The sequence below is a fragment of the Centroberyx affinis genome, unplaced genomic scaffold, assembly GCF_046629955.1.
Source record: "Centroberyx affinis isolate AG114_WGS23_722 - 3 ecotype Tasmania unplaced genomic scaffold, CSIRO-AGI_Caff_v1 ptg001103l_1, whole genome shotgun sequence".
NCBI classification, from domain to species: Eukaryota; Metazoa; Chordata; class Actinopteri; order Beryciformes; family Berycidae; genus Centroberyx; species Centroberyx affinis.
Window position 1 is genome coordinate 95,566 of NW_027279646.1, and position 60,948 is coordinate 156,513.

A 60,948-nucleotide genomic window follows, 5' to 3' on the forward strand; every position below is an offset into this window, starting at 1 on the left:
AATAATAATAATAATAATAATAATCGGTAATAGCAGTAAACAGCATAATAATCAGTAATAGTAATAATCAAAAAATAAAACCTTGTATAGCAGGAAGGAGGTGAGCAGGTGACACTGAATCACACCCTGTGTCTTTCACTCTGCCACTTCCTTCCACAGTGGCTGCAATGCAATCTGCTCTTGGGGGTGTCGTAAATTGGCCCAGGCACCCTGGGCCAATTTACGCTGGGGTGGTCCTCCACCAGTCCCACCCCGGGGTGGGCTTTGAGAGCCTGCAGGCCCAGTGGGCTCGTCAATGTCACTTTGGCGCTTCTATTCTGGTCATCAAGTCAAGAGGCGGAAGTGGCTGAGTGGTTGGGTGGGAGCCCAAAAAAAAAAAAAAAGGAACAACCTGTTGTGAGTGAAGGTATGTCTCAAACACATGGTGGTCTCTTCATCTCTGAGGCACAAGAATACGGAGCAGGCAAAGCAGGGAGGAGGAATTTACAAGGTGACGCTGGAAAGTGCCAGTGCTTCCGTTTGAGAAGAAGGATTCACAAACCGACATTACAAGAATGTCTTGTGTGTATGGCAGTTGGTGATACTAAGCCCCCAATGAATCCTCTTGTTACCTGACAGGAGGAAGTGCCAACAAGAAAATCAATGCCCCACCAGTGATTTCCCTGTCAAATCAAGACTTACAAAATAATCCTCCCCCTCTTTTTTGTTTCCTCTTTGTGTCTATGTTTTAAAACGCAGTAGTCATTAATCTTCAAAACAGACATGAGCAACATTCATAACTTAGGTTGTTGCCAAAAGAGTAAGGTTTGGGTGTTTTCCCAGCAATGGGATTTTTGTTAAATTGTAATCCGCACTGTATTGAAGTCATTTTTCATCTGCACTGAACAAAGGAGCAAAGTGATGCCAAGCCAGATTCAAATGTTTCTGTTTAAAGACTTCCATTATAATGCTTTCATTTTTTAATGGAACACATTTTCATTTGTGGAAAAGTGGAATATTATGATGTTATTATACCCTATTAATTAATATGCAAATAACAAACAGGAAAATTGCCAATATATTTTTATTTCACCAATCGGTTCCAAATGAGGATTAACACACTGCATGATTTCATGTCCTGTGGCCTTGTGACAAAAATATTTTTTTTCCTCTTCTTTACAATCAGAACATTCTTCTATCATTATGTGATAACCAAAATCCTGCTGCAGGATGTGAACACCCCTATTTGTTCACATCCCATAAATAAAAGATTTTGATCTATTTGTTCCTTTATATCCCTCATTTAGTTCTGTGACATTCTTAGATCCTTTGTGTAAAGTTGAATTTGGCTTTTTTTATACATTTTATTACATTCCAGCTCTAACCAGATTCTTCTTGTACTTTAATGGGTAGATGTTCCTCTGTATTTTCACTGAGACAAAGCTGCTGCTGCCAGATTTGTGGCCCGTTGTGGTCCAAAAGAACAGCACCACAGGGAACTTCAGAAAAACTCACTCAAATTTCAGTTTTTGAAATACAGTCGGTGCCTAGGGGGTGAGAGCATTTCTCAGCCCAATATTTCAAATCAGAGATGGAGTGGTACTCTCCTTGGAAGAGAAGGGGAAGGGCCTCCCACAGAACAAAAGTACTAAAACACATTAGACCCCAAACAAAGGTAAACATGTACGATAGGCTGGGTACTTGTTGCTGGGTGCATGTGGTTACAGGCTGACACTTCAGCGACCCTTGGACAGGTGCTGAGGTCTTATGTGTCTGAAGGGCAGCTTAAGAGCTTTCTGCTTTTTTACAAGGCCAGCCTTGGTTTTATGCTAGATTCACCCCACACATGGCAGTATTTTACAGCACTCTGGCAAATGGTATGGTGTGACTGGACTTCATAATGCGATACAGTGTACACAGACTGAATAGAGTCATTGTGCATTTCAACAAAATTCATAACCATTTACAGCCTTCTATTGTACAGTATGTTGTGTAATGATATGCATCCGTTCAATGTTTTGTATTCTCATTATTATGCCAGTGTCAAGGTATCTAGATGTTGTGCGTATGTTGTGGGAAAAACAGAAAACGCAACCTAAAAAAATTGAGCCTAAAGGACATTGCAAACAGCCCAATTATCGCAGCGGAAAAATAGCATTTCAAAATAAAAAAAAAAGGGAATTCATGTCAAGTATTCTCCATAACTACTTGCACATGAATGTTAAAATTTGGTGCATTGTTAAAAATTATACAATTGTTTTGTTTTTTTCCTCGAGCAAACAGGGATTGAGGTTCTGTAAACTTGGATCAGAGTATTTACATGTATGCAACATTGCTTTAACTTGTATAACAATAAGATAATATATAATAAGAGCCATCTGAAATAGGAAGATGTTATGATCTTCTAGTGTATTGTAAATGAATACTCCAGTGAAGCTTGCTGCAACATGTGTACACAGCACACATTGATTAGTTCAATGTATGCTGCATGGAATAGCCCCCCCCCCCCCCCCCCCATCTCTGCCTCTAATGTTCCTCATTGGAAATATGCTAATGAGATCCGTCACGATCGCTGATTCCCTTTGAACTTTTGATTTCGTCATGGGTGGAGCAAATCACAGAGGTAGAGAGCAGGAGGTTTTCTGCTGCAAGCCCACAGCCCCTCTTCCACCATCTGCCGGACCTCATTTCATTTGAATAATAAATGATAGACTTTTTTCTCTGTTACACAGAGGCGCTTCGGTTTTCTCACGTTTCTGCAGTGCAAGGAAACAGCCACCAGCCACGACTGGGGATTGTTGTCTCCCACAGTAAGCCCTACCCAGGGTCTGCAGGCCACACCAGCCCACCGACTTCCATGAACCCAGCGGCAGCCGGCAGAATTCAGACCGTGATTCAAAGCTGAAATGTATTCTAAGCCTCACTGTGAAGGGATTGGATCCTTCCTTTATTTTGAGTAACTGCACATGAATTGAAAGGACTGGGCATCCTGTTTTTCTTAGAGAACAAAAAGACCTTGAAAAGTATTTCATGCTGGGTTAATTCCCTCAGATGAAAAAACACAGTTCAGTACAAAAGAACAAAACCAGAAATAGATAGTATCAGCAGGATCTAGTCATATGGTTACGTTCTTGCTGTTGATGGCCACCAGATATGAAGAGGGGACTATTCAGTCCTAGGCACATGACAATTTATAGACTAGTCATTTAGTCTACCAGATGTAAAATGGTAGTGCCAGTGGCAACAGAACTGATGGTAAAGTCTTGCACAGATAAAGGTGCCTTACTGTCAATTTACATAGTTCCCAGCTGGAGATGTACTGAAGCAAATCTAATTCAAACTTTTCAAACCTCAAAGACAAGCAGCAGTGCCCCAAATAGCAATAAAGCTGCTGGCCTCTGCCCTCTGGTGTACTTCCCATCGCCACACTTCATACCCCCAGCTCTGTGCTCAGATTGGAACATATGCTCACCAATGGATTCAAATACAGTCAATAGGAGCCTCTCTCCCCTTCAGCAGTCAGCATGTGGATCTCAAATAGCAAAGCTGTGTATCTTAAGTAGTTAGCATGGACATACTTGGTTAGGATTCAATCCTTTATAATTTCCACTTCATGTGAAACAGCTTCGGAATACAAATGTCAACAAGATGTTAATCCTCCATTTCTCAAAAGCAAAACAAATGATGGCTGAAACTCGTACTGTAAATTTTCTTTGAAAGGATGAAAGCTGTGGTATAAAAGCTGTGGTATTTATCAAGAGCAAACGCCCTGGTCATTCTGTCAAAGAGAGTGGGGAGAGAGTACTTAAATCTGGTCCACTGCTAAGCACCTCCACCAGCTTTTGGAATGCTTGACCTCTGCAGGTTTCCAGAAGCCTGGAAATAGGGAATGCCCTTGACACACTAGGTCTGAGAGAAGAGAAAAAAAAACAAAAAAAACTAGCTGAAACCCAAGGGATCAGCGGGGCAGTGAAGCAGGTTGTTCCATTTCCCCCTCCTTTAAAAACTACTCCTCGTCTCTGCTTAGGCTAGGACCCATGTGCCTCGGCAGGAACAATATGGACCCAGCAAGAATTAATGAAACAATTATCAGTAAACCTTGCAATTAACCGGCTGTCCAAATTCTACTCTGCCTGAATTGCTGACAGAATATCAGTTGGGGTAAAATATACATAGGTGCCATAATGGAACAACACCGACTCTAATAGCATGGGAGTGTCTCTGGGGCTCCTGGGAGTGAGGGATGGGCCCTCCTGTTTCCCTTTCCGATCAAAACTATTAGTAGTGATAATGGCTAAGCATGCATGCCAGCTGCTGCCTTGCAACAGCATTTCAATGAGCTTGGTGTTTAAGTCTTCCATTATCATAGCTAAAGTGTGATCGGCGGTCTATACCAGCTGAGCGCAGTCAACGCTCCGAACGGCAACGCGGTGCTAATCATGGGATAAGCACAAACCCTACTGTGAAAACATATCGCATTGTCACCTTTGATCATGCGCCGCCCAATCGCACGAGAGACAATGTTAGCGGCACAACGATGAAATGGCAGGGGGGTTGCGGTGTGTTGCAGCATTTGGTAGTGTTTTCTGAACATTTCTGATCCTGAAAAGGGTGGACGGTGTAATGTGACATTGTGGCACAGCACCTTTAGGTACCTATTAAGTGTAATTTCATGGTGAGTGCAGCTTGTTAGTCATACTGGTCACTGTGCCTACCGAGCCACCATGTTGGAAATCTACTGTCCGTGGCTGCTGTTTTATTTAGCCTTCAGTGCCAAGCAGTTGACATTAAGTGCTCAGCGTGTCACTTGTCAAGGAGTCTTAACTCACGGAAATACCGAACGGCATGAGGTTATTACCATTATGAATGTGCGCTTTCCGGAATCAAGAATGGATGATTCATAGAAAATATCTTCTTTACAAAAATAGAGATGCAAGTAATAAACATATATAAGCCTCGGAAAACAAATGCACATAAACTGTGTTTCATGCATGGGTGGTGCTCTATCCCCTGAACAAAGTTGTTGCAACAGTGGTTACATTCGTCAATAAACAAACATAAGGACATTACGTATCACGTTGTGCAGTCAAACAACTGTTCAGGTGAATTACTTTTAATTGTTCTCTTTGGGCAAAACTTTAGCTTCGCCTTTTCATCTTGTTTTACAATTTTCAATGAATCTGAATTCCTTTGTTGCATTGCCAGGTTCACGGTCTTGTGTACAAATACAAATGGAATAGAGAGACTTGTGGTGCATTGGCGTACGTCTGTCTGACAGTCCAGAATTATGGTAGGCAGACTGGATCCGGGCCGCAAGCAGGGAGGAGAGAGAGAGGGCCCCCGGCAAGCTGCCCTGGCTTTGTTTACAACAAAAAGCCATTGTTTGATGTGGTCGCGCAGCCCGCTCCAAAGCTCCCGCTCCCACAGGATGTGCTCTGGGTAAAATGCCAGACGGAGGCCACTGCTGGATGACTTCGACCTCACCATACTGGGACTCTGAGCAAAGTCCTCCTGAGGCCTCCAGAGACTTCAGCGAAACATATAAAACAATAGCAGAATTGTTGCCATGGTTTAAAGTCCTTTTGTTTTGTCTCTATTAAGGAGCAGAAATGTGTGAGTGATATTTGTCTGTTGTTGATTGTCCATTGTGTTTAGGTCTCTTAGTTTTTCCAGATTTAAGAGAGGATCTGCTCAATGAGATAGGTGAAGGTAACAGCATCAATAGTCCAGGAGGTAGATGTGAAACCAAACTGAGTTTTGCAGTTCTTTGACAGTTCTTTGACTATTTAAACAATTTTCCTTTAATCCAGAGACAGCAACTGTACATTAGTCAGTTTTTTGTGCTCCTTGAAAAAGGCAGAGAATGATGACTTTGTAAGTAGTGAGAGACAGAATGTTATTAATTTCCATATCACATATCTTATTCTCGGAGTCAACATTCTGAAACATTAGTGAAATTCATTTTTTTCATTCAATGGAACATTTCTCTTTCAGTCACACTCTGCCTGATGCTTCTTTTCTCTGCCAAATCATTAGCAGAATCAAACTACATCCTACCAATTTACAAACCCAGAGCCTTCCTTCATTGTGTTTATGCTATAACCGTTCGATTTAAACAGTATGCTCCAGATGTAGGCCATGTAAAGGATGTGCCATCAAAAAGATTGCAAGCATAACCAAAGCTTTATTAATCTTTTATCACACACTCAGGCCTTGAAAGAGGTGTCCAGGCGAATGCCTGGATGGAAATCTTGTAAGACGTCTTTTAATCTTGTGTTGTTTGTGTATATCTTTCACGGTGAGAAGAAAAGGCTTTGAATGCATAAATATGCGAGTAAAGGTAAGCCAGAAGAGATTCCCCTGACAGCCAATCAAATTTGTGTGTGTTAGCAGGATCTGAAGTGCCACAAAGCCACAAAGGTACACTGTAACAGTAGCCGCTATATGGTGATAATCTGTGCCTTAAAGCAAGACTGGGCAAGCAAAGAAACATGTGGTGGTAAGCCAAGCTTAAATCCCCTCTGACCTTGCCCCCTTCCTGCAGCCAGGAGAAGATGAAAGGAAGTGATGATGCCTCTACTGCCCCCCAGAGGAGCTAGCTTTACAGGCAGGAAGCTGGAGGATCTTCAAGGCTAATCTGCAATTTCATCACTAATAGCTCTAATGTTACGCAAACTCCACTTGGTTGATGAGGCGTGCACTTAGATTCTGTGTTATTGGGTTCGGATTATATGATTATTCTAACAAATTAATGTCATGATCAACTGAACTGAGCTCTTCTCCTTGGACTAACAAGAAACCTAGACAGGTTCAATATGAGTATCAACAAATTCTTGCAGGATCCATTCCTTTAATTTTTCATGTCCGTGGAAGTGCACTAAAGCTTTGAAAAAAGGCTACCTGTAACATCCTTGAGGAATCCTAAGGAACAGTCAAGTGAACCGTTAGAAAATGAAATATGCTCTCTACCCTTTCCTTTAAGATGTGATGGTGCTGGCAGCGTTAAGGAGATCTAGTACAAGCGAAGCGATGATAGAGGAAATAAAAATCACTGAAACAAAGGCTGTCTAACGATGGCTGTCCTGTCTTTTTTTCTGCATTGCACAAGTTTGTCTAGATAGTTTATAGCCAGCTGTTTCATCTTTCAGCAGTCATAGCTGGGATTACTAGCCCCTTAAACACAGGCAGCTGTGAATTTTCTATACTGTGGCTTGTGGCATCAGGAAAAACTGTTGGTATTTTGATATGATGAAACATCCCTCTATAGTATGGTGTGGGTGCGTTGTTTCATCTCAGTTAAAACAAGGCCAAGGACAGCACCATGTCCAAATCCAATTGAATAATCAGATTGTTCTCTGAAGTGGCTTTGATGAAAGCCGTTGATCTCGTGACATCCCATGGCATTTCAGTTTATATAGTTATTATTAAAGAAATGCATTGTATAAATATGAGGCCACACTGACATCTGATTGCTATTTTGTGTAAATGCTTTTGAAAAAAGAACGGGATTAATAAAAATTCAAGCAATGTGTGAAGCCTGTGTGCAAACACAAGGGTGTCTGATTCCAACATGAGCCTACTTGTTTTCCAACAGTTTCATAACCAACTGTCATATGTAAATGATTGGTTTGGAAACTGACTTTTCTGATACTGTAGCTGACAAGAAGAATAAGAAGAAATGTTGGGGGTTTTTTTGTTTTTTTTTCCAATGATCCGCAGCTTCCATCTTAATACTTCCTTCTGCACCATGATGAGTCAGTGTAAATCTAGATATTGAATACAAATAAGATTGCAAAAACTCTGCAGTCCATATCTGCACCTTTTCTCTCCCCGGCAGCAGAACCTCCACAGCAGGAGAAGCAATCTGAGAGCCTGAACTATCCTGAGAGCGTCAGTGACCTGGGCAGCATGCACCCCATGCTGCATCTGCCTTAAGTCTGTGTACAGAGAGCTTATGTAACCCTAATGTAACCCTCTTAATGTTAATCACAAACTCCAGAATATCTCTATGCTCAATTGATGAATTTTTAGAAATATTTAGATTGGTTTACTGAATGTTAGATTCACCTGGCTTCACCTCACATTTTAGTTGGTTTCTTCATGCTCAGCTAGCATTGCCTTCTTTTATTTAAAAGGATTTCTAAGGAATTAACAAGGACATAGGGACGTACCACAACAACAACAATAATAGTAATAGTTAATACATAATAATCCATGATAGATAATAGATATTAGGTCATACAGACATGTAGAACAACAACAGAGCACACCTTCTGCAGCAGGCGACATATTATTGTGCTTGTCTGAATAGCTCATTTTCAGCCAATATGTGTATGCTCCTGTATGGGAGTATCTGACAGCTCCGCTGCTTTTTAAACTGTGATTAGGATAATTACATAGGAGTGCTTTTCAGCTGAAACTGAGGACAGCTTTGAATGCACCAGTGGAATTTCAATCAGGCTCACACAGAGGTTCTTACCTCTCTGTCAGACCATAGGAGGCTGAGAAATTTTCATACTTTCATATGAAATTCATCTGGAGTTAAATAACACTTTGCAGTGTAAACCAATGTGAGACAGCTGAGCAATGCAGCATAAAACGAATTGATGATGCCCAAATCTCAATGGAACTGAATCCATATCAAAGCAAATTATTATTTGGGCAAAGCCTTGTCTCATTGCAATAGCAGCTAGTGAGGAGATGAAAGACTAGTTTACCATGTGATGTGTATTGCGTGTGCTATGGTGCATAGACCGCTTCACAGTCCAATCTGGCATTCACCTTTACATGGTGTCAAAAAATGTGAAAGAGGCTGGATGTTGTGGCATCATTCAGGTAGTTAACTCCTAACGGTCAGCAAAATGGCAGATATCACCATCACTTTTTCACAAAATTTAGTTTTTGGTTTGTTTGTTTGTCAGTTGATTTGCTCATTCTCATGTTTGAGTGATAGGCATATACAGTACATAGATAGATAGATAGATAGACAGACATTAGACAGACGGTTAGACAGACAGACAGACAGATACATAGATACATACATACATACATACGAACATATATACATACATTGCAAACAACTGTGGCGTGTGTAACATGTAACAAACGCGTAGCGACGGAAGCAGTGAAGGCTGTTATTAGAATGGTTGTAATTGTGACGTTGGTATAGAAAGGTTCTGTTCTCATATCATACAAAGTAAAAGTTGTTAGTGTTCATTGGCTCAGCAGCTCTGAAGAGGCCCGGGGATAAGCCTTAAGCTAGAGCACAGCAGATAGCCCAGGGAGAGGTGAAAGCTCAGACAATACGACTAGGCTCTCAGGCAAGCATCCTGCTGCAGTGGCAGACTACACCAGATAATGTGTCACACAGCAGTATGTTGGTGTCGCAAACAACAAGCCCCCTATTCACACTGTCAAGGAGACCTTCATGGAAAGAATGAAAAACTATAGAGGGGAGAGTTACAGAGAGGGAAAAAGCAAAAGAAAGAATGAAAATCTCTCGAGTGGGATCTTTAGCAATTCTTAAGAAAAGGTTAGTATAGGTGTGATGCTGCCGGCATAGAGAATAGGTCTAGATTTCTCTCTGTCCTTCCCTCTGTTTGAATTGAAAGGGCCGGCCGGATAATGTAATTGGTTCCAGGAGCGGTGAATGATGTAGGGAGGGACTCAAACGTACCCCAAGAAACCTGACAGTACATGCTGGAGAAAGAAAAGAAAAAAGGAAAACAAAATAAATGCAAGTTGACAGGCAAAATGGGGGACAGTTAGGCTTAGTGTTATTACCATGACAAAGAGAAAAGAGCACTGTGTCTACTCCCTGCATGGAGGGTGAAGAGGTTTAAGGACAGAGCAGCAGGAGAGGAGGAAGTGGCACACCGAGCTGTGCGTGTGTGTGTGTGTGTGTGTGTGTGGGTGAATCTGTGCATGCTCTATGTCGTTCCGCGTCTCACTCTGTGATGCGTATGTATTTAATCATACCTCTTGCAAGACATAGCAGTTTGTCTCCTCCGATATCAATAGTGTGCAACTACACAACCAGGAGGCCTCGTGGAGGATTTTGTGTCGTTCTAATGACAGGAATGATTAAGTATGTTTGTTATATGCTCATAGAGGGCCTGAAGTGGTGTTACAGATTGAATCAGCTGCAATAGAGACAACTATCAAAGACTGATATCTCCTAAGGGGCCCTTCAGGCATACAGCAGACTGATTACTCCTCTGCAGGGCAAGAAGTGACATCATCCTTGGCTGGAAGCCGTTAAGAAGAGGGCTAGCAGAGTGCATGCTTCATATACCATCCTCGCATGCCTTGCACTGAACTCCGTGCATTAGCATGGAGACTGGTTTGTGTATCTTTGCACAGTTCACCGTGCCGCTATGCATCAAACCACCACATCAAACAGCATAGGACAGGGTTAATCTCTCCCCATGGTACTGCCTCAGGATTTCCACAGAGACGCAACTTTTCAGTCTGAGAGAAAACCCCTCACTGCCAGATCTAATGATAAGGGCAAATGAAGCCCTCTGTCCCATTTCTCCTATTCAATATCACATAGAACCATAAAACATAATTCATTAATAAACAGCAAATGGAATAATCAGATAAATCTGTATCAAATGAAGAGTTTCATTCCAGAATGAGATTTCCACAGAGCACAAAACACACTTTTGAATATTATTGTTATTAGCTAGTGCACCCTTTACTAACAAAACAGCAAGTAACACGAAGTAAACAATTTCTATATAATTTCTATAATATAATTAAGCCTATACACTACCAGTCAAATGTTTGGACACACCTGATTGGATGTACTATGTTTTTTATTATCTTAAAGCCATTTTGATCTAAAGGCTTATGCTTAAATGCTTGAAATTTGTTTCTTAGACAAATATAAATAGTGAAGTTGATGCCTATGTATGAATTTCTTTCCAAAGCCTTTGCCTTTCCATCAAGGCAAAGGGTGGCTACTGTAAAGAATCTAAAATATATGATAGTTTTGATTTGTTTAACACTTTTTTGGTCACTGCATAATTCCATTTGTGTTATATCATAGTTTTGATGTCTTTACTGTTATTCTAAAATGTGGAAAATAGTACAAATGAAGAAAAATGTGGAATGTCCAAACTTTTGGCTGGTAGTGTATATCATCACCCTTTCACATTTTGATAACAGAATACGTTTGGACACTGTTGCAGTGGCAAACGGCTCTAGCAGAGGAAAAGTCTGCTCTTGACATTGGAATGACTTTTAAAAAAAAATAGACCTGTAAAAACCCAACTGAGAAGTATGTTTTATTAAGACACAATTCCACACAAAGCTTTCAATCCTGGAAACCGCCAGGTGTTGTCAAATTAAATCCAAAATCACAAATATATCTATTACCTAATGTTAGCAGGGAGTGGCCACTTCTACAGAATATATTTCCCCTGGGTTATCTATTGTGCGAGGTAATATGGTGCATTCTGGATCGCTGGCTTGCCCCTATCTGATGGAGAGTTGGGGTTTGCAGACCCTCGTGAAAATATTATTATGCTTTTAAATCAAAATTGCACGGTTATCATTGGCTGTGACACAAACAGACTGGTAATTCATTCTGTCAATTTCTGGACCCAATTATCTGATTAGGCATTATGTTTTCTTGTCAGACTCTATGGAGTGCGTTATAGAATTAGACCCACCAGCATGTGTTATTTTGTTATTTTCTCTCACTCGCCCAGACTTTTCCTGCTGATATTTTCTTGTTATTTGGATTTCTTCTGCTGGGAATTAGCACAAGCAGCGGGTTCTATCTCTATTTCCTTCCATACCATATTGCCCCAGACAAGCAGGTCATGTTTCCTAACCTCTTGTTTTTAAGCACCATACAGAGTGACAAAATCCTGTCTTCTTCTCTAGAAATCCACAATAAATGAACAGCAGCACAACTGCATAGTTTTACAACAAGTCTTCCCAGTGTTACTTTTCGTGATTGACCTATCAATATGAATTTCACTGTATACAATAAACTTAGCACCTGGGGCTCTTCCTGCAGTAATTATACAGTAGTCACCCGGAGTCACCAGACACCCATTATATGAATTATGTTCCTGTGAGCAAGACATGTGCTGGCACCATGCAGCAATATGGATTTTTACATATAGCCTGCTCTCTTAGTGGTTAAATAGCCAACAGTTGTCTTAACAAGAGACCTGACACTAATATCAGTCAATTGGACACTGTTGTCATGTTATCCTCCCATGCTGATCATGTTCAGGATCCTGGTGGCGGAGGTTTACACCTGGATTCGGTGAAGCATTTTAAGTAGCGTTGTGCACATCGCTGCTGAGCAAACCGCAACATGGTTACAGAGGTGACAGTTGTATTGCTAAGTGCCCAAATGTTTATCCAAACACGGGATGATGGGAGAGACAAACTAGAGGGTGTGAACTGACAAATGTGTTGTGTCATGATGAGCAGGACATGCAACACAGCGCTGGCGCAGCACGCTGGGAATTATACAGCAGCGAGACGTTTAAGGACGTAAGCAGGGCAGGGATTATGCCACATACTCCTGGGTCGCCCGAAACACAAGATGAGTGTCAGAAAGTATTTCATTCACAATTATTGTGTTTTTGGTAACACTGATAAAATCTCCAAGTGTCTCATTAACTCACTAGCTGGATAGGCCAATATGAATGATTGACATAATCCAACACTTTTGACCAAAATTAATAGATTGTTAAGATTATGGATAAGACACCATATGATGATGTTGGACAGCGCAGGTCAGGACTTTGAACGAGCACAAACCAATCAAATGAGTAGATTTACAGACGGCTTTCTATCTTCATTCTTATCTAAAATAACTACTACTACTATTACTACCACAACTACTCTTTACAGATTGTGTATAATTCAAGCTATGTTCAAAAAATCTATACAGTGATACAACAGACCAGCTATAATTTAAGACTATGTATCGCAGTAAAAGCTAGACCTGGACCTCCACCAAATTCAGAGGCTTTGGACTGAGAAAACAATTCTGTCAGGAGGGCTGGAAATAGATATAGGCCAACTTTATTAGGCTTGCAGTGTGTTTTAGCTGGGAGCGAACAAAAGTTTCTTTTTTCTATATTTGGAAGGTTTTATATATTTAAAAAAATCTGGGAGGTGTTTGAAGACAAAACGTTAAGTATGACATAAAGGGAGCAGGCAGAGGAGAAATTTCAATCATGTTCTCAACTTTTAGCCTACTTTCCCACCCAGCAGAGGTTAACCTTCATCTGTGGCTAAAAGGAGGTTTTTGCTGGAAACTACAATCTCTTGAAATATACCACCCCTGATCACCGAAGAAGATACAATTAGATTCATAACAAAGCTAAAAAAAAAAAAAAATACAATTGAAATGTAAAATGTCTGACATTCCATTTGCTTCCTTTTCAACTTAATTGAAGTGTGATCTTTAATCTCTGCCCAACTTTCAACACAAGCAGCTTAACCCTGAGCGACAGAGAGGAGACCTACTGTAGCCTATATGAAAAAGTCACAAACCTTAGATCTCACCTTTGAGAGCTTCCTGAATTTAGGCCTAGCAGCCATCCTTCAACCTCTAATCAATTCGAAACAGTCAAGCACATCCAGCCCTCTGACCAACACCTGAATGGTAAACGGTTCCTGGCAGAGTTTGCTTCAACTCCAAATTGAGAGATGAGAAAATGACAACTTGCTTTCCTAACTTGTTTATCTCCTTGCACCCAAATAGTGTAGAAACACAGTAACAGTAACAGTGTAGCAGTAGCGGTGGAAGAATTAGTATTTAAAAAGAAAAAACACAAAACATTGCCTTGAAGCGCACTTGCTACTTTTTGAGTGAAATTAAGTTGTAGCTGTGGCTGTACATTTCTAATCAACTGTGATTAGTTTTCCACCCCTGAAACTTACACTGAGAAAAAATGCTGTCTCTTTGTCATCTCTCTGTGTGTTGTTGCTACTGAATGGGATTTCCATGGAGCCCAAGGTTTCTTGTATTTGAGTCCAGGGCATTGTGCTCATCAGATGAAAATGAATGAAAAGCACACACAGTAATGTGTCAGGGCTTTAAGACACACGTAACACCTGAGGGAATGTCTTTTCATGCAGCCGCACCACAGAAAATAAAATACACCGCTCACGCAAAGTCACTGTCAAGTCAAAGAAACTGACCTCACATCCTTTGTATACATTTCTACCACAGAGATGTTGGGCTTTGAGCTAAAGAGAATTCCACGACAAGACTGGCACTTAATTAAATCATACATAAGTCTACAATTTCCTCAGAATCCTAATTCGTTTTAGTATTTAATAAAAATTGAATTAAAATACACTTTGATTCATGATTTCTTTTTTTTTTTTTTTACTTAATTTATCCAGGGACTGACCATGCTTGCTCTTTTCAGCAACTCCCTGCTTCACATTCATAGTTATACACATTCAAACCTGGGAGCTGCAGCCAGTACAGCAACAGCATTGTTCTGCATTTAAGGATTGTTGTTGTTGGTTTTTTTGTACTTTTAGGACTTGAATGAGGAGACAACAGTCACATTGCACATTCCAGTCTTCCACAGGGCTTATTCATCAACTATAATTTAAAAAGTTATATTTCTAAACTCCTAGAACAGCCTCAACACAGCATGAGCAATATGTTTTAATGGGTGAATTAAAACATATTTGATATCCATAAAAAAAACAATCTAGTGTATGTTTGGTTTTATTTCTGATTCACCAATCTCCAGGAGGCTGGCAGAGTTTTGCAATTCCGGTAACAGGATGTCAGACAAAGGCAGTATAGTTGGGATGCTGCTTGGCAGCAGATTCTCTATTTTTGCTGGTATTATAGACAAATTAGATACGCTGCAGGCCCTCCTTTTCCCTATGGAAATGACCCAAGAAGTGTAATTTAAGAAACATGCATTGGATGGCATAAATGCCTCCACCTTCCCTGGTAATCTTTCTTGCTGAAGATTCAGTACATAGCAGGAAAACCATCCGCACTCATATATGCCCATGTAGAGCACTATGGAAGTCTTTTTCATTATTTAAAAGAGGTTTTCATTTGATCAGCTGAAGAAGACATATTTCAGCAGTTCATTTGTATTAAGGCTGGCTCTGTATCTTTTTTATTCAATCTCAGTGAATTCTGAGGTGACTCTTCAGTTCAGAGGAGGTGCTTCTTTGTGATAAAGCATTATGGTAAATATTATTAAACATGTACATCGGATCTTACTGTAATTGCCAATCCACTTGCCTTTTATATTTCTAAATACTGTAGCTATTTAATATGACAAAAAGAAGACTAATGAATAGAAGAAATAGATATTGTGCTAGGCAGAGCTCAGCATTGTGTGGGTCTTTATTCAGCAGCAGATAAATCGAACAGGGTGGCTGCTCAGGCTAATAAGTATTTCAAGTCCCAATAAAGCCCAAACATCTGATATGACTTAAGAAGCCGATAGAGAGCTTGGTGAGGCAGATTTTACAAAATGTTGGAACCCTGATGCCAGAGCTATTCTGCTATAAAATCCCCACAGACAGAAATAATCTTCTTTCCGTTATTTTATTTATTTATGTCTTATTAATGTTTGCGGACAGCACAAATGCCAAAATCAGTCACTTTGCAGTCAGTGATTTACCATGTATAAATACGGCTAGAGAGCAGGCTGTTTTGCTGGTATTGCTGTTCCAATGTCCTCATCAATCAAGCCTTTTAATTTGATAATAAGACATGTGTGGGAATATCTTTGTTTTTTTGGCATTTCTCCGCTACATTTGTCTACTCCGGGCTTTTTAAACAAACCAACATGCTTTCCAGTCAGCTTGTTAATTACTTCCACTGCAAAACTTGGACTGAGTTAACCTTCAGATTGAAACACGTTTTTAGTGAGAAGTGCTCCAGCATTTCTAAACAATAGATTACAAGTAAATCCTTTGCACATGTTGAACAATACAGGCCAGTGATTCACATTGCCGTTCAATCGGAGGAAGTCTTCTTTGATAAGCAGATTTCTTAGATCATTTTTCACGATCACAGACTATTGCATAGTTGTTCATTGAGTTCATCAAGCTCTCTTTGTATATTTTCAAAATGCTTTAAGGTGTCCATCTGCTGCCAAGGTGTTTGGCCGCATTTTCTCGCAATTTGGAAAGAATAAAATCGCACCAATTTTTTGTTTGGATTGGGGTTATACAATCATGTCCTTTCCTGTCATTCCCTGAATATGTAAGAGCCTTCTACTTTTAGTTCTGCAGAGTGTAAAATTCCTGTTAGTGATAGCAAAAGTTACCTTGATGATTTTTCATTTATTGGCAATGGCAGTGGGTTTCAGAATGTGCATTCCACCGCTATGAACGCTCTAAGAAAACTCAAAGGATGCAGTTTTCCTTGTCAGCACAATGTACTGTATGCATCAACAAACTGACTGTGATCTTCAACACTTGTGTATTCTATGTGTTTTACTTGATCGTCATCATCACTGCCATCACCACACCAATGTCGCCACCTCCACCACCGACCAATCATCAGCTGAAATACTGTGATATTCTCATCCTTTGTCTTAGTCTGTCAATCCATAGTAAACAGCCATTTCACTCCCTGCCCTGCCTTCCACAGGTACTATCTAGCAGTTCGCACTTGTCTTGGTGGGAGTCTGCACACATAAGATCAGCCCTAAATCCTCTTATTTACTCTCTTTCCTCTTAAAATTTGTCTTTCCTCTCCATCTCATTAGTGGAGGAGGTATTTCTGTACTGCATGCCGTCTGGCAGCTGCTGCAAACTCACACTTCATTTTGTGGGGAGTCCCTGAACCTCGAGGTCCAGAGAAAAACACAAATAACACACGCTGAAAATAACGCGCATCTCTTTCCATGTGCTGTTTTCCGTACTTTAGGCTGAATCACAAAAGATCTGGCTGGCTGAGAATGCTTTGAAGGTTTTAGTCATACCCAAATGTGCTGGTTTTCTTCTCATGCGCCTCGTCAAGGTTCCCCCCTCGGTGCGTCTGGATCATGGATGCTGGGAGAGGATCTAGTACAAAGAGAATCTCAGATCAACCTCAGTATGACAGCGGATGAATACAGCAAAGCACAAAGGGTCTAAACAGCGATGCCCGCACCTTAACAAGAGAGAAGAACATTTTACTCAGCATGGAATTTGCTAAGAAAGAGAATTATACTTGTACATAACAGCTATAGTCCCAAATTTATCTTTTCTTTTGTAGGCGTTATCGCTAGAAAACATTTATACTTAACTGAGGCACATTTATTACTCACAATATTTGGGAACTGAGTCTCATGAGAATGGCAGCATTATTAGATACACTGACTACACCATTCATGAAAATGGATCGTTTTTACAGACAGCGAATCAGAGGCACACGGCTGTGGTTTTCAGTATAAAGCAGGCAGACAGGCTTTGAGGAATTAAGCGACATTGAGCGTGCTATGATTGTCCTTGCCAGGCATGATGGTTCCAGTATCTCAGAAACAGCCGCCCTCCTGCGCTTTTCATGTATCGGACAAGCAAAAACCCTCCAGTCAGCAACAGTTCTGAGGGTAAAAACGGCTCATTGATGGCAGAAATTGAAGGAGAATAGCAGGAATCGTGCAAGCTAACAGATGGACCACAAACAGGCAAATATCAGTGCAGCGCAGCACTCGGCATGGAACATAATGATGTTGGGTACAAGCAAGAAGCCTAAATTTCTGTGTGATTTTTTTCCCCTGAACACAGCGGTGCCAATGCCTGTTAGTGTAATTATGTTCTGATGTCTAAAAACCCATTTTTTCACTTGAAGTTTGTTCACACAGAGAAGCGTGTTGATTGGCCAGCTTCCTCTTTTATTTACCATCCTGCAATCACAACTGAATTGTTACTAGTTAATTTTTTGTATGCATTTTGTATCTAAAATGTAATATTAAATGTATAAAATATTTGTGTTTACCCTTAACATGCTGACTACATGTTTTCTTTAATAATGGTATGCTGTGTGCTAGATAATGATAGATAAATTCTAAAATTTAAATTATTCAGTGACTTAGAATGTGCATGTTTTTAGATTAGGGGAGACCGGAGATGGTTGTAACATAGAATAACTCTAACACTTTCAATTCCTCCAATCAGGAGCAAGCTAGAAATCTTGTGATCAACTGCGTAGATGATACTTTCAGTCCCAAGCCCACATGTGGAAAGGAAACAGCATGTGAATAAACCTGGCAATTTTACAGCCAAAATTCAGATTTTGAGGTTAGTACATAATATGTAAAGTATTTAAATAATTAATATTTAAATTTGTTATTTGGATAGCACAGTCTGTGTTACTGTCACAATTATCAAACTTAGATTAGGGTAATCAGCAGACTAGGCTACACTAGCTCACTGCTATGGTTGAGGATAGTTGTAACAAATAGAGGTAAGAATAACTGTAACATAACAAACATGTTATAAATTATAAATTAACCCAGTTAACACACACAGACATGCGCACAAATCCACACACACACAAAACTGAGGTCATGTGCACATTACATTTGTTTGTTGTTAATATTAAACTATTAAACACTCTCACACACACACACACACACACACACACACACACACAGTTATGATAAAATGTTAAAAATGGGAGTTGATTTAAAAGGACAATAAGTAATATGTGTACAACAAATCTATTACAATAATTTGTAATAGATAATAATATTAAACTCTCACATTTAATGTTAACTAAATTATTTGTTGTAAATGTTAACCTCTCTCACACAAACACACCCACCCAAGCACACGCTGTGCACACACACACACACACACACACACACACACACACACACACACACACACACACACACGTACACACACAAATGAAATAATTTTATTTCAAATAGCATGGTCTGGATCCAGTTTCTGCATTTTTCCGCAACAACGTTATATTTTACCTCATCTGCTGTCAAAACTGCAGTGTAGTGGAGGATGTGGGGTAGGATGTAACATTCCTCTCCCTGTCTTTGAGACAAAATAACTCCCTCTCTATTTGACTTGGAGATGTTGGAAACCACTCCGTTTTGTAACAGACAGATGTAAAGAATTTTATACTCGATTTTGAAAGATCTATCTTGAATAATCAGGGAGATATGGACAGAAATGTGAAAATTGTTACAGCCACCCCCGGATCTCCTTTACAGTAAGTACAAACAGAGAATTTCCATTGCTGATAACAGCAGTAACAGCAGCAGCAGCAACTGCAGAGCTGCATCTCACAGCACAAAACCCATCAGCCCTTGTCACAGATGATACAGTAAGGGGAGTATGGCCTGCTGCAAGCTGGGTGTACTTAATAAAATAGCCACTGTGTGAGAGAAATCTAGGCCAAAGCAATATTTCTGTTTACCACTATTTACCCCTACCATGCACACGGAGGTGCTTCTTGGAAAAACAGGCACAGTATCTGTAAAATCCTGTTCCGCCTTATAAAAGCTGCTGTGGAAAATGATCTTTCTTCTTGTCTTGTCTGAACGACAATCTCCAATATGCTGCCATCAATAAAGTCAATTTCCCCTCTGTCATGCTTTAATCACTCACATAAACAGTTTTTAATCAAATCTGCAAACATCAATGAATTTGTTCCCCCTTTAGTCGCTCTGCGCCCCTCTCACCCCCATTTTCTGTTTTCTGTCTTCCTTTACATGTCAACCTTTTTCTCTCTCCCATTCCTGTGCCTTTGTATGCCTCCTTTATTCTCCTCCTGCCTTCCCCTTTCTAAGGAAACCTGCTTAAAAAATAAAAAAAAAAATGAAAAAAAAATGCTATTAAGTGGGTTTTAATTGTCTCAATTTTTGTGCTTGATGATTTTATTTCCTTTTTTTTTTCTTTTTCCTCTGCAAATAATACAACACTGAAGAAGATACCTAGTGTGGTGAAGACATTAACGGGAAAATGAGGGGCCAGTTTCTCAGACGTGGATTAAACTAATCCTCGTCTAATACGCCACTGCAAAAGAGAACTTTGGCAAACCTAATTCTGTGACACCAGTTCTGAATCTCATCGAATTTAAAATGTTAAATGAAACCTATCAGTATAAATGAATTCTTTATTAATAGCATGTAGTTTGTTTGTGTAAGTTTACAAGTTGCTTTCTATGAGGTTGTTTATGAGTCTACCTGATTTGAAAACATTAAATAGAATAAAGTCCAACATCTCTTGAATTTACTGGTTGAATTTTCCACAAAATTGAATCAAAGAACTCTCTCTCTTTGTTTTTCTCCCTCACTCCTTTCATTTGCTTAATATATTAATCTATTCCCTTTTATCCATGTGAGATTATATCAGACCTTTGCTGTATCACTGCAAGAGCAGGCTATACAGCAGTGTCACTGCCATCGCTGTGATTTCTTACACTTCCTTTAGAAGAGGTTGAATGAATCAACTAATCATGATGTTACTATTCAATACATTTACATTTATATATAAAATGCAGTCCATTCAATACATTTACAGTTCAGGCATTTAACTGACACTCTCACAGCAACTATTCATCAAATTATATCTATCTTTTCATCTTTGCATTTAAACTGAAACTATTATCAGGCTAGGAATGTAACACTTGCATTAATTATTTATGTTGACGTGATCTCAAATGCATTTTTCTGTTTACTCCCTAAACATATTAGACTGTTTATGCATGCGGGTGCTGTTCTTTGTAATTGTTGAGTCTGACAAACTGTAAAATATCTAGGTCTGCAAGGCTTTTGTAATTACTTGGCCTCTGCACAAGATATTGCAGCCAATATTACTGCACAAGAAATATCACAGATGATCACTGTAGTGAGATATGAGCAATATTTGCATCGCTGCTGTTCGATCAAGCCTTGCTAGTGACTGTGAGCTCATCTGTCCTTGACACAAGTATTGGATCTATACTGCATGCTGATGTCTATCATTCTTTGATGTGAGAACATTGCCCCCTGCTGATACCCTTTTGCATACTATGAGAGGGCTGAAGGGGGATCGGCGAGCCAAGTTGATTGACAGAGAACATGTGGCACGGGGTCGTTCATACACAGTAGCAGGATCACTCTGCGGTTTCACAACAGGTTCACTCTACTCTCATGTCGCAGCTTCGGTGTCATTTCCATGCGAGTCTCATCTGCAGCAGAAAATGTATCACGCCGACGAACGAGCCACCGGTGGCTGTTTGCGTTCCCCAAACCAAAGGGGTTGGAAAGATCACATGCAATAAAGCCCAAGCACTCTAAATAATTCATCTGTGTCTCCAATCAACATTCTTCGCACACCAAAAGCATACTAGTTGATTCAGTTCATCCTGACAACGCTTGTTCCCGCTGCAGCATGAATGGCACACAAAGAGGGGTATCGCTAATCCTGATGCACAAACACAGAGAGGGGAATAAATTCAAAATACACAGCTTAATCCTCACTGTAAATTACATGCTTGTATCCTGGTAATAGATCAGAGAGCAGCTGTCAGGCAACCCTTAGAGCTAAAGTTCATAAGTTCAAGTATGTATCATACTTCAGAATACCATGTGGGTCTCATTCCATCTGTAAGCCAGTAAGGCCATATAAGTCATGGTGGTTTTTATGTATCTTTATGTATATCAGTTGAGTCATTCAACATAATGGTTAACAGATTCACAATAAGTGGTATTGCCTCGTGAGAAACATTGGTATTCCAGCAGCAGCCCCGCTTGCAACTGATGTTAATCTGTATTCACACAGTCTGTCATGTCAGATGAAAGCCTTCAATTAGCAGTCAATTCTATTCAGTATTTCCTATCATGCCACCACTATTTACATTCTCTCTCAGCACACAAGACAAGCTTCCTGCCCGACAGTTGCAGGAATCACTCCTGGTGAGAATATGAGTACCCCTGCTGTGAACAAAGTGTGAAAACAAGTGTTTTATAGTAATCAGAGTCACGGACTGCTAATGCCTTCCGCTCCCCGCCTCGTGGCTGTAGATGTGAGGAGACACAAGTTGAAGTGTCATCCTTTCTGTCTTAACCCAGGATGAAAACCTGAGACTCCAGCAAGCAGATGAAACATCTCCGATGCTTTGATTCGAAGCCTCATGCTGGGGGGTCTACGCAGCCCCTCAGCATGAGGCTTGTCCCCTCACCAGGTGTTCTTAGTAGAGATGAACCGCTGATTGAATTTTGCTCTACTACCTACATAACTCCTCTGGATTCACGGTATTTGCTTTCAAACAATAACTCCCTGCCTGTTTAATACGCTTAAATAGCAGGGCCGGTGCATCAGTCCATGATAATATTGGCTTAGTATTCATGCGGGTGGCATCATGCTATTATTGTGTCCTGACAACCACTGCCTTGAGAAATCATTTTCCAAAGATTACAAAGCATCAGCAGTAGGCCTCTTCTCCTGCAATTGAACAGCTAAATTCCTACTGAGATGTCGAGGTGCATCTCAGTTCCTTTGTTGGTCCAGTTTGAAGACTTTCATTCAGCATCATCATTATTACCACTGAACTGTGGTAATATGGGGGGTCAGGCACATAAAGGGACAGATTTGCAAAGCCAAGAGCAAGACAGTGGGAGTCCATTTTAAATGATAAAGAGCCCAAGGCCAGTCTGCACCTACCCTGCTTCTCCTCGGCCAGTGTGTCTTGCTGGGTCAGCCCAATAGCTCTACAGGTCAGCTGAATTTCTGGCCGACACCCCTGCCAGGAGCGGCTAAATGACACAAAAAGTTCAATGTTTTTTATCGAATGTGGTGCACCGATGAACATTATTAAAATGTTATTGTGCTCAAACCACAAGACAGAGCAGTTTGTGGGTTAACCTGCAGATATGACAACATGACAAATGTAACAATGGCTCTGGCAACAACGATAGGAAATCATTTGAAAAGTAGGCTAAATACTGTGAACAGACAAATTAGCTAAAATATATTAATAGCAAAGATGACCTGCTTTGCTGGATTACTCTTTACTGGACCTTGAAATTAGCTTCACCCTAGACGCTTCCCCTGACTATTCTAATCCAACAGCAGAATGTGCTGCCTTTTTACTGCCACATGTGCAATGGATGTGCAATACAAGTACAATACAAAAAGGGGGAATGTAAATGAAATGTAACATTAAGAGGGGAAAAGACGTAGTTTCAATGAAACAAATGTGGACAACTACTGTATGGATGGACTAAATAGCCTTGGGGTGGTTTGAGGGCTAGGGAGTCATATTGTTTACACACTGACTTACATAGCCTACTTACTTTGGTATGGAATGTAGCCAAAAAAAATTAACTTACATTCATGTGAAATGATCTTTCTGGAACTGGCACTGCAAACACTTTTGCTCATCGTCTTTAGCTCCCTCTATTGTATTGCTATCTACATCCTACTTTGTGGTTTTTGCAATCCCTATCCACATCCTAGTCTTGATTTGTTGATTTTTGGGTGATTATACTGCTGCAACGCTGCAAACTCCCCACGGGGTTCATTAAAGTTTCATCTTGTGTCGGGGGCAGTGTTGCGCCTCCGAGCAGAGGAAATGTAGGCTGCACACTCCACCAATCAGCTGCGAGCTTACTCGGACGCCCTGCCAAAACAATCAGGTAGCAGGATAGCTCATTGGCGAGACGGTGCAACACAGTTTGGGTTTAGGGAAGACATATCCATCTATTTTAAAGACTTTTGAAAATATTTACGTTATGAACGTCGTCGGGGTAGTTAACTTTAAACCTCGTTGAGTCGATGTGATGTTACTGTAACGTTAGCTAGTGCCTGTTAGCTAGCGTTAGCTCGGTGCTGGGCCCGGTGTCAGATGCTAGCTATCGCTAGGTAAGTTAAGTTAGCTAACGTACGTGTTGACTCGCGCTTGCTTGCTAATTAACGCTACCCGGTAGCTAATGTTAGGTTGTAAAAGTTGTACAAACCTGCCTTTCTGAAAAGCATGAAAAGCAGTTGTTAATTAGGTTCGCATCTGGTCTACCAAGGCAACCAAGAACAGAAACTGCTGGGAAAGCGATCGCCACTAGCGCGTCAGATGTGTTTATCAGCAGGGACGTTGCGTGGTTGATAACCTAGCACGAGCGATTACCTGCAAAAAACATCCACCAAACTGGACAAAACATTGGATTTAGTCGGGTTTAAGTCGGGCTCGGCGGGATCGCTGACCCCTCAGAAAAAGATGAAGAAGAGGAAGGAGCTCAATGCTTTGATCGGACTTGGGGACAGTAAAAGGAAGAAGACCAAAAAGGGGTCCGGTCACCGACTCCTCCGAACCGAGCCTCCGGACTCAGAATCCGAGTCAAGTTCGGATGACGATGAGTTCAACAACATGAGCAACGCAGCTCCATTTGGAAAGTGAGTGATCGATATAACGTTAATCAATATTCCTTGTAATGGCCATGACATCCGAGACGTCTTCTGAAAATATCTGCCATCAATAATGAATGAGGGTTATGCAGTATTGATGCCTAACGTAACCATGTTTCTTATTCCTTACAGAAGGAGTTACACACAGTGCTGCAATGTCTGCTACCCTCTGTTCTTGTTCATCATACTGGCTGCCTGTGTCATGGCTTGTGCTGGACTCATATGGATGCAGATTGCATTGAAAGAGGATCTAGACTCACTGAAAGAAAAGCTGCACACCAGTAAGACAATCACACACACACATCTACACACACACACACACACACACACACACACACACACACACACACAGGCAGTTTTCACATGATGGTCATAAAAACAGACTACCCTTTGGATACTTATTTTTATGTCCCAGTTATGCAATCATGCAATCCTATAATCCATTGACTGTAACAGTGTCGTTGACATATTGTTATGTTGTAACAGTGGAATCCAGCCAGAAAGTGTCATCGCATGAAATACCAAAACTAAGCGAGGATCTGAAAACCAAGCAGAAAAAGCTTGACGACATTGAAAGTGGAGACAAGGGGTTGAGCAAACTCTGGTCTAACCTGACTGAAATGAACAGAAAGGTAAGCTGCTGTTGTCTGCTTCAGTTTTTTGAAGCCACCATAACAAACTAGAGCTCATTTTTCAGTATTTCACCATTTCAACTAACCTGAACCACACATTTAGACGCTCAATCCACACGCTGGTCATACTCTGGTTACGGTCTTATTCAGGTCAAGCTGTTTACATGCATGTTTTATACATTGTATTTGTGAATCACTGTTTTCATGAATAACACAGGATTATAATACAGGGGAATGAAATGATGATCCCAGCAGTAGTAGTAAAATACATCTGTATTCTTTTTCATGAAGGGTTAATCAAGTTCCAAAAAACATTTACCATTTAAACATCAAACTCTTCAAGAGCATATGCGAATAAACCTGAAATCTAAGTGGTCAAATAGATTGGTAATTGTATCTTAGAAGTGTAACTGAATCTTACAGGTGTGACTGAATGGTTTGTGACACTTTACTCCTTTAGATCAGTTTACTGGACTCTGCAGTCAACCATTTAAAGGCCAACTTGAAATCAGCCGCAGATTTAATCAACCTCCCCACTACAGTTGAAGAGCTCCAAAAGGTAAAGGCGAAGACAAAAGACAGACTTCAGACTTCAGATTTGGCCTAATTATTAACTGAAGTTGTGCATCTTGTATGCTTTTTTAACCACCATTAAAGGGTTATGGTAAACACCCTGATGTGAATAAAACAAATCACATCAATCAAATAATTAACCAGTGTGTTCTGGGGATTATATTTTATTGGGGATGATATTTATGTGTGATACAAATGTGGGGCACATATCTGTTAATATTTTATTTTCACTTAATATAACAGGTGCTGCCTGACTGATCTCTCAACATTTTTTTTCTTTTCTAGAGTGTCGCTACAATTGGCAGCACACTAACGAGTGTACAACATGATGTGAAGACTATGCAGGCGGCCCTTGAAAATCAGAAGAAAGATACCGATGACTTGAAAAAGACAAAGGTAAATACAAGCCAGCATTTTTCCCATTAATAATTCTTTAGTAAGTTTTTCATCTCATTAGTGGAGGAATGGCAGAATATGCACTGGCTTGATAACACAAAACAACATCAAATATGCATCTTTGTCTTGTATATTTGATGTTTTCGCACTGAGATCTTTGTGTGTGTGCCTTTGCTTGTACACGTTTGTTTGTTTGGTCTTGTTACATAACTGTAGCTTACTACACATTAAGATGAAAAATATGGACATTTGACCATTTACATTGCAGGATCAATCTGTAATTGTGACCATTGTGCCAAAAGGCTTGTGAGTGCCATATAAACCAGTCCCAAGATGCCTGTTTTCCATGAGCAATGATAGATTTTATATGCAGTAAGATGCACAATACTAAATGAGAACAAAATGTTTTCCCACATTAGGGATCTAGCACAGTTTGCCCAAATACTATACCCTACAGCACTACTCAGAACTATTTTTTGATCTGTATGTTACACTGCTAAAATATCAATACATTGTTTAGGGCAGCTGACGAATATCACAGAAGAATTGGAAGATGTTTTCGTTTATAAAACAGATAGCGGTGTAAGCCTCCTTCAAGGATTTAGGCTAACATGCACAAGGCTGATGTTTTCATGGACGCAAGTCAAAGCTGGAGTCTGCTTATCTCTCTGTTTTGTTTGACAGCATGACTTTTTTTGTTTAGACCTCTACCCTCAGTCCAAATATTGCTGGAGGCTGCTTTTCCCTACATTTATCGTTCGTGTTTGAATGTGTGGAGAGGGGTGTGCTAAAAAAAAAAAAAACTGCCAGTGCATGGTGCTTTGAACTCTGAATCACGCCCTAAATTAATACTGTAATTTCTCAATACCTGGCTATAGTGGTGCATTTACATATTTTTTTCTTGCTAATAATTGAGACAAATCTATTCGCATAAGCCCAAGATGTTTTTGTTGATTGACTGTGGCACGGATCCAGACAAAAAGCCCCAGTGAGTTTCACCACTGCCAAATTAATCTGTTTATTTGTGCACCCACGCGTGCATGCGTGTCTGCAATTTTTGTCAAGCTTACATTTAAAGAGTCAGAGGGTTAAGAGGGTCCTGTCATGTTTTGAATCCATGTGTCGGGTTTTCATTCATATTACATGAAACAAGTGCCAATCTCTATTTTGGGAGCTCAGGCGTTTAAGTTTGCTAAGTAAAACTAGGTCAAATATCTGAGACAGCTGGAGACATTTTCCTCCACTTTATTCTTTATAAGTAAAATAGGATGTGAGATTAGAACAGAGAATCCGCAGCTACAATGAAACTTCCACACATGACATCATCACACTTTTAAGTAAGTTATATAGTGAGCTTAGTATGTGGAGAGTGATAAATTGTTTGCTGGCTGGAATCCATAGTCTTATTAATTTGGATTTTAAAGTACACACTCAACTTAAATTTGTGGTTATATCCAACCATATCACGCAAACTATAAAGGAACAGCAAGTGTTTTATAGTTGGCTTATTACAGTGTAACACGAATGAGTAAAGTAATCTTTTTGTGATGTAACTATTTGTTGTCTACCAGCCTAACCAGGACACCATGTTGAAACGATCACATACTGTATATGGTCATGTATCTCTTTTATTTGCTGTTGAATTCTCCCATTCGCACTTCTGTATGAAATTGGATGTCCATCACATAGACATCTAGTGTTACAGTTATTGCAGGCTGTATTACATGGATTTATTTTATCGTCATAGGACATAACAGACCTGAGAAAAGCTGTGAACGAGGCTAATAAGACAGAGGACCTGCACCATTCGTGGACAGACGAGCAGATCCACATTCTCCTCTCTACGGTCTCCAATCTCTCTCAGAAAGTGTCCTCATTAGAGCGCGGTTCTGACCAAACAACAAAGCAGAGCGTGAGTAATATGAAGCTTACCACTTAATACTGCGTATAAAGAGTTGAAGCTTTGCAGCGCTGCACCCAGCCCAGACAGTAAAAGTGCACCTACAGCATTTTTTCATTTCATATGCCGTCTGCTTGATGAGCACCTGCCTCTTCATGGTTAACAATCAACCTTTTAACAATTCAAGGACTACAAGGCAACTGGGCTGCAGCCCAGCAATGGAAATCCAGCAACCGAGCCAGTGAAAGAAGCTATTTCAACCAAAGTAACACCTGAGGCTGCACACGGTACGGTATAGAATGAACCAGATTATTACAGTGATGCATTCTTTCTTTAGCTCGCACTTCATTTTAATGTTTCTTTTTCTGCGTTCCCCACAGAGACGTCGACGCAGCTGACAGACCCGCAGACAACGAGGCGTCCCCGGTTCTTGTCTCCAAACCGCTCCAAGAGGAACGCTCGGAGAGGATGCCCAAAGACGGTGTCCCTGCCTGGTGTCAGTTCTCTGAAAGGTGCACACTACTACTCTTCAGTTTTACATCTTGACATTCATTACAAATTTACAACTCCAGTGTGAATTTTAAAATGATTTTTAATAACTAGGGATGGGACCAAAAGCGTATCTCACAATTCGATTCAATATGCTATATGGGGTTCACGATTTGATACAAGCACAATACAATGTAATAATTAAAAATTGCACAGTTAAAGTATGACTATGCAGAATTATGTTTATTTCTGAGCCACGAGTCTTTCTAGCAATGGCATTGGCTTGCTAGAATGTAAAAATGTCATTACAGTGTAATGACAGTATAGTACAAGTGTAAATAATATAATTTGGATGGAGATCTTGTGAAATTGTGATGGGCAAGCCATCTGATTTGTGATTACTACAGCAGAATAAAATGTAGATAATGTCACAATTCATTTTTCTGTCTGATATGCATTGTCATATTTTTTGTATTGTGATATTAACTTCTGATACATTGTCCCATCCCTAACAGTAAGTCTTTTGTTTTTCCATCCAGATCTCGAGGACGTCTTCCAGCACACAGGCCTCGGACATCATTCACTCGGAATGACCTACCAAGACCTGCGGGAACTTTTTGGAACATTGATTCCCCACAGCCGCGTCATGGAGTGCTACGACAGAGACGGGGACCAGAGGTACTCACTGACAGAGCTGAGAGCTGCTGTAGGGTTGTGAGCACATTGTGATTGACAGCAGTGAACAGTATTGAAAGCCAGCGGGGTCTGGCGTTTGGAGTGCCCGACCCCTTTCTGTGATTGCTGCACTTTTGTGAGCTGAATATTTATCATACTGATTGTGGAACAGTGGCACTGGCATGCCCCCCTACTCACCTTCCTGGCCCATCTCACCTGAACCTTAGCCACAGAACGCAAGCTTACATTTTTAGAAATAATCCACATAAATGATTACTTAGTAACAGAATTTTCAGTTTTCTTATTTTAGCAAACCCCTCGGTTTATATAAAAGAAATCATGGAAAAGGAGTGTTGTGAATTATTTTGAATATTTTCCATACTCGTCTAAAACACCTAGACTTGCTATTTCTTGCACATGTGTTTTCTGTTTTTACCAATCCCTGCCTCATCTTGATGTAACATTTTAATGTGTATTTAGCTTCTGTTAAGGCTGTAAGACTGTCAGTTTATCTGTGGCAGATGCCCCCCCCCCCCCCCCCCCCCCCCATCACCACACACTCACATGGTCCAGCTCACCTGAACCTTATTTACAGAACCCAAGTTAAACTTTTACAAATAATGTTTACAAATGACTACTAGAAACAGATTTTTTCGTGTGGTTTTGTGTTCTAGCCAGTTTCCTAACTTTACTGAAGTACATTGCGGAGCCTAAGTGTAAGGACTTCTTTTGTATGCTGTTTTCTAAGCTCATTTAAAAAAAGCTAAACCTAATGATTCTCACACTTGATTGTGTTTTTGTGTGTATTTCTTGTCTTTTCTATCTCTTCCTCAATTAGTTGCTCTATTTTAATTTTAATTTGGATTATGCATCCATCTATCCATTAATCTCTAGTGGTTGTTTTCTGTTCTTTGTTTTTGCAGTTTTCAAGTCTGTAAGATTTGAAGGGCTATTGAACACTTTTTGACTCATTCAGAAAGCATTTTGAAGTGGTAACTCTCATGAGGCTTATGTAGCAATAACAGAGAAATTTACTTACAGGTTTAATGTAGTGCTTGATTAAATTTGCATTAGTCATTCTAAAACATAGGAGGCAGAAGGCACACCCAACTCACAATGTGTAACAGGTAGTATGAGAAGCACTGACCATCACTCTTTACTTGATCTTCATCTTAGTCCATTTTTTGTGGGCCTTAGAATGATGTATTTACTAAACAAGTTTTGTCATACTCAACATTGTTGTACTCTGTAAAAAAAAATTGTATAATTTTAACGTGGAATCAACAAATAAATGATCTTGTGAAGGGTAGGTTGTTAAAAATTTGCTTTCCAGGGTCTTAATCTCAACATTGTACATTTTTAAAACAATTATTCTGTTGTGCTTTGCATGTTGCTTATAATGTAACATGAACAAATATCTAATTTATCGTTTTAACATATTTGACTGTTTGTTTTGCAGGACAATGGTTACTTGAGCTCTAAATTTAACAAGCTTTGGATATTACTAGATACATTTTGGCTCCACGCTGCTATGTTGGGGATTTTATGAATGTGTTTTTTTTGCGTGAGCACCAATGAATAAACATACAGTAAAAAGCTGATTTGTCGTCTGTGTGGTATTTAAGTAACGAGGCTTGTTCACAAAAAGCTCAACTATGAATACTTGTTTTCCAGTGGCACTTACCAATGCTTTACTAATGATACAAGTTTATATGAATCCACAGTCTGAAATATACAAAAAGTTCAAGTGTCATGAAGATTTTTTTTTTAAACAAACTTATTTACAAATGGAGGCTTACTGACAAGCTTGTACAGAAAGAACCTTATTTCCAACGCCCTGCTTTAGTAACATTCTGGAAAAAGAAATTGAACAGTCACTGATGGCTTATTTTAACAAGTGTATAGGCTCGGGGGAAATTTAAGCAAGTGCTCCTTTAGCCCTCCAGTCACGGGACAAAACATCAAGCAGTTCTTCCTCCTCCTCTTCCTCCTCCATACTTGCATCAGACCCCTCATGGTCCTGCATCATCGTCTGCAGAGGCTTGTTCTTCACCACGTCCCGCTTATCCCTCAGTACTTCAACCCTCCTGTAACACTCAATCTGTTCATCAATTTCGTCAATTTGGCGTTCAAGGCGGCCCTCCTCGTCGTCCTCAGCCACGATGGCCTCTGACTTGGTGTTCACCTGCCGCATCTCCTTCTGAAACTCTTCCCACTCCTTGTCCATCAGATCTTTGGGCGCATCGACGTTGCGCACTTTGGCATCTCTCACCGGATCGTCGAAGAAGCCCTCCGGTAGCGCCTCGGCTGTGTTTTCTTTCTTCTCCACGCTTTTCTCTGGTATATCTGCCTTGAGGATGGAGCCGGAATGAGAGATGGCGGATGCGGCCGGGATGGAGCTGTCAAAGAAATCAGCCGGTAGTCCTGCTGGTGCAGCTTCACTTTTCTGTGGAGGAACACTTGTGCTTCCTGCATGACCGGTGCCTTCCTGCTCGTCTTTATCATCATCATCATCATCCTCATCATAGACTCCGGCTAACAGACTGAGCCCTGCAGACTTCTGAGCAGGAGCGGTCTCCTTCTCGCCGGGTTTCGCGAAGAAATCCCCCGGCAGCGCTGACACGGACTGGCCTGCACCCGCCGTGGGTTTAGCCCTTTTCCCGTTAACGTTTCTGTCCTCGGGGTCCGGCGCTTTCCTCTTCGGCGGCTGAATCTGTGGTGTCTGCTTCGACCCCTTCAGCTCGGAAACCTTCTCTTTGTGCTGTTTTCCCAGAACATGAGCCTGCCACAGCAGCTCGGACTTCACCTGCACATTGCACAAAGTACAGCTGAGGTGGCCGAGGCTGTTGTATTTGGCGAACGGAGACTCGATGCGCTTCTTGTCGGTTGTTTGCCTTTGTTTCTCTCTCATTAAACGCCGAAGTTCATCTTGATTTATAACTTTCTTCCCCTTTTTAGAGGTTGCCATCCTTGAAAATAAGGTATAGCTTGTTAGCTACTTGCACTGTGCCTGCGAGGAAGAGAAAAACACGTCTCAGGAAGATGACGTAACAGCATCGACGAAAGACCCTCCTCCTTGGGTGTCAAAATTATAGCCAGATAATCCTTCAAAACAAGCAGCACATTGAGATACGACTTGCTACCAAGTTTGATTTTTGTTCCTGTTTTATTCTAATTTTGATTCTCATTCCAATTTAATTCGTTTTATGTGCTCTACCAGTCAAAAGTTTAGAGACACCTCACTGAATGCACAGTTTTTCATTCATTATCTTAAAGCCATTTTGATCTAAAGGCTTATGTTTAAATGCTTGAAATGTGTTTCTTAGACAAATATAAATAGTGAAGTTGATGCCTATGTATGCATTTCTTTTGCCTTTACATCAAGGCAAAGGGTGGCTACTTTAAAATCTTTAAAAAAAAATCTAAAATATAAGATCGTTTTGATTTGTTTAACCCTTTTGGTTACTGCATAATTCCATTTGTGTTATTTCACAGTTTTGATGTCTTTATTATTATTTTAAAATATGGAAAATAGTAAACATAAAGAAAAATGTGGTGTGTCAAAACTTTTGACTGGTAGTGTACATTTGAATAGTTTCACTTATACCAAGCGGTTAATACAAAATCGTAGAAGAAACGTTTGTTTTGCTTTTACTTATCAGCTCAAGTATGCTTTTAAATAAATAATCGCATTCACTCACTGACGATAATATGTTAAGAGCACAGATAAGGATGTTTGGTCCTCTCCATGGAAAGCTCATAGGGTGTTTAAGCCCTCAACGCTGTCTTACAGGCAGACGGGCGCCGCCATGGGTGACTTGCCAACTCCTACCCTAAAACATGAAAAGAGGAGGCGACCTGAACGTAAATTTAGCGAACATTCAGCTGCTATAAGCTCCCCCCAGACAAATATAAATTGCGGCCCAGAGAAAAAACAAAATTCATATATCTTAACTCATATCTCTCTTCCAAAAAGTTAATCAAACACAAACCTGTTTACATCCCAGACAAGAAAATATTCTGCAGTCTACCAAAAGCAAATAATATCCTTGCAGTCTACCAAAAGCAAATAATATCCTCTAACTTTATGGTTGTCTTCCAGACAAGTTGCTCAGTTAACACACCTGCTTCTTGTTTCTTGCCACTTATCCATGTCCTCTTAATGGGGAGGAGCAGCAGATCTACTCCGCGGTCCTCTGGGGTCACTGTGCTCCTCGTCCTGTCACAGAGAGTGAGACCAGACACCCTGCGGAGAAACTTTAGGTTACCTTCTCAGTAACCCCAGTCCTCTGATAACATCCCCATATTGAGACACTGCAAACAAATGTTTGAAAGAGAACCTCATTTCAGCCGCTTATAACCATGATCACCGTCTGCCCATTATCATGTTTAAATGTTGTCTAAGATATGTGATTATTATAGTAAAACCCCTAGACTCCCTAAGCACTAATGCTAAGGCTTGTACATTAGAGAACCCAACCAAACTGACAACGAAGGCTGTCATCTGTGTTGAACTCTAGACCTCCAACTAACCTCTTTTCCCCCAGACTGTCAACAGCCTGTTATACTGCTTGTTCTCAGCTTACACTATCAACCTCTGTGTCTAGGAAAAGCGTCATAGATCTTATTTCTGCGTATTCCTAACCCTAACTCTCTAATCAACCTATAGCTGTCCCTGTGGTTAAGCTCAATGGGATCGCAACTCAATCTTAAGCCTCTACACATATGTTGAGTACAGTCTCGGGTGATTTAATGGTGTGCCTCCCCTCCCTCTTGCCATTATTCTTCGCCCTGCTGTCAGTCTATCAGCCTTTGAGCAAGGATGTTCATTTCTCCTGCAGGTGTGAAAGAGAGCAGACCTTTAGGGTCACAACCCCTGTGTATGTAGATCTTATTCGTGTCATTAGAATAACACAGTTGACGGACAGTCTGGCCCGGTCTGCTCATTCTCCTCAGCAGATAGTTGTAATTCTTGCTCATTTTCCTCAATTTACGGCGGATAACAGGGCCTCTTTGCTGTTGTGGTAGTAGGCCTTGAGGGTTCATACCCAGACGTGATTTGTTCTCGACACCAAAAGCCTGTGACCATGGAGATTTGCCCGTAAATCGAGAGCTTTGCTTTGTGGCTTAGCTCTATCTTTACCACCACAATCCCATACAATGTCCGCATTACTTCAGGTGGTGCATTCAATCTCAGGATCCCTTTCACCCGTCCTTGTGAATAAGACCTCAAGATACCTGAACTCCTTCACTTGGGGCAGCTGTTCACTCCCCACCTGGATGAGAGAGGCCAACTTTTCCCCCCCATCCCAACTGCGTCACATTCAGCTAATTGCGCCAGTGCACATCAGAGATCAGAGTTCAATGAAGCCAAAAGGACAACATTATCTGCAAACACAGCAACGCCACCCTAATGTCACCACCATACTGTCACTCTCCAGACCACAGCTGTGCCTTGATATGCTATCGTCCAAACAGTCTTCCGCCAGGCGTTCCCAGCACATCCTTACTATTCATTTGGGATTTCAGATCAGACCAGCAGACCCCCTTATGAACCTCCTCGTGTTCAAACATCCCATTCATTAATGACAATCCTTGGCTACCATCGAAGTCCAAAAACAATGCACTAGCAGGTCCACACAGCTGTCTCCAAGCATAGCATGTTCAAAGTTGGGTTTTGGTGTAAATATAAGGTATGTGGAATTAATACAATGGATTTGCATTAGTCTTTGCAATCATACAGAGTGTACATTTCTTCAGCAGCCTGAGAGCGAAGGACACATTTGGGCGTGCTCATCTTCCGTGTTTGAGGGGAGGAGTTATCTAAATTAACATGGCGTCGCCCCTCGTCTGTAAGACAGCGTTGAGGGCTTAAAAACCCTTTGGGCGGACCGCTACAGCAGGGATAGTTATACAATCTCGCGAGGCTAGTCGTAGCTTGCTAGCTCGGTTGTTAGCTGGCTTTTAGTAGCATTCGCCTGAATTTTGCCGCAAAGCAAACGGAATCGGTACCATTTTGAAACCTATATTCAAGGAGCACTGGTAGAGACAACGATGTAGTCATTTACTGTTCGTTTGCATTCTTATTTGAATGTTAATTTATTGTGTGTGAGTGTGTTCTATGATTGTTTAGTCCTATTTTCTGTTTTCAACACCGCACCCACCATATTCATTTTTATTGTTGGCTAACGTTTGCTAGCAGCTAACGTTGGGTGAGGAGCTACGGAGCAGGTGTATTTGATTACCAGATAGCGACCAGCTACGAATAGGCATCTATGATAGCTTGAAGTGTGCTAGCTAAGTAGCTTTAAAAAGTCACAACTGCGAATACTGCTACGTTAACGCTTACTAGCTCCTACGTTTATATAGCATATCTTTGCCAGCCTGCTTAACGTAGTTATTAGTTATCTTGGTAGTCAGTCATGACGGGGGAGAAGATACGCACCATGCGAAAAGACCACAACAAACCAAACAAAAATGACGATATAATGGACACTTACGATGAGTCTTCAAACGGGACTATCCCTAACGGTACCAGTAACACTTTTAAATCAAACAAGGCTTTTCAAAAATCAATAAAACCTTTGGCGCTCCAGCAGCAACAGCTGTCAAACATCAATGCAAACAACATAAATGCCAATTCAATTGGCACCATTGTCGATGATAACAACAAGAACCCAATAATCCTAACCAATGAGGACTTGGAGTTCCCAGTGCATGAATGCGTGTTCAAGGGAGATGTGCGTCGGCTCTCTTCTCTCATCAGGACCCATAGCATCTCTCAGAAGGATGTACATGGTGAGTTGTCTGGTGTTTACTTACTTGACTTGTTTTTTTTCCAGAACAAATTTATAAGTAGTGTAAATACATGATATGTCTTCGGAAGCTCTGACCCCATTCGTCAAATTGTTGCAAATCTGTTGTATTAATATTCTTTATTTGTATTAAGGACATTTCCTTCCTTGTTTCTCTTTTCAGGAAACACACCTCTTCATCTAGCTGTGATGCTGGGCCACAAAGGTAAAATTGAGCTGTAATGAAATGTTTTGAACTTGTTTGAAGCAGACTGTTAACATCACATTTGAAAGTCCTATGGCCCAACAGCCTATTGTAACACATGGGATTAACTAAATGATCAAAAAGCTTTTCGGATTGGCTTCTCAGACATTTAATCTACCAATCTCTGTTTGAGCCCAGGAAATTACACTAAATCTGCTGTGCTCCCCTGCCTTGCATCTGTCTGTCATAATGTGACTTTATTAGAAGTGGTTTCTGGCATCCACATAAACTGCACATTTTACAGCTCTGTCAGTCCTTCTTCCTTGTTTGGGTATACCCTCTGTGCTACTGCTGCTCTCGCCTTGTCCTGTCTGACCTCTGCAGTGTTGGTATCATACAAGATGTCAGCAGTTTGGCTGATGGGAGAAATCCACTGGGATTACTGATTGCTCTGGCTGAGATGCATCTCATTTATGAGGGACAGAGACACCTTACTTTGCTATACAGAATGATGTCAAGTACTAGCTGCTGATGATGTTGCTGATGCTGAGCATAATGAATGAGGTGTACTAAGTTTATTTTATTAAGATCAGTAGTCTATTAAAACATTGACATCTTTTAGTCAGACTCTATCCAGTGAGTCATAACAGGTTTTGAAATATTAACAGAAAATGTGCACAAAATAATTCTATTTTTTTCATAGTATTTCTTTATATATATATATACCTTGCTGATCAGTTGGAGGAAAAAAGCAAAATTGAACATGCAAGAAATGATTACAACCATTAATGTATACAGAAGGTAAAAACAAGGAACCCCAAAATGGGCTTGTAAGTCAGACCAACCTGGGAAACAAACTTTCCAGAGTGATTATATACAGTGTAGTAATAATATAATCATCACATATTTCTTTATGAGAAGCCATTCTAAAGTGTGTGTGTTTTTTGTTTCAGAATGTGCCCTCCTACTTCTGGCCCATAATGCACCTGTAAAGATAAAGAATGCACAAGGATGGAGCCCTCTTGCAGAAGCGATCAGCTATGGTGACAGGCAGATGAGTAAGTTGTTTGAACATTTATTTTTCTGCTGGGCATTGAATATCTGTCCTTTGGCTATCACTAATTGTTGTTCAGTCCCTATCATTTTTTTAATCTTTAATACCAAGTTTTCTCAGTTGGATGTGTTGACTTGTGAATACACAGGTCTATATTTTTCATTGTTGTTGGTATCATATGTTGACACCCCCTGCACTTTCAGAACAACCAAGTTTTTCCAATTTGTTTTTCAACTTAGCTTAGGCTAGACTGGAGCTTTACGTTGCCTTCAGAAAGTCTTGACTTTCTTGACTTGTTCTGCATTTTGTTGTGTTGCAGCCTGAATCCAAAATTCCCCATAATGACAAAGTAAAAATATGATGTTTGTGGATTTTCTTTTTTTTTTTTTGCAAATTTATTAAAAATACAGAAATCTCATTAAAATAAGTATTCAAGTCATTGATGAGTTAGTACTTTTTTAGAAGCACATCTGGCAGCAATTACAGATTTGAGTCTTTTTGGATGCCCCTGTATTGGCTTGGCACCTCTGGACTCTGGACAGATTTTCTCCCATTTTTTCCACTTCCACTTTCCACTTTTCTGCTGTGATCTGTGGGACCTTTATATAGACATATGTGTTTGATTCTAAATCATGTCCAATTCATTGAATTGACCACAGTTGGACTCCAATCAAGTTGTAGAGACACCTCAAGGACATGGTATAAACACCACAAAATGTGGAAAATGTAAAGGTGGTTAAATACTTTCTGAAAGCACAGTATATTTAGTCATCTCCTGCCCTTGATTGTTTGAAGGACTTGTCATGAGTAATTTTATTGTTTTTATAGTCTGCTTGTGATTGCTGTCTGAAGGTTGGTCAAGCTAAAAAGCTAAAGGTGGGGATTTTCTCTGAGCTCTCGTCATCCAGATGGGCTGGAATGCAGCCTGAACGATGGCTTAGTGTTAGGAAGCCCTGAGCTTACCACTCGGTCTCTACCCTGCTTAATGATGCTACTGCTTTTAGATCGGTCAAATGACATGTGAAAGGCATCAGCTAATGGCTATGGGCTGAATTCATTATTGTGTGTTTTATTTTTAGATGTGATGTAGATTTTATAGTTGACTGATTGCTGCTTTTATTCTCTTTCTTGACTGTAACAGACCAGGTATATTTAATGGTTTTTGCTTTTTTTCTGACTAGTTATTACTGCTATTATCCTTACTAGATAACCTAATTGTGGGAATTATTCACATCCTCCTCTTATACTTTCTATGATGTAGGCTGGGGCATGTTAGCAGTTAAAGAAATGACCCTCAGCCTTGTTAGTATGCGTCTCCACTCTCCACGCCTGCTGTGGGAGGCAGGCTGGCTTGGGACTGGGACCAGGGGTTTAGCTAGGGAAGGTCACATCACAGTGAGGGGTGATGGGGAGGCAGGGAGGCGAAGAGGAGGTTGGCCACATTCACACTATTACCAAGGACATGCAAAGACAAGTCAAAACTCCAGTGGCACAGTAGCTGGAGGCTAGGAGGCTGTCAGTTAGTGAGATGGACCTACTGGCAAATAGGGAATGATGTGTACTTATATAAAATGGATGGTTTACAGGTTTTTGCAATATACTGCAGATTGTTGCCAGCGTCGTCATCACTCTCTTTTCGCACTCACACGTGTGCACAGTGCGACAGCACCACGCTCACTGGTTGTCCATATCCAATGTGCAGTGCCGAGTCGCCCCTGCAGCGAGTGCTTTGTCAGCACTTCTCTCAGTCCCTTCCATTCCCAGTCCAATATTTCCCCCCTGGTCAAGTTATCTTGAGTATATCTGAGATATGTGGCTCTCAATTGTCATTCATTGTGGTGATCTCGTAGCTATCCATTTGCTATTTTTAAGTGATTACTTATGGATTGCATCAACTGTAATATGGAGTCTTCCTTGTGTACAGAAATTGGCTGCAGCACAGTAGCATGGATAAACACTGATTACTCTTGACGTGTTTATATAAGTAAAAATAACACTGTGGAAACCTGACTGAGCACTTTTGTAACTCACACAAACTAGATATCTAATTTGAGTTGTTTCTCCCTCCTTCTCATATCCTCAGTCACAGCAATACTGCGGAAGTTAAAGCAGCAGTCCAGAGAGAGTGTGGAGGATAAGAGGCCGAAACTACTAAAAGCTCTCAGAGAGGTAAGGATCACACTGACTTCATGGATTCCTCTGCCACACTAAGCTTTAGTTCTCACCTAGTATTGTTCTGTATCACTGCTTGGATCCTCTAACTGAACCTTCTGTCCTTTGTGTAAAATCCCCTCAGGCTTTCATTTGCATAAATGACTACCGCCTACTGTATTCACTAATGTATAAAACACTACTGTAAGGTGGGCAGAATGCATAAATTTGTCCTTCCTTATGCAGAGTAATTGCTGAGTAGCACGATTTGAAAACCTTGTGGTTCGGTGCAGTGCCTTTCACCCATCAGGTTACAACACATCAGTCAAATCCTTTAATTAGAACTGTTTGTATTTTTCTCCATAGCTTGGTGACTTTTATCTGGAGCTGCATTGGGATTTTCAGAGCTGGGGTGAGTTTAGATGTTTCACACCAATAAAGAAGTGTTTTTATGTCCTTATTACAATGTTTTGTTGCTATAATCTCATCTGAAGTCACTTTGCTGAGTGCTCCAAAGTCATTTCATGGGTCTGCTGTTGTTTTGTTAAAGATAATTGACTCTTCTCTCTGTTGTCAGTGCAAAACATTTAAGCAATATGGTGCTGTTATTCAACCACAGTTGAATTTATTCAGGCTCTCTTCTGTTTCGTAGTGCCTTTGTTGTCCCGGATGTTGCCATCTGATGCTTGTAAGATCTACAAGCAGGGAATCAATATCAGGTAATGCTTCAAATACTTGTCAAGCTGTTCTCCACACTGTTGCACTTGTTCAGAGAATCCATCTATTTCACCCAGCGCTTAAATCAGCAACTGTTCTATTTCCAGGTCTAGGGCCTCTTTTAGATATGCTAAAAAAAAATAGAACATGAATATCTTCACCTTCTCCTCCCTTCTCTCTCTTGATTTAGACTCGACACCACTCTCATAGACTTCACTGATATGAAGTGTCAGCGCGGAGATCTTAGCTTCATTTTCAATGGAGATGCTACACCCTCCCAGTCTTTCGTGGTCCTGGACAATGAAGCAAAAGTGTACCAAAGAATACACCATGAGGTGAGTGAGTGGAATCTCTATATCGCGTTGTGTTGTCGGGTGTTAAATATGGATAGCAAAGGCTAACTGTCAGTGTTTTTGCCCAAAGGAGTCAGAGATGGAGACCGAAGAAGAGGTGGATATTCTGATGAGCAGTGACGTCTACTCCGCCACTCTGTCTACCAAGTCTATCACTTTCTCCCGTAGTCAGATCGGATGGCTCTTCAGAGAGGACAAAACTGTAAGACCTCCATGATATTTGTGTTGGACAGAAAAAGGTGCACTCACTAGACTTCATGTGATGAAAAATCGTGAACAGATTACTCACAGACAGGTAGTCAAGTTCAACAGTAATAAACAAGAGTAGTAAACAATAACTTGTATCTGTATAGCACTTATGTAAAAGCAGAGTACTTTACAAAAAGGCATGAAACAAGGAGTACTAAAGCATATAAAATGGAGATAAAAATTGGTAAACACATTCAAAAGAAGTGGTTAAAACAATATAAATAAATAGTAGTAATTATAGTGGTAAAATGAAAACATTACATAAAAGCAAGTCTATAAAAGTGTGTTTTTAAGAGGTGATTTAAAAGATGATACTCAATTAGCCAGCCTAAATTCCTCAGGCAGGGGTTATTGTCTGTCATTATGTAGTCATTCATCCCACTGAGGTTTGTACAACAGCCACAGACACAGCAGGTTAGCCCCTGCAGTTTCATCTCAGCTTCCTCCCCAACAATTTAAGTGAATAGGGCTTTTGTTGTTTAGAGCTCCAAAAAGTCATAAAATATCCATCAAATTTCTCTAAATGGCTTGTGCAGAATAATCCAGGTGTTTTCTAGCCAAACGACTACACTGTGGGTCCAAAAGGCCTATATTTACCTAATTGCCTCACTGTGTTTGGTGGGTTAATGGCAGACTGTTCATTTTGAGGTGAACTGCTTCTTAACGTCTTGAACTTACACTGCCCAAGGATATTAGGCTGCGCTACGGCACATGGGGGATTAAGAGGTTTGCAATATAGCTAGGGGCTAGACCTAGCCGTGCTTTAAACGAGATCAATAAAATCTGAAAATCAACTCTAAATTCAGCTGGTTACCAGTGTATAAATGCTTCATGTGATGATACGGTCTCTTCATTTGACACTAGTTAAAATCCTTGCTGCGTTTTGAACAAGCTGGAAGGGGCTGCAGCACTCTAAACGAGATGGGGCAAGCGGGATTAACCTTCTCTTAACATTTTGTTGTTTTCTGTACAGGAGAGGGTTGGGAACTTCCTGGCTGACTTCTATGCAGTGAACGGTCTGGTGCTGGAGTCCAGGAAACGGCGAGAGCACCTAAGTGAAGAGGACATCTTGAGGAACAAAGCCATCATGGAGAGCTTGAGTAAAGGAGGCAGCATCAGCGAACAGAACTTTGAGGTGAGTTGGAGATTTGGAAGAATTCAGTGTCTTGGCTTGATCCATCAGTGGTAAATATTTAACGATGCTCTGATGATGAGTGTGATAACGAAATTGACACAGTGGGTTTTTTTTTTTGTCCCCAGCCTGTAAGAAGGCAATCCCTCACAGCCCCAGCTCCCAACACAATTTCTTGGGAAGAGTACATCACTGCAGAGCACGGAAAGTAGGCATCTTCTGTTTTCTACGATTTCATCAGTCTTGGACATAATTTAAAGTTTATTTATGGTGGTTACAAGAAATGCTGAGTCCTAAATCCATGTGAAGCTCCAAGGATTTGAAAAAAAAAAAGCAATGTCTTTGTGTGTTTGTCTGCCTTTCTTCCCACCTTCAGGCCACCTCATCTTGGGAGAGAGCTTGTGTGCAAGGAAAGCAAGAAGAACTTCAAAGCTACTGTAGCCATGAGCCAGGATTTCCCTCTAGGCATCGAGTCGTATGTACATTCCTTCTTCCTTAGATCTATTTACAAAGCTTTCTGCAGAGACTGATCTTGCTTGAAGTTTGGATACACTTGGGATCTTGGAAAAGTAGTGGTGTAGAGATCAAATGTTTCAGATCAGGTAATTGGGCCAGGTGGACAGAGTAAGGCTGCACTGATTCCATGAGACAGCCACGGATTAGGTAATTAAAAGATCAACTGCTCCACCATGTGACAAAGTTTCAGAGTTTTGCATTACTATACATCTCTACTAGTCACATTTTTTTCTTGTACTACCCTCCATGTCAGCTGTAGCTTTGCTGTTTGAAGTCGGTATATCCTTCCCTCCTGCTGGTTTGCCACCTGCACAAGCAATCTGACCGTCTGGTGATGGAAATGGAATTGTAATGTCAAAATATATATGGATAAAGAGTAAATCGCAACACGGCTTGAAACTTAACAAGGCTTTCCTTGGACTGGAACAGACTTCACTGAATGTAGTCTTTTTTTTTTTTTACATTGTTTGATTGATTATATTTCAGTGTCATGCACTCTAGTTGCCCAGTCAGCCTGGGCTCACAAGACACATATATCACGTTGCACTTTGTGTATACAAACACATTCCTTTACCAAGTACTTTTCTGTTTTTCCCATGCTTGACAGATAGTGTTCCACATAGAATCCAGCTTTTCTGAAACATATATCAAGTCTTTCATAATAATATAACCAAAAGAAATGAGCAGAAATAAGTCATTTTGCTTTATACAATGTTTCAGTCAAGCAATATAATTGGTCAAAGACACATTCGAACCATGGTGATAATTCCCATGATGCATGTTTAGTCATACTTTATTGGTTGCAATCTCAACTCTTGGGGCAACCAGGGAATTAGTTAATGATCTCTTTTGTTTACTCCTGTTTTTTATTATTGGGCATGTATACCTCTTTGAAGAAAACTTTTCACACAGTATGTATACTTGACGCTGATAACTGTTGTAAAAAAAAGCCATAATACCTTTTGAGGACGGCTGTGTCCCGTACCTATTGTATCACAGTCATACTCATAACCACTGTAAAGAGTTCTTGAGTATTATTGCTATAATAAAGTACATTTCTCAGGTCATCATATGAAGGACATTGAAACACAGCCAAGAACAATGTGTTGTCTTAGAAATAAGTGAATACGATGTAACTCTCCCACACAGTATGTTTGTTTTTTTTTCTCTCATCTGAAATGTTGCTATACTGCAACCTTCAGTGTCATCTTTAAGTCCCCCTCCAGTGACCTCACCAACAATTTGAACATTTTCATCCATGTTTTGCCTGTTTTGTAAGCACATCATGGTCATGTAAGGGAGAAGTTCAAGGAAAACAAATAAGAGAAATAAGATACAAGGAAAGAGGTAAAAAGGACTTTTGTCCAAGATAAAAGCATGTTACAGTGAGTAGGAGAGGAGGTATGATTCAAGGGGAAGAGCAAGACATGAGGTACTTCTTTCTTTTAGCCTGTGATGGAGGATGTTACTGCACTATAAAATATAACTGCTATATAGATATAGCAATAAACAATAAACTAAATTACATAGTTTATTACTATATCTGTTCTGCTGGATGAGCCTTAATGAAGCCAGCAATAAAAGTATTCCCTTTATTGTCGCTGATGGTTTGTTAATGTGATTGTTTTTTGTTCCTTTTTTCTTATGTAGTGCTAAAGACATACTCTATACTTATTAATCTTAAAATGGTAAATTTAACTCAATTATATGTCAAAACATGACCAATGCTACCAATGTGGTGAAACTGTTTTGTATTGCAGCAGATCCACTCTCAACAAGATTCATTTTACTATATTGTAACCCAGTGGTTTTCAATCCTGGTCCTCGGGACCCAGCGCCCCGCTAGTTTTCATTCTAGCCATCTAATCAGGCGCTGATTTACACCTGGGATGGAAAACCATCATTACTCTGGGTCCCGAGGTCCAGAAGTGAAAACCGCCGTAACCCATGTATCACGATACAAATCTAATCAGGCTAAGCAGGCACACACGCCCCTATCTGGGGATCACTTTCCTCACTCAACATCTCATATTGCAGTTGGGATTATTTTGTTCTTGTTGAGGAGTTTTTGTAAGCTTATTTGTGTGTATCTGACTATGATTGTGAAAGAAAATAGTTGAGGCACTCACTGTTCTTTCCTCTGCTTCCAGATTACTAAATGTGTTGGAGGTCATAGCCCCGTTCAAGCACTTCAACAAGCTCAGAGAATTTGTTCAGATGAAACTTCCTCCTGGGTTTCCAGTCAAACTCGGTATGTGTGGAATTATATGAACCTACAAATTGTGTTTCTTGTGAGTGTGCTTGAAGGAAACAACCGCAAAATAAACTGTTTTCTTCTTTGTGTTCTCCTCCTCAGACATCCCGGTCTTCCCCACCATCACAGCAACTGTCACCTTCCAGGAATTCCGCTACGATGAATTCGAAGAGTCCATTTTCTCCATCCCTGCTGAATACAAAGAAGATCCCAGTCGCTTCCCAGACCTCTGACCTAGCTAGCATATATTGTAAGCACTTACAAGTCCCAGCTGCATAGAACTGACAGAGATGTACTCTGCAAGAGGAAATGACCAGCTAATAAGTTGAAAAAAAACAAAAAACAAAAATGAGGAATCCAGTGTTGTTTTATTCCTATATATGTGATCTGTTAAAAAGGGAACTGATCTCTTGACCAGTTATTGTTCATTTTGTAGATGGATCCAAAGCAGATCAATGCAAACAGATGTTACAGTGCATCATACCATATTAAGATTCATCATTTTATGAAATGATAGTAATGGCTTTCATTTTGCTTGCTGTTCACCAGCTGAGCAGTTCATCCACTTCTCTGTGCTGCTGTCCTCTCCTGTGAAAAGTTGTCAGAAGACGCAGCTTGGACTCTACGGCTTTGTTCGAATAAGTTAACTACATCTAGTCTACTCCCTGCTCTCTGAGGACTGATCAATGCCTTTCTCATTGCATCCGAGTTCTCTTGAAACTGCACTGACATTGTCATCTGTAAATAATTCACGATAAATGACTAAAGAAATGTCTTGAAATATAGCTATATCATTGAAATGAGCTTAATATTCATGTCTAAATGATGTACAATATACACTCAAAGGAGTTAACACTGTGTAGCAATACATTTCCTGTACTTAAGAATGTTTTTTTTAACCAGCTGAGAGAAAGTTTGGCATAAAACGACATTCTTACAGTTCGATAACCAAGCCTTTTTTTCCAGTGCAGGGTGCAATCTCCTGTGTTTTCAGGTTAGCTCATGTTACCTCCTGGCTGTCTCCATTTGTTTGTCGTGTTGTATGAATTCTATGTTGTATGAGTGAATAATTGTACTGTATCGAGGGTCGTTTGTATGTTTGTGTGTGTGTAAACCCAGATGGGATATCAGGAAAACTGTTCTAGTTTAATACTGCACTGATATTAAGTATATTTAACGCATGCTATGGCTCTGTTGGCTCACCTATACATCTTTAAGCTATATTCCCCAAACATTTGTTATATACCTGCAGACGTCTTGCCATCTACACTGCTAAGGAAAAGAAAAATGAAAATTGTAACACTAACATTTTCAAACACCTTTAGTGCTTTCAAGCTCTCTCCTTGATAGTCTGCATATAATTTCTCATTTTACAGTTTAATTTTTTGAACCAAGGAGAGAAATTAAGCTGTGAAATTGATATTGCAGGATATCCCAAAACCGTCAAGATGGGAAGTAATTTGACACCTTGAGATGTCTCTGGCTTCAGCTAATATGTATTGCAACTTTACCTACTTGACATCCCTTTAAATAAAGCACCAGCACCACGTTTCAACCGTTTCTGTGCAAGTACTGAATGAGGCTTCCACATACCTGAGGAGGTATGCATAAGATACTCGTGCAGAACCAAAAATTCAAATACTAAAAGAACCGTTTCCCCAAATAGGCTTTATTATATAAAAGAAATCACTGATAAAACATTCCAAACTTTCAAATGACAAGCATTAGATCTAGCAACTGCGCTTTGAGAAGGTGGGGAAAGAGGTTGCAGCACCGCACCACAATACTCAATATACATCAACAAATAAAGGGATACAGAGTATGTGAAAGAGCGACAGAAAAATTGACAACACAAGCTCAAAGAAAATAAAAGCATAACGCAAACCTATTTCCAGTTGTGATAGATTACATTTGTGGAGGAGAGGGGGGGAAATGGGTAGGTTAAAGTAATGTGAAGAACCAAGATAAATGTCAGTATCATCAGGCACACCCTATTCAAAAAGTGACAAACAGTCCTGCATTGTACAATTGCCAAAGAGTAGACTAGCCTTTTGTGAGAAACATCAATACATTTCAAGCACACTTCACATTTGAGATTTACCCGAGAGGGGGGAAAAAAAAATTCAATTACATAATACATGTTCACAAACAAAATGGAGGGATAATGCGGGTTGAAGCATGGTGCCTATTAGGTGAGGCACGAAGCAGGATGGCACACTCAGTCGCTGACGTCCATGTCCTCTTCATGGTGATCATCAGCACCGTTAACCTTGGCCTGTTTCATTGGTCGCACCATGCCGTTACCTTCTACCGAACGGGGGGACAAGGCGGAGTCGTCAGAATCCTTCCTGTCCTCCCTCTCTTTCTCGCTGTCATAGCCTTGCTCTTCTTCATCATAATCCCTGGTGATCTGTTAAGGACACCCATGGCAGCTGACATATTAGAGTTTCATATTACACTTTCCCAGATATACTGTCTTGGCTTACGTCAAAACAGCAGCGCTCACAGCGCATAAAAAAGGAAGAATGTACAGAGAATATATGGGATCTAAATTGTGTTAGCTGCCAACCTTTACATCTCCTTTCTCTCCATCAGATTTCCTCTCCCTCTCTCTTTCTTTGTCTTTACTTCTCTTCTTCTTGCTGGTGGAGCGCTCCCGTTCCTCGCGACTGCGGTCTTTGTCACTCCTGCGTTCCCTCTCCCTTTCCTTGTCCCTCTTCTTCTCCTTCTTGTGTCTAAAGAGAGTGGAGAGACCCAAAAATAGAATGTAATCAATGTTTGAACAATTTTACGCCTTCAGGGTGGCAGTATGCACATGCAGTGATAACCTGACAGCGATGTCCACATAAATATTTCATATCAAAGGACTGACCTTCGAGGAGATGGAGACCTGGAGCTTCTCCTCTTAGGGGACTTTTTAGGAGATCGGCTGCCAGTCCGACTTCTCCTGCGTCTCCTGTATGGCAGAATAGGACACAAACAAGTTAATAGCCTGATTTGAAAACAAAGAGCAGAGAAACACATGTGCATACAACTGCCTTCCACCTGAGCACACTGGGACCCAAGCTGTACTCACCGGCTCACGCTGCGAGACCTCCTGGCTGTGCTGTAGCTTTTCGGTGGCGTTTTGGATCTTCGTCGCCCTGAATCTTCTTTCTTTTTTTCTCTGTGAATGACATTTTAAAATCTCAGAGCAGCGCTTTCAGCTGTTAATCACATAAGCTTTTATCTAGGGCTATGAAATCTGCTAATCAACCCACGGTTTGGCCTTTGCACCGATACCCACCTGGATTTGCTTTGAGATCGTCTGGTTCGGTCTCTGGAATGGGACCTTCTCCTACGTGGGCTTTTGGAGCGCCTCCTGCTTCTGGAGGCCGATCGTCGCCTTGATCTGCTCCTGGATCGCCTGCAATCACACAGACAGACCAGTTAACTCCGTTCCCAACACACACAAAGCTTCTCCATCTCAACTGTTCACATCATCAACAGTGGATGATCACCTGTGTCTTGAACGCGATCTGGACCTCCTCCTCCTGGACCTGGACCGGGATCGGGAGTGCTTCTTTTTGCTCTCTTTATCTGCAGCACAACAAAAATAGACATTGTTTAGTATTGTCAAGGTACACACTATCAAGGCCCGTCTTACAAGCAAACAAGACATTGTGTTACACTTCAAAGTCAACTTATTTGACAGGAAAATCGTCCAAAGCTTTGTCCACTCACTTCCAGGCTCAATGGCAGCTGAGATGAGAGACTGGGCCTCTCTGACTCTCTTCATGGCCTCTTCGATCTCTTTGTTAGACGAGTCAGCCTTCAGGCCTGGATTCAAATTCATGCCTGCAGCCATGGGATTCAGTCTGAAGAAAGGGACATTTATCAGTAAACAAAGATATCCCAGTGCGAATAAAATTTGGTATCCTATGCACCTAACAGTGCTATGAGTGTATACGTTTTAGTATATGTTGCCCTAGTGGTGGGAATAAAGCCCCTAAACATTGAGCCATACATCACCATAAATGGTTTGCAGTACAATAATTGGTACACTAGACTATGGGACAGCTCCAGACCTCGGGGAAAAAAATGTAACTAAAATAGCCTCAAAAGCAAAATCATTACTACAAACATAAGAAAGCAACACATGCATTTTTTCAAATATTTAAAATGGATTCAACCACTATTCTGCCCAGGTCTGGAGAGCTCCTTCACAGTGACTTACTTTGGATCTGTCATGAACTTCAACAGCTGATCAGCAGCCTGTAAGGAGATGGTGAGAATGAGTTAAAAATATAAATCACTCTCATTATCCTATCAAATATATATTCAACTGTGTAGGTTGTGGAAAAAAATACTGTTGTCATTGAAGAAAACCTCTCACCTGGGGATTCATATTGGGTCCAGGGAATCCAAACGCAGCCATTGCATCCATGTTGGGACCACCAAAAGGGTTCCCTCCCATCTGCAATAAAAATAAACACCTATGAGCATGATAAGGACCTCTTATGCCAGCCTCATACGTTCTTCCTGGAGCACAGGTTACAAGTGTTTATCTGCTCATGTTAGTGATGATATCACTATTTCACCACTTTGACTTTTGTGCTGATACACCCAAGTATCACAGTTTTGGTTTTCTAAAACACTACCACACAAAAAATACTAAATGACCTAAAAAATAACACTTGATTATTAAATTATTAAATTAGTGAAGGGTGGGTATTTGTGAGGGTAAATTTTAGACAAAATGACAATAATAAATGAGACATGAAACGCCACAAAATGACATATCAGTTCAGGAAAAGTGCTCTATGGTGCTGTTTCTCAAGTCAAGTACTGTGATACTTATCAGTACTGGGACACAGCTAGCTGATATGTTTTCTCACGCTCAGAGAATTTGTAACAAATAGCAAACTTGAAATCTCACTGGTGGATTGGGCATCGGATTGGGTGTTGGAAGAAGTCCTCCTCCTGGCAGAATTCCTGCAACAGCATTTGCTGGCGCCAGCAGTGACAAAGCCTTAGCCTCATCTGGAATAGAGCCTACAGGAAAACAAAACAGGCATTAGTAGAGGAAGATAATGTGCACACAAACATCAACTACAGAGTAGACATGTTGGAGAAGAAAAAAAGAAAGAGACATCACACTTCATTTCTTCAAATTAAGTTCATCTCAACATGGTTACCTTCTAGATCTGAGAAGAGTTCCCTTAATTCATTTAATCATTGCAGTGGCATAACTATTGCTGGAATACATCACACTACTCCAATGAACACTGCCAAGAATATATCACCTGAACATGTTTTTTAAGTCATGAACCAAACGTTAGCAAGCACAGCTGCTTCTCCAGTTGGGTGTGCCCTCAATTTTCATATAGACGTTTACTGAAACAAGCGACTCACGTTGGCGGCTTCGCTACTAAAAGCACACAGAGAAAAATCGAGATACACAGAACAAAGAGAATTTCAGGGATTTGGCAAGAACACTATACAGGCTATCAGTTTCTACTTATCAAAAACACAAATGTCAAGAGGATATAGTGGTATACACTTATTGACAATCACAGAATTCAGGTGTCTGCTGTACATTAATCTTCTAGTAACCTTACCTGTCACTGCATCAATTAACCTAACCAATGCAGAGGCTTATTGATTTAATTTGACAATATGTCCAATCAAAAAATAATTACCTTTATTCGCAATCTGCCTTATGATTACATAAAAATGGCCCAAAATGAAAAAAAGAACACCTCAATCTCCCAAAACAAAATCAAAATTAATCCACCCCTAATGAAACAATTCTTTCACAAAACACACAGCCTAAATACGGACACACAACAATGACAACATTTAAAAAAGGGCACACTGGAGAGAGAATTTGCTGCAGGAGACAAAACTGTTGGGTGGTATTTTCAGCAGGGCCTGGTATACAGGACTGGCTGAGCCAGGAAAAAGAACTGTAAAACACAACAACAAAAAAGACCACTGTTAAAGAGAGAGTATTGTACTAACATTGTGTCATGTCGGGTGGGTATCTAAGACAACTGATGACAAAATGCAGTATAATTAACAAATAAGACATTCATTTGGGAGAGAGTATTTTTAGCAGGACTCAAATGAATTCTTGTTTGTGACCAGTGTTTTCCTTGTTACGTCCCAAAATGAGTTGATGCTTCTCAGCTAAGGTGAATTCTGCAAGTTAGTGTGTGCAGTGTAGACTAGCTGGGCTTGGTTTGGCCTAAATGCTGTGTGTCTTCCTCTTACCATTTGGATTGAAACCAAGTTATATCAGCTTGTCCATAAGACAACTCATTATGAACACCCTCTCTTGCTGCATAGCCTTTTGCGTTACCATTATGCTTTTTGCCGCTGGACCCCAATGACTGATTGGCTTGCAAAGCTTTCTTATTTCTACAGTCAATTTATGCTTTCTCAGGAAACAAAACTTCAGCCATCAAATGGATGGCTGAGCAGCGTTCAAGGGTGTTGCAAAATAGTGCAGACTGAGCACTATTTTAAAGACTGCGCCTCTGATATCTGACCTATTTCATACCATCCACTAAAATACCTAGAAAAAGAGAAAATGAGAAAGAAAGAAAGAGAGAGAGAAAGAAAGAAGAGAAAGAATAGAGGACACAAAAAGAGAGGGGTGGGGCTTGAATGCTTGCTGGCCTTTGCAAATGTCTACAATCCCCTGTTGGCAGGCAGAGGACCACTTTCAGCCATCAACGAGGGGGCTGCTTTTGCCTTCTCCACTACAAAAATCACACACACACAAATAACAGAGAGAAGTTTAACAGAGGATAGTCCAATATGGGGGAGAAAATAAAATGCATGGTTAAGTGTTTACACAACTTTATTTCTGAACTTTGAGGTGTCTGCAGCGCCCACAGCTTGGGAATGTTCAAATCCTAGGCCGTACAGCAGACTTTGGTATACTGTGCTTTCTGAACACACAACAAACAATTGTTCTACATTTTGATATGTACTTTCCCAATGAAGTTACATCCAATACATCAAGAGTGTTGCATTTGAGTTGTAAGAAGGATATGGATTGCACTACCACAGTATACCAAGAATCTGAGTTGAGAGGTCTGCTTTCAACACTTCTTCCATGGGAAATAGACAACGAGAGGGAGTGGCATTAATGACGACATTCACAAAATTAGCTAAATAAGCTCATATTGTGAACTGACCAATGTGAACTGACTTGCTCAATTCACAAGTGGGACAGTCAAAAGCCTTTTAACTCCTTTACATGTTCACTGACACCCCCACTATTCAAGAAATACGGCATTCGATCATCAATGGCTCCCACTCATACATGGGAATGACTGTGACACCAACCTTCAGCAAACGGGACCACAATCAGCGCTCTGTCCACAAAGACGGTGTTGGTCAAGTGTTGCGATACTCCGACAGACTCTGGCTCCTGGAACTTCACAAAGCACACCCGCGATGTCACTGGCATAGGAGAATCACTATCGGGGAAATAAGGATATTATATTAAACAAAGCTGAATATGCAAATGGCCATCAGAATTGTGGCACTTTGCTTTATTTTCTCCTTTGACAGTCAGGTGCAATCCACTCATGACACTTATGTGTTTTGCTCTGCTTTGCCTTGAACAGAGTTGTGGATTTGAAACATTTGCAATGTATAGTGACAACGCACCAATATTCACAGTGAACTTGGATACCCTCTGGTGACACTGTCACATTGCTTGAAAATAACCATTATGGGTATTTTTATGTCTCTGAATAATCCACCATTTGATTATTTGACACAGAGCTTCCTAATTGATTTTCAGCTCATAATAGCAGGCTTACAGTGAATGAAGTGTAGCCATGTTCGGGATACATCAAGATGTTTTAACGGCTGTTTGTATTACGCATCAAGAATTAAGTCCATGCTTCACGAGTTACATTAAAGTTTGCGTGTGTGTGTGTGTTTTTTGCCTAGACATAAATAACAGCTAGCTTGGGTAATGTTAACGACATCATCACAAAAACATAAATGCAAGGTCGGTTGACTGAATTTGAGTTAGCTACAATTCTGGCTAGCATGTTAGCAGTGCAAGGCTTGTGTTTCCGTCGCATCAAAATAGTAAACGTATCACAAAGCACAGTCTGTGATTACATTAATATTATCTCGTAAATTGCTAGTTAACTTAACGTTTAACTTACTCTGGTGGAAACAACTTCAGCTCTTCGATGGTCCCAAGAAAACCGAAGAGCATTCTCATCTGCTCGGATGTTGTGCTTGGAGACACATTCGTCACTTGGACTACCTTTGTGGAGTAATTCATTTTCCCGACTAAAACAGCTAAAACAATAACACTAACGTTGACCGCTGAACTTCAATGACGCCTGAGCTGTGTCCACTAGCTCTCATGGATGCTGAATTACATCAAACTGAAAGAAAATAGTTAGGTGGCTAGCTGGTACACTATAAAGACAGACTGTTGCATTTCGCCGCCATGTTGGGTAATTCCCGACCGAGGTACGCATGCGTATTGAGCTCTGCAGCTGTACCACAAAATGATCTAAATAACATTGATATAATGCAAATTATGAAACATTAACTCAAAAGGTTATTACTTTGCTATAGCATGGACTACATTACCATAATGAATACCAGGCTTACTCATGACAGTCACACAGGCAATAAATAACCAGCAGAGGTCGCCCGCCCCCTTTTCTGCTTGAAATAAATAAGAATAGTGTACATAGACCTACACAGCAATAATTTACTAACAATTGGTTATCTTGTTCTTTGTGTCTATATGTTACTTTGGCTTGCCAGGGACGAGTTAACAACATCATCAAAGTCTACTGCAGTTATCTTAGGTGTACCATAAGTTACATAGGAAGTGTTTCTTCTGTCCAAAACTTTCCCATCACAGATATTTGGTTTTGTGTTGGATGCTGGCAAGCTTGCTTGACCCGGGAAAATTATCGTTTGCAAGATTGGGGTCACAGATTTCAGAGTGTCTGAACATGTAGGCTAACAGTGCTGTTCCCAAATTAGATCAAAGATGGATTACGTTAATAATTATGAGGAAACCTGCTTTTTGTGTGTGTGTGTGTGTGTGTGTGTGTGTGTGTGTGTGTGTGTGTGTGTGTGTGTGTGTGTGTGTGTGTGTGTGTGGAAAACGTTAATCCATTTTGTTTCGGTCTTCCTCAACATGTTGTTGTTGTTGTTGTTGTTGTGGAGAGAGATACTCTGACAGGGTCAAACCACAAAGTTTTCAACTTTGGTCCTGCTGTAATTCTTTTCCTCTGAAGACCACTGCACTTAGAAATTGTGTAGCCTACATTTTATCAGAGAAAATCATCCATTCTTGTGTGGTTATTGTGTACCCGCATCATCAGCCTATATTAGGCTTGTTTCCCAGAGTAACTGAATATTGGAGTGATACCTAAAAGTTCCTCTAAAATGCACGATTGTAGCTACTACTGTACAAGAAATAATGGTGGCCGAAAAGTTAGAGCATCAGACTTGTTTTTTCGGACAGCAGGGTTAGGCCATCTGTCCTTCGATCAGATGGCCTGGGTTCGACTTGATCCCCTGTGACAGCAAACACTCGCCCTGCTGAGGTGTCCTTGAGCAAGGCATTGAATCCCTATCAGCCTCACTGAGCACTGTTCTGTAGCAGATGCTTCACTTTGGCATATGGAGGGGGGGGGGGGCAAAGTGAAAAGATTAATTTTTCCAGACAATAGAGTATATCACAGAAATGTTGTATGATATTAGTTATATACGGTCCATCACAGGTTTAACAACCCAACGTGTTTTACATCACAGCCTTGGTAGCCTACTGACACAACTGAACCCTCTACTAATGGTGCTTTTTCCCAGGAGACTGAGAAACAATAGAGCTCTTGTCTTCAACCCATGGCGAGCGTAATCCCCACACCTGGATTATGGTTGCGTTGAGACAAGCAATTTAAGGCACGCTGTGTTTCAGACCAAAGAACAAATTGGCACATGTCATCCAATGCATAACCGTCATCATCCTATACAATGAACAGTGAACAGAGGGCTGACTGAAATAAACTGAATGTTGGCATGCTCAGTCGAAAGCTAATGAAGGTTCACTTGATCCTGGCATTGTTACTATGTGTTATTTATTTCACAAATAAACAAACAAATATTGCTGCTATTGATTATTTCACAGTGCCTATTTTCACCTAAAAATAAATCTAGTAATACTTGGCTGAAATATTCTGAAAGAGGCTACCTTCAGGTCATTAAGAGTCCCAGTAGGCAATTTACATGTGGAAACCAGGCTATCAGTTTATATCGGCAATTCAAGTGGATGGCACACATTCTGGATTATTCATCTTGGGTCCACATTCCTTTATGTTGTCATTCAAACTTGCCTCATGTTTTTAGGTATTTTATGCCCTACATATTGCATAAATACTATAAAATATACAGTACCTCTGTGCAAGTCACCCTAACTAGCCTATATCTTACTGGGATAAATGCAAACAATTGAAACGATTGAAAAATCACATGCACTATTGCAACACATTTGCAACACAGAGTTCTAATTTTGTGAAATATTCCCTGCAATAAATCCGTTCTCAGAAGGGTGGCCATTGAGTCACTTAGTAAAGGATATTGGCACAATGGGATTCTTGTTCACGGTGCAACATGATTGGCCAGGAGAACGGTTTACGGCACTGAGAGCAGTGACTGTGAGGGGGACTACATGTATAAATACCCTAAATCCACTGGGACATCAGAGACTTCCAGCTCAGAAGTGACCACAGTTGTTTTGTGTGTTCCCACAACAAGGAGGAACCATGGTCAGCCGGTGAGTTTATGATGAATTTCAACTATTTCTAATTCAATTTTATCTTATACTGGAGGACCACATTTTGAAAGATTGCATGCAGAGTGACAAGTTTTGCCATTATGGGAAAATGAAATTCATAATTTCTAAAGCTGTTATTATGAATTACGCTGAATTAAACTGGACTGGTGTTTAGATCTTGGTATAGAGATTTCCTTTACTTGATCCTGTGACTTACACAGTGATTTGAATGTTGCATTTGCAGCTGAATACTTAATGCTCTTGAAGGATTTAAAAGGTCATGTCAAATTCTAACCCTAACCCAAGCCACGTTGAGAGAACTTGAACTGCATGACCTGTTGAAAATACAGGTTTTAAACTAATAAATGAAACTCACTGGCTGTAACGTTTCTTCAAGTTCAACTCACTTGACTGGAATATCAGTAGATCTCTTTACTTTTTGGCTGTAACAGATTTGAACACCCAGCTGGCGGCTACAGGAAGATTTTTGAGACATGTGAAGAGCTTTCTGAGGCACTTCCAGCAACAGTCACAGGTTTGTTGGCATCTTTCAGACAGAAATATGCCATACACCTCAGGCCATCACTTCTTTGGCATTCATGCTGTAGTCTACACACAGAAAAATAAAGGTGCTGAAAAATGGTTCTCCATCCATGCCATAGAACAGTGGTTCTCAACGTGGGGTCTGGGGACCATCAGGGGTCCTTGGGGGGGTTCCAGGGGGTCCCCAGTAAATTGATGAATTGTTAAACTTTAAAAAGTTAACACAGTTAGGGAACGTGGAAGAATGACTATTTAAGTGATAGTTTCACTATCTCTCTACAATACAGATAGTCATGGAGTTCTGGACAAAATCAGATCTAACAATGAAAAATTGGGTCCAAGAGAAAAGACCTCATCAAATGGGGGTCCGTGGCTCTAATGTGGACTAAATTAGGGGTCCTGGATATGAAAAAATCGCACAATATATACTGTGGAGGGGTTTGGCATTTATGCCATCACCCACCATCCAATAACAAAGGAATAAGAACCAGTTCATACCTTTATTTTTCTGTATGTATGATTGTATTGTTCCCTGTCCAGGAAACTTAGCCTTAGATAGAGTCTCATACTTTCTTTGCTGTACAAGACATTACGGGCAGAGAACACAAAATGAGCATCTAAAGTAGGCTCTGATACTTTAATGCATCTTTACAAAAGTTCAAAAAAACATTCTCTGATTTATGTTTGTGTTGGTGCTCTACAGGCAGGATTCCTTCATTTCTGAAGGGAAGTCTTCTCCGTTTGGGACCTGGCCTTTTTGAGGTTGGAGATGAGCCCTTCTATCACCTCTTTGACGGCCAGGCCCTCATGCACAAATTCGACTTCAAGAACGGGCAGGTCACCTACTTTCGAAAGTAAGGCCAAATGCTTATTTGTTGCATTAGGAGTGAGTGACAAGTGTTAGTTTGTTACAGGTATTATGCAGACTCTTATGCAGACTGAGGGAGGTTAGATTGTGATTTCTAGAGATTAAACACTTAGCCTTGTATTCGATCTATTATTAGTAAAAGCATCTTAAGACTTTTGCCTACAAAATAGTTTGAGGATAGAATCATGTGAGTTTTTGAATTAATGAATTTCAAGTCACAGGCATTTCCCAAAAAAAGATGTATAGCCGAGTGTTTTGGGAAGACATTCTTAATTTTGTCCTCTCTCCTACATTTAGGTTTGTGAGAACAGATGCCTATGTGAGAGCCATCACAGAGAAGCGCGTGGTGATCACTGAGTTTGGCACCTTTGCTTATCCTGATCCCTGTAAAAACATTTTCTCCAGGTTAGTTACCAGTGAATATGATGATTGGCTGTCAAAGGTGCATAAAGATGGCAGTCTCAGGGCAACACAGACTCAGTATTTGATCTGTGTCTTCCTCTCTATCCAAAATGGCATGAGTGGAGTTAAACATTTGGACACTTTGCACTGTAGGATGGAAATTAAAAAGTAATGAGATCAAACCGGAATGCTGCCATCTTTATTCACCCAATTCCACCCTGGGTTTCTTTTTTCATTACACTGCTGAATACACATGCTTTTTAAAATGGCAAGACTTGTGTCAGTTTACATTTCCACTTGTGTTTTTGGTTGTCATTACCTTTGTATAACATCTTCATGTGGACGTGTGATCCTTTTTCTCGATGTGCAGGTTTTTCTCGTACTTCAAGGGTGTCGAGGTGACAGACAACTGCCTGGTGAATGTTTATCCCATTGGTGAAGATTATTATGCTGTAACAGAAACCAACTACATCACTAAAGTCAACACTGATACCTTGGAAACGCTGAAAAAGGTACATCAGTACAATTAATAATTTATGCTGACACAGGTGTCATTTTAAGTCTAGTATAAAAGACTAGTCTTACTTTTCCACTTTTTGTACTTTCTTCCCCCTTTTTTGATTTATTAAAGCTTCTTTGTAATAAGATAATTTATTGCATGGGTGAAAAGTGCATACAATATAATGCCTTTCATTCCAATTCAGGTTGATATGTGCAACTATATCAACATCAATGGAGTGACAGCCCACCCCCACATTGAGAGAGATGGAACTGTGTTCAACATTGGAAACTGCATGGGGAAAGGAGCGACACTGGCCTACAACATTGTCAGGATTCCACCCACACAGAAAGGTTGGGATTGGAGCTGGTATTACTAGATGTAGAAATGAATATACACAGGCACTTTAACAGTACAATGGAGCACAGAGGAAGCGGTGGCCCCTCCTTTAAATTAGGGCAAAAACTTAAGCTTTTGACCCCCAGTTCCACTTTTTACAGAAATGTGTTGAGGAATGATAATCCACAATTGCTGACCATGTTTTGGTCATTTTGGGCTTAGAAGAACCACGCTGACCCTTTACAATGATCATGCAATTTTTTTTAAGCAGTTTTCTTTATAGGGGTCTTTCTGGATTCTGGATTTCTGGATTGCTCTCTCAGTATACAGCATAATTAGGCACAATCACTTTATTTCAAAATATATTGAAATGATTCTCCATGATTTTCCTTGCTTCTTGGGAAAAAATATTCAGTTCTAAATAAAGTTAAGATGTGTTTATTATTTAAAACTGTTCATTGCCAAATAGAAGCCATACAACTTGACACCTGTTTCAAATATCGCAATATGTTTTTGTCTTCCTCCTTAGATAAGTCTGATCCCATTGAGAAGTCCAAGGTGGTGGTGCAGTTCCCCAGTGCTGAGAGGTTCAAGCCCTCCTATGTGCACAGGTGTGTGATATATAGCTTGCCATATGTTGTGTCAGTAGTCTTTGTGAGTGGTAAATTATCGCATATAATCCATGTTTTGACGTTTTCTCCTCATCAATCTCAGCTTTGGCATGTCAGAAAACTACTTTGTCTTTGTGGAGACCCCCGTGAAAATCAACCTGCTGAAGTTCTTGAGCGCCTGGAGCATCCGAGGCTCCAACTACATGGACTGCTTCGAGTCCAACGAGACCCTTGGGGTAAGAACTCAGAGGAGATCTCGGTTCACTGTTGATATCTTTTGTGACGTTAGTGTACAAACCCCCACATTATCATCCGAAATTCTCCTGTAATCCCATGATATCTTATATATGTTTCAATGTACATTTTACAGACATGGTTCCACATCGCCAAAAAGGACCCTGGAGAGTACATCGATCACAAGTTCAGGGCGGCAGCCATAGGCCTGTTTCATCACATCAACACTTACGAGGACCAAGGCTTTGTTGTTGTGGATGTGTGTGCATGGAAAGGGTACGAAACCAAAGAGCTAAATATTGGAATTGAAATGCCATCATTAGATACATGACATGTATTCAAAGTTCCCTTTCGAAAACCTGCTAATTTGGTGACTTCAGGGGATGTTGCTCTTGTTCATGATCTTTTCATCCTTGTAGTTTTGAGTTTGTTTACAACTACCTGTGGCTGGCCAACCTGCGAGCCAACTGGGAAGAGGTGAAGAAGGCAGCCATGATGGCACCCCAGCCGGAGGTGCGCAGATACGTCATTCCTTTGGACATCCACAAGGTGAGTCACCTGTCTTAATCATCGGGAAGGGGGTGGGCAGGACTCCAGTTGCCACCCATGGATGTCATGTCTCATGTTCTTTCTCCTTCTGTTGTCACTGACTTCATGTAGGAGGAGCAGGGGAAGAACCTGGTCAGCCTGCCGTACACCACAGCCACAGCGGTGATGCACTCTGATGGAACGATCTGGCTGGAGCCTGAGGTGCTTTTCTCTGGACCCCGACAAGGTGCCAACACACCAGTCTGCACTCACAGATGCCACTCACTCACATATACCCTATACACTCATGTTGGACTCTGTGGTTTTTAATAGATGCTGGGAATGTCTTCACTTTGCTTATCGCTGTTGTTTATTTCCTCATTATTTTTAGCCTTTGAGTTCCCTCAGATCAACTATGAGAGGTATGCAGGGAAGAATTACACATACACCTACGGCCTGGGTCTCAACCATTTCATCCCTGACAGGGTAAGCTGATAAAATATCTTCAATGGTCAGTGATTAAATGTGGAAATAATAGGCTCTTTGATTGATTTTTTTTGTTCACCTGTGTGTAGATCTGCAAGTTGAATGTGAAGACCAAGGAGACCTGGGTTTGGCAGGAGCCTGACTCCTACCCTTCAGAGCCGTTGTTTGTGCAGACTCCTGATGGTGTGGATGAGGATGATGGTACGTCAGCATCATAGATATTCATTATTTCTAAACATACAGCAATAGAGCTGGATTTAAGGTAAATTACTGGTAATCGAGGGGGTTTTATTAAGCGAGACTGCTTCTGTGCACACAGGAGTGCTGCTGACCATCGTGGTTGCCCCCGGTTCCCAGAGGCCAAGTTACCTCCTCATCCTCAACGCCAAGGATCTGTCAGAGATCGCCAGGGCAGAAGTGGAGTGCACCATTCCTGTCACCTTCCACGGGATGTACAAACCCTGACGGGGCACTTCTCAGGGCACAAACATGAGTCAACCGTTCCGGAGTATCGATTCTCACTCAGCATTAGAACACGAATAAATGATGACAAAATATCACCATGTCAGGAAATATAAAGCTTGATCAGCCAACGTGATTTTATGTCCTCTTTTGTGGGCAAATTTTGATTCAGGGTGGTTAAAGAGTCGTGAAATATTTAACATTATTGTGTGAATGGAAACTGCTGGAGTCAGGGCTTTTCACAGACTTTCTCTACTCTATGACCCAACTTCATAAAACATCATACTGGAATTTTCTAACCCTAAATTGTTGTGCATGTTGTGCCAATCATAAAAATAAATGGATTTGTTTGTTCATATGCTGTGTCACTTGAGTACTTCATGGTTGGAAAAATAAATTCAATATAATCAAAACATTTTTACTGAATGCTGTTTTTGGCTAAACTGGTTATGTGGCTTGTGTAAAGTAGAATTTTTAAACCACAAGCTCATTAGCTAAGTACAGGGTAGCAGGGTGGCATAGTGAGTAGGGAGACTTTTCCTTCAACTGGAAAGCCTGGGTTCAAGCCCCCATGACGGCAAGCATTTGCCCTGCTGAAATGTTCTTGAACAAAACACTGAATCACTGCCAGCTCCGGGGGTGCTGCTCTGTAGCTGATCCTCTGCAGTGACCTCCCTGTTCAAGGGGGGCAAACAAAAAGAGGATTTCTCAGGGATCAACTGAATATC

At 40.6% G+C, this 60,948-nt stretch overlaps 5 protein-coding genes across 9 annotated transcripts; 3 read left to right on the top strand and 2 right to left on the bottom strand.

Annotated features, from left to right (window-relative positions):
* The first annotated feature begins 23,572 nt into the window (after window positions 1-23,572).
* efcab14 (EF-hand calcium binding domain 14) lies at window positions 23,573-29,545 on the top strand. 2 transcript variants are annotated; one of them, XM_071523678.1, is made up of 9 exons: window positions 23,573-24,330; window positions 24,475-24,623; window positions 24,829-24,974; window positions 25,435-25,533; window positions 25,833-25,943; window positions 27,691-27,855; window positions 28,031-28,130; window positions 28,224-28,355; window positions 28,872-29,545. In XM_071523678.1, the coding sequence occupies exons 1-9, from the start codon at window positions 24,155-24,157 to the stop codon at window positions 29,048-29,050; spliced, it is 1,257 nt and encodes a 418-aa protein (XP_071379779.1). In that variant the 5' UTR covers window positions 23,573-24,154; the 3' UTR covers window positions 29,051-29,545. The 2 variants fall into 2 exon arrangements, with proteins under 2 accessions (XP_071379779.1, XP_071379780.1); XM_071523679.1 differs by having other exon boundaries at window positions 24,478-24,623.
* znf830 (zinc finger protein 830) lies at window positions 29,541-32,010 on the bottom strand. The gene has a single exon (XM_071523680.1). It carries the CDS (start codon window positions 31,973-31,975, stop codon window positions 30,926-30,928), a length of 1,050 nt encoding a protein of 349 aa, XP_071379781.1. The 5' UTR covers window positions 31,976-32,010; the 3' UTR covers window positions 29,541-30,925.
* Window positions 32,011-34,970: 2,960 nt separating this feature from the next.
* Window positions 34,971-45,905, top strand: LOC139647701 (ankyrin repeat domain-containing protein 13C-like). Of its 2 annotated transcripts, XM_071523653.1 has the most exons (14): window positions 34,971-35,805; window positions 35,986-36,027; window positions 36,960-37,064; window positions 39,144-39,229; window positions 39,578-39,623; window positions 39,864-39,930; window positions 40,119-40,263; window positions 40,352-40,483; window positions 41,504-41,665; window positions 41,791-41,870; window positions 42,039-42,137; window positions 44,329-44,429; window positions 44,535-44,682; window positions 44,982-45,905. In XM_071523653.1, the coding sequence occupies exons 1-13, from the start codon at window positions 35,430-35,432 to the stop codon at window positions 44,663-44,665; spliced, it is 1,572 nt and encodes a 523-aa protein (XP_071379754.1). In that variant the 5' UTR covers window positions 34,971-35,429; the 3' UTR covers window positions 44,666-44,682; window positions 44,982-45,905. The 2 variants fall into 2 exon arrangements, with proteins under 2 accessions (XP_071379754.1, XP_071379753.1); XM_071523652.1 differs by having other exon boundaries at window positions 44,535-45,905.
* Window positions 45,906-46,079: 174 nt separating this feature from the next.
* Window positions 46,080-52,897, bottom strand: LOC139647702 (serine/arginine-rich splicing factor 11-like). 2 transcript variants are annotated; one of them, XM_071523655.1, is made up of 12 exons: window positions 52,610-52,897; window positions 51,771-51,904; window positions 49,351-49,466; window positions 48,795-48,888; window positions 48,649-48,685; window positions 48,156-48,289; window positions 47,933-48,011; window positions 47,719-47,838; window positions 47,509-47,598; window positions 47,305-47,388; window positions 47,002-47,167; window positions 46,080-46,842 (listed from the first exon to the last, which is right to left on the bottom strand). In XM_071523655.1, the coding sequence occupies exons 1-12, from the start codon at window positions 52,729-52,731 to the stop codon at window positions 46,651-46,653; spliced, it is 1,368 nt and encodes a 455-aa protein (XP_071379756.1). In that variant the 5' UTR covers window positions 52,732-52,897; the 3' UTR covers window positions 46,080-46,650. The 2 variants fall into 2 exon arrangements, with proteins under 2 accessions (XP_071379756.1, XP_071379755.1); XM_071523654.1 differs by having other exon boundaries at window positions 46,082-46,842; window positions 48,649-48,686; window positions 48,808-48,888.
* Window positions 52,898-55,191: 2,294 nt separating this feature from the next.
* On the top strand, window positions 55,192-60,541 carry LOC139647715 (retinoid isomerohydrolase). Of its 2 annotated transcripts, none has more exons than XM_071523673.1 (14): window positions 55,192-55,248; window positions 55,701-55,783; window positions 56,495-56,645; window positions 56,957-57,064; window positions 57,432-57,573; window positions 57,766-57,913; window positions 58,429-58,510; window positions 58,614-58,746; window positions 58,881-59,020; window positions 59,164-59,293; window positions 59,405-59,519; window positions 59,664-59,758; window positions 59,848-59,959; window positions 60,078-60,541. In XM_071523673.1, the coding sequence occupies exons 1-14, from the start codon at window positions 55,238-55,240 to the stop codon at window positions 60,221-60,223; spliced, it is 1,596 nt and encodes a 531-aa protein (XP_071379774.1). In that variant the 5' UTR covers window positions 55,192-55,237; the 3' UTR covers window positions 60,224-60,541. The 2 variants fall into 2 exon arrangements, with proteins under 2 accessions (XP_071379774.1, XP_071379776.1); XM_071523675.1 differs by having other exon boundaries at window positions 55,238-55,248; window positions 55,701-55,787; window positions 56,499-56,645.
* The last annotated feature ends 407 nt before the right edge of the window (window positions 60,542-60,948 follow it).

What these genes read in the sequence shown, in the direction of transcription:
- efcab14 (XM_071523678.1), top strand. Translation starts at nt 24,155, where the DNA reads ATGAAGAAGAGGAAGGAGCTCAATGCTTTGATCGGACTTGGGGACAGT. An exon ending in CAGTTGAAGAGCTCCAAAAG is followed by an intron (nt 25,534 to 25,832) that starts GTAAAGGCGAAG and finishes TTTCTTTTCTAG; the next exon opens with AGTGTCGCTACAATTGGCAG. An exon ending in AACACCTGAGGCTGCACACG is followed by an intron (nt 28,131 to 28,223) that starts GTACGGTATAGA and finishes CGTTCCCCACAG; the next exon opens with AGACGTCGACGCAGCTGACA.
- znf830 (XM_071523680.1), bottom strand. Translation starts at nt 31,975, where the DNA reads ATGGCAACCTCTAAAAAGGGGAAGAAAGTTATAAATCAAGATGAACTT.
- LOC139647701 (XM_071523652.1), top strand. Translation starts at nt 35,430, where the DNA reads ATGACGGGGGAGAAGATACGCACCATGCGAAAAGACCACAACAAACCA. An exon ending in TTCCCTCTAGGCATCGAGTC is followed by an intron (nt 42,138 to 44,328) that starts GTATGTACATTC and finishes CTCTGCTTCCAG; the next exon opens with ATTACTAAATGTGTTGGAGG. An exon ending in TGGGTTTCCAGTCAAACTCG is followed by an intron (nt 44,430 to 44,534) that starts GTATGTGTGGAA and finishes TCTCCTCCTCAG; the next exon opens with ACATCCCGGTCTTCCCCACC.
- LOC139647702 (XM_071523655.1), bottom strand. Translation starts at nt 52,731, where the DNA reads ATGAATTACTCCACAAAGGTAGTCCAAGTGACGAATGTGTCTCCAAGC. An exon ending in CTGAAGTTGTTTCCACCAGA is followed by an intron (nt 51,905 to 52,609) that starts GTAAGTTAAACG and finishes TTTCCCCGATAG; the next exon opens with TGATTCTCCTATGCCAGTGA. An exon ending in AGGTCTCGCAGCGTGAGCCG is followed by an intron (nt 47,389 to 47,508) that starts GTGAGTACAGCT and finishes TCTGCCATACAG; the next exon opens with GAGACGCAGGAGAAGTCGGA.
- LOC139647715 (XM_071523673.1), top strand. An exon ending in AAGCCCTCCTATGTGCACAG is followed by an intron (nt 58,511 to 58,613) that starts GTGTGTGATATA and finishes CATCAATCTCAG; the next exon opens with CTTTGGCATGTCAGAAAACT. An exon ending in GATGTGTGTGCATGGAAAGG is followed by an intron (nt 59,021 to 59,163) that starts GTACGAAACCAA and finishes TCATCCTTGTAG; the next exon opens with TTTTGAGTTTGTTTACAACT.